Source organism: Branchiostoma belcheri, unplaced genomic scaffold, assembly GCF_001625305.1.
Source record: "Branchiostoma belcheri isolate BF01 breed outbred unplaced genomic scaffold, Haploidv18h27 scaffold80, whole genome shotgun sequence".
NCBI classification, from domain to species: Eukaryota; Metazoa; Chordata; class Leptocardii; order Amphioxiformes; family Branchiostomatidae; genus Branchiostoma; species Branchiostoma belcheri.
This window is the reverse complement of record NW_017804465.1, coordinates 194,614-265,290: the sequence shown is the minus strand read 5'-3', so window position 1 is coordinate 265,290 and position 70,677 is coordinate 194,614. Positions and strand designations below refer to the sequence as shown.

The 70,677-nt window shown below is 42.4% G+C and overlaps 2 protein-coding genes across 3 annotated transcripts; one reads left to right on the top strand and one right to left on the bottom strand.

Moving 5' to 3' along the window:
* Positions 1-210: 210 nt before the first annotated feature.
* LOC109486495 (acyl-coenzyme A thioesterase THEM4-like) lies at positions 211-3,220 on the bottom strand. The gene is made up of 4 exons (XM_019790333.1): positions 2,893-3,220; positions 1,962-2,245; positions 1,596-1,709; positions 211-1,104 (listed from the first exon to the last, which is right to left on the bottom strand). The coding sequence occupies exons 1-4, from the start codon at positions 3,145-3,147 to the stop codon at positions 888-890; spliced, it is 870 nt and encodes a 289-aa protein (XP_019645892.1). The 5' UTR covers positions 3,148-3,220; the 3' UTR covers positions 211-887.
* An 8,227-nt stretch (positions 3,221-11,447) lies between these two features.
* Positions 11,448-55,616, top strand: LOC109486485 (protocadherin-17-like). 2 transcript variants are annotated; one of them, XM_019790314.1, is made up of 4 exons: positions 11,448-14,985; positions 37,495-37,693; positions 53,398-53,497; positions 54,178-54,457. In XM_019790314.1, the coding sequence occupies exons 1-4, from the start codon at positions 12,130-12,132 to the stop codon at positions 54,347-54,349; spliced, it is 3,327 nt and encodes a 1,108-aa protein (XP_019645873.1). In that variant the 5' UTR covers positions 11,448-12,129; the 3' UTR covers positions 54,350-54,457. The 2 variants fall into 2 exon arrangements, with proteins under 2 accessions (XP_019645873.1, XP_019645872.1); XM_019790313.1 differs by lacking the exon at positions 53,398-53,497 and having other exon boundaries at positions 54,178-55,616.
* The last annotated feature ends 15,061 nt before the right edge of the window (positions 55,617-70,677 follow it).

Below are 70,677 nucleotides of genomic sequence, written 5' to 3'. Positions count from 1 at the left end.
CCCCCCCTTTTTTTAAGAAATCTAAAGAAATTAACTACCATAGCTTCTGCCAGGCTTTTGGAGACGGCTGGAAAGAGCTGCGGCAAAATGTAACCCCCTTTTTTTTAATTCAAGAAAAGCACGACAATCCTGCATCCCCTTGTGTGCCTTCATTGTGTTGTCCTTACTGAACCGGGTATCCGGTAAAGTAGGATTGGGGCCCCATACTGGGCTACCTAGTAGGGCTACCCCTTCTAGACCCCAAAGGGAAAACCATAAGTAGTACAACAATGTGTCGACAAACAGATGAGAAATCGGATTTATATTTTCTTTCTCAACAAACAGCACTGGTATATGGTCGTGTTTGTCGTAATAAAGTGCATTAAATAAAAATAAACATATACAGGTATACCTTGATAGAATACATGCACTTTCATACTGGGAAATATATCAATGTACAATGATACCAACAGTGATACATGTGCACATGCTGAAAACTTACGCAGCATGTGTACACAGTTCAGTGGGTCTGTACAGTTATTGTAAATAAATATTGTATCAGATTTAAAATCATCATCAGAATTTAAAATCATGCACATATCTCACTTCTGTGCATCTTTAAAAAATACGTCATTGAACTTTTTGAAATACATAACATATAGCTAAGGTAACTGACATCAAATTTGTATTGGCTATGATGTTAGCCACCCCTAAAGTACATGTATCTGGGAACATCTATGTGTAACCAATCAGCACAGCAGCAGTCTCTGAGTATCATGTCCTATATGACTACAGTTTTTAATACGCCTTTTGAGGTAGCTGGTTCTTTGCTTTCTCTATCCGTTCTTGTGAGAGTTTGACAAAAAGTGCCATGGCCTCCACATGACATGGCAACACCCTATCATGTCCTATATGTCTACAACTTTGTCAGAGTGAGTATGTTGAGATAGGCGGTTCTTCGCTTTCTCAATCTGTTCTCGCGTGGGTTTCACAAAAAGCCCGGTGGCCTCACACAGGTTGACTTGGCCATCGGCAGAAGTGACGTACGCAGATATGTACCTCTTCCGATCGTCCTGTCTGTCTAACTTGGCGTGGAACAGGGCAGTTGATCCCAGGGGGATGGGGCTGGATGAAAAATTTTAAAATGTTACAAGATACATGATAAACATGTACTCTCTAACAACCTAACTAGCCTGGGTGTCACACTGTTTCCAAGGCCTTTATACTGACACACACATACTGCCCTCTGTTCTCTCTTAAGTCTTATTGACAAAAACAGCATACTCGAACCCCTTACCCTGTTCCGCAATGTTCGTGGAAAACAGTAAACAGGTCAGCTTCTCCAATCCAGGACCAACATGCCCACAAGGAAATTATACCACTGATGCCTTGAGTTACAACCTGAGGTACATTACGGCCTAGCATGCTATGGGTCTGGCATTCAGAATAGACCCTAACAGATCTCATCTCTGACAGCAAAGAATAGTATACACACCATGTATTTTTCATAGCAACATGCAAGCAAGTGCCAGCAAGCAAGCAAGTGCCAGCAAGCAAGCAAGTACCAATCTGTGTACTATCATAAACTAGATCAATACAAAAGAGACTGCACATACTTTTTGTAGTTAATGTTGAGGTTTGCTGTCAATGACACGCTTTCCGTGACATGTATTGCACAAATACCCATCACTGCATCAAGCAATGTAGCAACAGCGCCCCCATGTGCATAGCTGCAGAAAAGCAGGTTGGAATATTTAGGATATGTACCAAAGAATCGGATCAAGTCCACATTGTGTATGTGTGTGAGTATATGAGTGCATATGCATGTCTTCTTTCATCATAACTACATTTCACTTTTCTGCTCTTTTGTGCTACTTGTATTTTCTCAAAAGAAATAGAAGAAAACAGTAAAAGGTATCATCACACCACAAAATATACACATTAAATGTAGTTTATGTAAATCCTTCTATAGGAATACATACCCTGGTGGTCCTTCCAAATATGGTCCAAACTGACACACACATACTGCCTTCTGTTCTCTCTTATTGACAAACACGGCATACTCGAACCCCTTCCCATGTTCCGCAATGTTCCTTGAAAACAGACGCCTTTCTCCCGCCCTGAGGTAGCTAGGGTGACGCTTCCAGTCGCCATTTTCCGTCCCAGCATTCAACTGGTGGAAAATGTCCTTGGCAACATCCGACCATGCCTCGTTAGGCCAGGCAAGGTCAACATCGGAGTCATCTCGCTTGGTCTGAAGCCAGATCTGAAACATAGAAGTATGAAACAGCAGATATAAATGGAAAACGCCTCTTCTTAACACAGCATACCCAAGCTGATTGATACACTTGATTACGTATATGTCAGAATAGAGACTCCTTTCTCGTGGAATTGGTAATTCACTGGTAGAGATCCTGATAAAAATCTTTCTCAACAGAAACTCCAATCAGGCTGTGTTAATTATGTGTCAGGGTGCTTTCCCATTGAGTCCTGCCCAATTCTAAAAGATCAGAGTCTCTACCCGGACATATACAGTGTATATTCATATCATCATGATCATCAGCATCATGCCTCCAGATTCATTTCCATCACTGCAAGGCGTGGCAAGCCGCATACCATATCATTCCCAGCCAAGAGAAAACATTTTGTACAATGTACTTCACAGAGGAAGGTTATCATTGTACGGGTAACTTATATACCTTGAGAATCCTTTACTGTTATATAGTGACCATCTTTGCAGTGTGTAAATAGGTAACAGTTCCATACATAAAAGGTAACTGTTTTCATCTTTGTGCCCCACATTACATACTAGTAGCAAAAATCAACCACCACCGGTATACCGCCCCCCACCCCCATATCGGTGCCCTGCTAGTACACACAAAATTATACACATAGTCGACATAATTAATTTACCTTCCCTGAGCGTTGCCCGTCCTTCTTTTGCTCGGCTGAATCTGTAGCCAATCTTCTACAAGAAAAGCGATAACCCAAGTTAAGGACTCTCGAAGGCTCCTTGAGAAATGTTAGCGAGTAGAACTGTCCCGGTGCGTCGACCTTGAGACTACACCTGTGCAGCAGACGACATGACGGAAGAAAATTTTCAGGCTTCGCCCCAAAAACAGAGTTTCTCGCACTCCTTGTTAACAAAAGACAGTTTCGTAAAGCCATAGTACACGACTGAATTCTGCAACTCCGAGAAAATCTCCTTTAATAAAACGCCGCAATCTTCGAAAAAATCGTTCCGAAACGCTACGCGAGCTGACCCCGAGTTGACCCTAACGTTTGGTGACCCGAGGTCATTCGAACGGTACCATTCAATTTTAGGGGGTGGTAATTTTACAAATAATAAACGGTGAATACAGGTTAAGATATACCATTCTATTAGCTATATTATTTGTAATATTTCAAAACAAGTACAAAATGTTCATAATGTTAAGATATAAATGTGGAGAAGAAACTGCAGTTCTACTCTATCTTCATTGGTGGCGCTTTTTAACCACCGCTAGTAACGTTATTCAAAGATCGAGGTTTGAAAGCTGCCCCCAAAGTCAACCTATACCTAAAGTCAACTTGTGGCACTACTCCAAGTTCAAAGAAAAGTGATCATTATTGTGGTTGTCACTCGAAACGTTCGCGTGGAAGTTATATTCGCATTTTATCTAGCCTGGGAGCCAAACTGCTAGTAGTACGTGTTGCCAGGGCCAGTATATGCAGGCTAGCTCCTCGGCTTCTGGGCCAAAATGCCCCCAAGGAAATTTTACCACAGAGCTCATCAGTTAGACCCAGAGCTTCTCTGGAGACAGGTGAGCTTAGGATGAGTCTGGCATCCAGGCTACATTTTTACAATTTGTTGAATTGTGAGCTTTATGTCTGAAACTTATGCATAGAGAAGTGCATTTGGGTGAAAGTGGGTCAATAAACTGTTGTTTCAAGGCGGACCAAATTGAGCCAAAAATCGCGATCATTTTTGAGACGATTTACAAATTCATGCAGGCCAAAGGAAAACATCCAGATCTTCTGGCGGCCTATGTCCTACACAGAGCGTAATCAGCCGTTTCAATTCCACATAATTCGCAGCCGGATGCCTAAATTAAACATAGAGCATAATCGGTGCATGAACTTTTGATTTATTGTATAATGTAGATGGTAGACCACCCCACCCATCCCATTATCATCAGTCTGGTTACGTAATTTCTCTGGGCCAAGACACTACACGTTGGTCAGCCCGTAAGCAGTTGGCCTGGTTTCCATCCACCCTGACCCGGACGCCACCTCTCACAACACGGGCGGGTCCGATCACTCGCCAGAAACACACACAGAACCGCCAAACGGTGACGGATGTGTCCGCCGGCCGCCCTGACCCGCGCGACCCCTGCCGTGACCTTGACGGGTCCGGCAGTTTGTTCAGGTTGAGCGGGACGTGAACCGTGTGGCTAGGAACGAACATTCCGAATTACTGGGGCATGTTTGAACCTCATTGCAGACGGGATGTGTCCCATTCTCACAGACCCTAGCCTGGGTGCCAGACTGTTTCGAGGGTCTTCACAGGCCAGTCCCTCGGTTCCAGAACCCAGATGTCCCCAAGAATTATATCACAGAGAAGAAAGTTGGCAAAGTTTTTGTCATGAGCAGGCAATTCTGTTTATAGCGTTATCTCCGTCCAGACAGAAGGGTGGACTTGTTAGAAACCTTCCCGCAGACAATTAATGCCAACATCAAAGGCCAACGCGAGAAACATTCCCAGATGGTGTACACAGTACAGGAAGCGGCGAGAAGACTCCTCACTCAACCGTACAGACACAAAGCTGCCTACTCTTCGATCAGAAGTTTAGGCTTCGGCCACTTTGGGCTTCGGCTTATTTTTCACGTCTTTTATGTGTTATTATCGGGCTTTATTTTTTGTGCTGATATATTACGCCATTTTTTAGGTGGCAAGTGGACACTGCGTTACCAACTTGATACTATCAAGTCAATTTGATACTGCAGCCACCAAAAGCTCTGCTTGGAGATTACGTCCGGACGTCCCTTCGACCTGAAGCAGTAGAAACAGATCAAAGCGATAGTCCTCTGCTAAATTATTCACCGTGTCGAGTCACTTCTTCTAATTTCTACTTCTTCATGCCCGAAAGTAGACTATTTCCTTATGTCAAGGACAGGAGGATGAATTTTGTATTTGTTCGGCAAACAGCTTGCCAACACGTGGTCGAATGAGGACCGTCTTTTGTGTGGAGCTATTTAAGAAACAAAGGAAGAATGTCCGGTGCCCCCGGGGACGTCTTGTGTAAATCAGGTGTGAGGCGGGACGCCTTCTGTCCTACCCGGCACGTGGCTGGCCTCACCCGCACAACCAACAATTACATGCTAATAGTTCCGCTGGACGGGCGCGGTTAGCCTCTGTCAGATGCGACTGGAAAGAGTAGCCTCTACCAGGCTTCAGGAGGCGAATGGAAAGAGGATAATAAATCGGCCACATAGAGAGATAACATGCCGTGGGAGTTGGTCCACGCTAAGAGAACAGTTTACCGCTTCAGGGGCTAGCCTGGGTGCCATTCTATACTATCTCCCAAATACTAATAGCATGGGAGCGTTACAACAGGCGTGGATGACACCCAGGCTATATATCAGGGTATACAGTCAAATCTCCAAGTAGATGCCTGGCGGCCGCAGAAGCATTGCTGTTAGAACTGGCCATCTAGTAATCTCCAAGCAGATCCCTCTCGGTGACAAAAAGACAGTATCAAATTGGCCAGGCAGTATTCATTGGCCAGAGAAGCTCCGCGGCCACCGACGTTGGTGGGGATCAGGACAAAAAAAAACGGCCATATATAAGAAGGTAACGATCATTCCCCCACAACCTCTGCTTGGAGAGTAGCCATCTAGAACTTTTGACGCCAGGCATTTCTTTCTTCTATGAAGTCGACCGAAGTCGGCACGCAAATCTTCAGAGATTAACTGCATTTTCCCGTTGCTCGCGGGCCGAAAATGGAGATTTAGAAGTGCAGTCAGTTTTGCCTAAACCCTTCTGAGAAACTTTGCGCTCAGTGAGTCGACAATATCTGTCCGCTGAACGGGAAAATTGTGGCTCGCGCTGTTTTCAGTTTGTTAGGTTGGACAGAGAGACTGTGGTGCGCTTGACGGACGAGAGCCTGTCCGCTTGAGCGATGCCGCAGTACTGCCCAACTCTTTTGTTAGTGCAGTGGAGCAGCCAAAACAGAAGAAAACTTCGCTGCTCTATAATAGACTTTGTTCATGACTAACTGTTCCCAGCTTTTTTGGCGTGCAGCTACGAAACTCAATTTAGTGAGTTTGCCAAATGTCTTGTAGCATATAACTGCTTTCGAATCCATCCTTAAAAGGCTGTAGAACCATGTCTATGTTTGTCTACATCACCACTGACACATTCGATACCAGAAGCAGAAAATTAGGCTATTTCTTCAACAGATCGTACAACACCAGTAACAGTATCATACGATGTCTGATTATCAATTATTCTTTTTTTCTATAAATGTTTATATGTATAGTTTAAATGTATTTGTATGTTTGTACGGCTGTTTTCTATAAGTGAAGTACCTGAAATGAATAGATCCAATCCCCCCACCCCCCCTCCGTTGTGTCTCCTTTTTCAGGTTTCATAAACTTTACAGCTTCCTAGTTTCCGCGGTACGTGTGGTTCCATGACATGTTCGACCGCTGGCAAAGTCTTACGAAGGAGGTTAAAGAACCTTCTCTTGAAATCTAAGGAGGTTGAAGTATTTCCTTGGTACGTGTGACCAGATAACACTGTCATTTAAGACGTATACTTCCTCACTTTTTACACACAACGGAAAAAGGACAATCAATGTGTGCTAGACCCTTGAAAGGTTTGAAAGACAAAACTCAAAGCGTTCGAGCCTTGAAGTGAGATTTGTTAACACGTCCGAACTTGACCCCACCGCGCGCACAGACGCATCCCCTTCCTCGCCATCCATCACATTCAACTCGCAGACGTTTCATATTTTCCCCCCTACGTGGACTAACTGCAGATGTTCTATTGTGGCATTGTAGTCACTAAATGGGGTCCGCCGTATTGAAATTTAGTAGTCCATATTGGCCTGTTATTGCGCACGTTTCTCATGTAAAATTGCGGACTTGGCTTCCATATTGCCAGCTGTATTGTCCAGACGTCTCTCAGTGTGTCAAACGCGTGTTATCCTTTAGCTCATCAGATGAAGCCGAACTTTTCTGGTTCCACTTTAGCCCCAGCGGCGCGTGTAACACTAACAGCCGTTCGGGAGATGTTCTGAGAACGAAATGGGACGTTTTGAGGTCAGGTGTCGACAAATGTACACTCGTGTATCGATTTGTTGATCACACAACAAAGAGCTGAGAAGAAAAGAGACACTTGGGCGGGTTTCCCGTGGGGCAGACCGGCAGTCCCGCCGCGCGCGCGACTAACAAAAACACAAACGATAAAAAAATCCCACAGGAGACCATCAATTTGACCTCCTGTCACATTTCCAACCGAGCTCTGTCTCTCTTGTGGTCAACCAGGCTGGACACGTTCACGACTAGCCTACGACTGTCCCGGGCATAAGGAAAATACTTTCAATCATCTGTAACTGTCGTAACTTGGTCGCACGACTAAGTTGACCGGGCCCGTGTGACCGAAAAAAACTGCACAAGTTGAAAGACTGCCCAAAACAAGAGAAAAGAGACAAACAGTATTAAGAAGTCAAAGCCAGGCATCTGATCGGAGATTAGCGGCAAACCGACCGGGGATTTTGCCGAAACAATTTACCCTCAGCTCCTCACCCAGAAATGGGGTCACGGGGAGATTGTCAGGTCCCAAAATTGCTTCTCATCGAATCGTTTTCACCAAATCAGCGGCTTGCCTTGCCGCATAGGGGGGATCGTCTGATAATCGATGCGTCACTTTTCTCGTCAAGACAAGCGCAATTTCCGAAGCTGCCACTCCAGTGGCGATCCACTCTGCAATTCTCCAATATTCCATCATCTACCAACTAGTCGGAAGTTCGCCCTGTCAGCCGATTATGTGTGGAAGTGCTCGGATATCAGCAATAAAGCTTGAAAAATTATTGCTTCCGCCTAAATTACATTACAAATACATCTAATGATTTAAATGATTCATGGAAGATGTTTTCTTGCCTTTCTTTCACTGGCGCTAAACGAAGGTTTATAGGCGAGTAGATTATAATGCTTGAAGTCGCAGGGGACTCGTAGGTTCTGCTGTTGTACACGGAGTTGTTTCGTGAGGGAAATTTCGCGTGACTCGGTCGCCCCGGAGAGTGCGATAAAACCACAACGCCCGCACGCGCCTAGCGCAACCGTGAGAAATCCTGTTTTCTCACCCACATTGTTATTGCAATTAAAACATTCCTACGACGAAGGAAAATACCTTAAAACTATAAATTTAAGCCGCAGATCAGTTGCCACACATTGAGAATCGAAACAGCAAAGAAGACAAAAACGTACTACCCTAGAGCTTAAAATCTGCCAATTTTGTAATTTACTTTAGGTAAAATAGAAAACCTATGCATTTTACTGTATATTGCCCTTTATATAGCAATGGAATGTTTTTGTTATGCAATACTAGTAAGTAAATTTGAATTCTTGAATATTTAGCAAAGAGACATTTGTATCCCTTACATCTTTTGATAACCATTTTTTATTAATCCTGCAGTCTCCTACATTTTTACAATTCACCAAGAAGCGAGAGGAAGCCAAAAGTATCAGAATATACACAATAGCTGTCTATCATTGTCAAATCCAGCCTTGTTAACTATAGATGCGCAACCTTTGGGAGCAAACCTTCAGCTATCAAAAATTACTCTAGGTTAGTTTTTGGTCCTCTGGAGCAAAAGTGTACCATAAAGGCATTCCTTCTTTTGATAAAACCACATTGCCCGCACGCGCCTAGCGCAACCGTGAGAAATCCTGTTTTCTCACCCACATTGTTATTCTTTTCCCGGGGTTTCCTTTTGTTTCACGCCTTGTGGGTCGCACTCTGTCGCGAACAGCGTCCATATGGTCGCGAGGCGTGAAAAACTACAACCCAATTTGTGTGTTGTCCACTGATTAATTAGTAGGGTAAATCGGGAATTAATGGTCGAGGGCCAAATCCAAGGGATTAGACCATGATTATTCAGTGGGTTTTCTTGCCTCACGCGGATTAGTTGAAAACAAAAGCGTCGCAGTCTTCGCAGCTACACGCGAAGGGATTTAGGTGGAACTACCATCTGGCATGGATAAGGCGAAGACTGCTCAAGCCTTCCTCCAAATCTCGTCAAGACGCCGAACTATGGTTATCTCCAAGCAGATCTTTTGGTGGCTACAAGACAGTATCAAATTGGCGAGACAATACAAAACTGGTAGAGCAGCGAAAAAAGAGATACCACTACAAAATGTAAGAACGCCTAGAAATAAAAGGCCTACAGAGACGTCAAAAATAAGTCGAAGCCTATAAACCTCTGCTTGGAGAGTAGCACAATAGACCGCCGACCGCTGGATGTTTGAGTTTGTTTGTGTTGATTGTTGGAGCGGGCAAACAAATCGTGTGTACCGATAACTGTGTCAGAACAACACAGACTCAAACACTAGCCTTTCTTCCTCCTGAAGTGGCCAAACCACTTGATGATCTTTAGCTGTTTGCGTTGTTTATTAGGAGCCACAACAAGATACACAAGAGTAGAGCACACTGTCTATAGCGGAAGGATGAAGCTATTGAGAGGAGGTTCGGATATTTGTTTATCAGACACACAACATCCTGTGGACTCAAACTTATGTCTGTTGAAGATTAGAAGATCTAGAGATACGTAACTTTTACGTGAGGCAGAGCAGAGCGATGTTGTACCTCAAGCAGCTTTAGTTTGCAGTCTTTATGTAGCGTTTTGTAGGTCTTCCAGTTGATTTTTTTTCAGTGACGCTAAAAAAAGAAAACGAAGCCATATATCTTTGGGGGCGTACGCCCATACCAATATACAGTTAATCTTGGTTTTGTCGTCTTTAGGCGTTTTGTACTTTCTATCAAGTCAGTCAGCTTTTGGGGTGATCCGACTAATACTGGACTAATCAGTGTACCCAGAGAAAAACTAACAAACTAATAAAAGCCCAACGAGACGCCAGCAAATCGTGACCCTAACTTCAGCTTGCTTGGAGAGAGAGTTTGATGCACGTTGCTCAAAGTTCACAGATACGCGCTAAACGTTCGTCAGACGCGTCGGCCACGCGTGACGACTTCCGCTCCTCTGTGTTGTTTCTTCTCACATCATCCCGCCTCTGTCTGTACAACAGTCCATAAAACAACTTCACATCCCGGTGAAAATGTGCCGGTAATGATGTCGGAGTACAGTAAATTGGAGGCGGGCGTTATCCTTTCAAGCAGATGTAAGGAGCCGGCTCGGTCTGAGTGTTTTGCCTGTGTTCTTTGTGGCATTTCGTGGACTAGGAGAGGCGCAATTGTGGCAAGAATTTCAAAGGGCCTCAAAAACACGGGCAACACTTTGACAGTGACTTTATTTGGATCCACAATCAGCTACTCTTCCTTTGTAGAGATTGCCACTGACAAATCTGTTCTCCAGTGACCCGCCAAGCCCTTTGCTAGAATATCCACCTATTGGGCCAATTTCGACATTTTACAGCCCACCAAGAAGCCTGGTTGCGACTATATAACACTAGCTAGTTTTCTGTCAGATCGATAACTGGAATAAGAAGCCAACAGCCACCAATGCTGGCATTTCTGATTCCACCGGTATACTGAAGACCTCAGGCTCTACAAGTGCCTTTCCCGCCCTGACTCTTCTTGCCTTCCGGTATTCCCTGAACTATACCAGTCGATGCCCTTGTATTTCTTCCATAATAATCACGACCAGGTCTTTGGGGACGTACCAAAGGTGTGCCCACAGGGGAAAACAGGGTTAGCGTCGTTTATGAATGGTTAAACAAGACCGTTGACATGCAAACGACCCTGCTCACCCCCGTCCCGCGTAATGTAGGGGTCCGACCAACATAATGCAGTAGTTGTGTGATAAACTGTCTACTGTAGAAAGCCTTTTATTTGTGTTTGCAAAAAAAAAATCTATGAGGTCGTGTCTCTTGATAAAAACCGACAATGATAAATCATTAAGGAGGTAAACCCGTGGTGGTAGCCCTTAAGAGTTGTGTGATGGCAACGCATTTAGATCGTGCTCTTGGACTCCATTCCACGTTTGCGGCCACCAAAGGGATAATACCGGTGTAATTTATAAAAGAGGCAGGCATTAGTTTTACAATTTTCCCAGCGATGCATACATTTATTTATGGGGGTTGAGCGCTAGCTATGGGGGGAAAGCCCCAAGTGGGCGGGGCTTTGGGTAGCGGGGATGTGTGAAAAGATTGATCTGATTGAGTGAACGCGCGGCCCGCACGCTTGCTCTCTCGGTAGTCGGAACGCGTAGACAAAACCCCGCCTCCGGTTGGGAGAGGAGCTCAGTCGGCAGTTGGACACCAGCGTGTGCGGACCGGGCCTGACCCTGTCGCGTTCCATTCTACACACGGGCCGCTTCAAGTCACCAGGCCGAGGGGTAACCTGAAGAGTGCCGACGTGCTTTTGGACTTTAACGTGTTGGACTTAATAGCTGTGTGTACCGGCGTTCCTCTGTTTTTGAATTCGAACGTTGCAGTGCAGCTCTTCGCCTCAAGGGTACGCGTTTCAAAGGTTTACAGGACTGTGGCGGACTGAAGGATTGTCTTCTATCCATTCTCACCGTGGCGCTCTCCAAGACAAGTTTGTGAAGGTAACGACGTCTATCCCAGTGGTACTCAGTATCTTATCGTCGGATTCTCGCGGGCTGCTTTTGAATTACAGTACTTGTAATCTTTTCGCCGCCGAGTGCGCCACTACAAAGTGTTTCGTCGGAAGGAGGGATTTGACTTTCCAATCGCTTTGGGGTGCCTGGACGGGTAGGATTTTATTTCGCCGGCCGGGGAGTCAGGAAATGTGCGACGGATTCTCGAAAGGCGGACCGTTAGCGGAGTAGACTCGTCCCACCATCTCATCACTAGCCACACTGTAGGACTTACGGACTTTGCGCGGTAAGAGCGACTTTGGTGCTTCTGTTGAAGAAATAATTTTACGGCGTTCGTCTTTAACTGTGTGAATAAAAAAAAGACAGAATGGATGTTCTTAGGACTGTGTTTTGGGGCCTCCTTTTGGGGCTGATAGGAGTGTCCTCCGCGCAGGGGATCGAGTTCACGTACCCGGTACTGGAGGAAGAACTAGCGGGGACGCATGTGGGTAACCTGGCGCGGGATCTGATGGTAGAACGCGCCTCCGTGCCGCGGACTTTCCAATTCCTGACGGAGTCGCCCTACGTGGCGATCAACAACAGAACCGGGGAGCTGACCACGAAGCGGGCGATCGACCGCGAGCAGCTGTGCCCGCGGGCCAGGGTGTGCGAGCTGAAGCTGGAGGTGGCGGTGCTCCCGTCACAGGTGTTCCAGCTCGTGCAGGTGAGAATCTCCGTGCAGGACAAGAACGACAACACGCCGCGGTTTCGCACCACCGGCGTGCTGGAAATGGACCTGTCGGAAGCGACCGCTGTGGACACGCGCGTGCCGCTGGACGGCGCCGTGGACTTAGACTCGGACAAGTTCTCCATCCAGTCGTACAACTTGCAATCCTCTACGGACCACATGCCGTTCACTCTCAACACATTCACCGGGGTGGACGGAACACTGAACGTGGAACTCGTGGTCAACCAGCCGCTAGACCGGGAGAGACACCCCGAGTACCAGCTCATACTAACGGCAATCGACGGCGGGAACCCCAAACTGTACGACAGCCAAGTTCTCAACGTCAAAATTCTGGACACCAACGACAACAGCCCGGTCTTCGGCAAGGCCACGTACTCTGTGGACATCATGGAGAACACACCTGTAGGTTCTCTTGTGATCGATCTCAACGCCACGGATCCTGATGAAGGAACAAACGGTGAGATCGTCTATTCTTTCGGTAGCACCGTTCCGGACTCGATTAAAAGGCTCTTCGCGTTGGACTCTGAAACGGGGAAGTTGACCGTGGCGGCGCCGCTAGACCACGAGGCGTCCGGAGGTCCGGTGTACCAGCTCACCGTCCAGGCGCAAGACAAGGGCGTCAACTCTGCGCCGACTTTTGCCACGGTCATCGTCAACGTCGGGGATCAGAATGACAACTCTCCTAAAGTCCGTCTAAACTTTGTCACCACTAAGAACGGGCCGGTGGTTTTGTCAGAGGACGTACCGGTCGAGACGTTCCTCGCGTATCTGACTGTAGTGGACAAAGACGGCGGATTGAACGGTAAAGTCAATGTGACCCTGCTCGGTGCGTACGGGCTCTTCGGTCTGCAGCTTGTGGCGGACAACCAGTACCTGATCGTGACCACGGCGCCGCTGGACAGGGAGACCAGGCCGACGTTTAACGTCACCGTAGCGGCGCGTGACGCCGGCACGCCGCCGCGCACCACCTACAGGTCCTTCAAGGTCGTGCTAACCGACGTGAACGACAACCCGCCTGACTTCGGCGCCCCAGAGCTCCTGTTCGATCTGACGGAAAACAACGCGCAGGGCGTGTCTGTGGGGAGGGTGACCGCCACGGATCCCGACGAGGGCGACAACGGCAAGGTGCGGTACTCCATCCGCGACGACCGCTCCCCAAAGCTCGTGTACGTCGACCCCATTTTAGGTACAATCGTGGTCAACGACGCCATGGACCGTGAAGAGACTTCACTGATCGAGGTGACGGTTGTAGCTCAGGACAGCGCGAATCCGCCTTTGGAAGGCACCGCCAAACTCAAGATCAAAATCCTGGACAAAAACGACAACGCGCCGTCCTTCTACAACAACAGGTACGCGTTCCACATCGCCGAGTCGGTGGAGGTGAAGACGCAGGTTGGACAAGTGATCGCAGCCGACAGAGACACAGGTAGGAACGCTAAACTTGCCTTTGCCATTTCCTCCGGGGACATGTTCGGGAAATTTTCCATCGATCCGCAAAACGGGGAGCTCTACACCACCGGAAAACTAGACTATGAGGAAAAGAAGAAGTATGAGCTAGTAGTGAGCGTTCGCGACAATGGCGACCCGCAGAAAGACGCGAAATGTATCGTAAACATCTTTGTACAAGACGTAAACGACAACGCTCCTAAGATCACGTTTCCCAACGCAAACAAAAACGTAGTGTACGTCCCCATGACTTCTAAGCCTGGATTTCTTGCTACAAGTATCCAAGCTACCGACGCAGACGAGGGAGCGAATGGAGAACTGTCCTATTCCATCACCAATGGAAACCGCAGGGGAATATTTGCCATCTCTGACAAGGGGGACATCAGGACTGTGAAAGTGTTGAAGAAGGCCTGGGAGGGGTTGCACAGTCTGACCATCACCGTGACCGATCACGGGGCCATGCCACAGTCCGCTTCTACTGTCATCAACATCATTCTCGACAGTACCGTCGCTTACAACGGCACGCAGGTGATCGGAGGCGGTCGCTATGGGGACTACATCCCCAGCAACCAATCGGCACAGGAGTGGAACAAGGCGCACATCCCGGCCAGTCAAGACGAGGATCGATTCAGCATCCCGATCATCATTGTCATCGCGCTGAGCGCCGTCCTGGTCCTCCTCGTCTCCATCGTCGTCATCGTCATCATCAAGTGCCGGCGGCTGAACAAGGAGGACAGGACGTACAACTGTCGGCAGGCCGAGAGCACGCGGGGCGGCGGCAGCAACACCGGCAGCCTCCCCCGTGGACAGAAGAGGAACAACCAGCGCGACCTGGTGGTCACGATCAACGAAACCCCCGTGGAGATCGACTACAAGGTCAACAACAGGAAGGAGGATCCTGACGGACAGGAGAGCTCGAGCCCCGAGTCCCTCGCCGACACGTCTCCGCCAGACTCGGAGTCCAAGCTGCTGAAGAAGGAGGGAGGGGAGAACGAGGAGTCCGGAGCAGAACACAAGGAGGGGTCGGAGAGGGGAGACGAGGAGTCCGAGGTCAGTTCACCTTCCTTGTTTGTTTGTTTATTAGAGTTCCCCACAAGTGAAAGGGAGGGAAAAATGACTGATGGATACTACCGAGGTCTTATACTTTTTTGAGAAATTGAAAGTTGAGAAATGTCCTGTTTCTTTTTCCTCATACGTGTCTTCAGGAAAATGTACCATGTTGGTCTAGGGTCAGATTGGCTGAGTCTGATCCTACATGACTAAGCCAATGTTTTTAACAAAAGGATGGGCACTAGTTTCTTGATTCCTCTATCATAAGATGACAGAGGGAAAATCCATACAGCTGAAAAACTCTTAGTTAAACTCCTTAATCCTCAAAACTGTTCTCGGCTTATCAAATAATCATCTGAAGTCTGTTTTCTGTCTTAGAAAACTATTTATGACTGCGTATTAAAACTTGGGTGAAAATGACAAGACAGTAGCAAATACTTTGAGTGACACAAATATACGGCTTCTCACTCCTAGTCCGCCTCCCCATGAAAAGTTTTGGAACATTCCCTAAGGAAGTATGAGAGACAAGGATAACAGTAATTAGGTTGTTGTAGTAGTAGTACTTTACTTGTTCAGCTTTTAGAGACAGAGACAGTCCTGTACAGGTTGGAATGTATCTGTAACTATCATGTCTGCCATCTTGAACCTCAGGACTCAAAAGTCTGCTCCCTATCTGATGTTCCCCTCTGTTAGTAGAGGGGTGAGCAGAAGGAATGTGGAAATATACAAAGGACGTTTTGCTTGTGTCAGATGTTCCTTTAGACAGGAAGGAGGGGAGAGGGAGGGCTTGTTTTTCTTGGCCGGGCCCTGTTTGATCAGATTAGGGTCATTAGTCCTTCTGTGTTTGTATCAAGTTTCAGTGGACTGACCCCCTGGTCACTACACATGACCACCCGATGTCTCAGATCAAACTAAATAGCATTGGGAGGAATTAGATCGGAATTTTGAAGGGATGAAAGGTCTTCATCGGACACCATATTGGAATTTGAAGATTTTTAAAAGATTGTGGCACTGCAAGCCCAGGTTATCTGCTGTGTGTGTGGTCAGTGCAAGGAAAGACACAGCAGTGCCAGCAGGAATTGGAAAGTTTGTTGTTTTAGAGGTAATTACATTAACGGCTCATTCGTCTTAATTAATGTGAAGATGTGTTGTTATAGGGGAAGTGGGGCTACAAGTATCGTATGTCAAAGGACATCCCGCTACAAAAAGTTTTTCCTCTTTAGGCCACACCAATCTAATTTGTTGGTTCTCATATTATTGAAAATGCTTAGCTGGAAGAACTTTGATAATGATATCAATGCCTGACGACTAGGTTTATGCCTTGATCATGTTGATGCCTCAGTTTTATGGAGTGAATGCTCTCTGCTCTTCATATAGTAAATGTCAAAAAAATGGTGTGGCCCATTGGAGAAATGCTGACAACATTTTTCTCTGTCATCAGAGATTAATGTACTCAGAGAGAAGACAGATTTGTATATGAGGGAGATAGTTGCCAGGAGACTGTCTTGATAATAGGTGTCCTTCCTGCTTTTGATCTTGTCCAACACTTTTCTAAGACTAGCCAGGGCAGTGGGTTAGACAGGACATGCAATAGAATTAAACAGTGACCACTTTTTGGCAGTCCCTTACATGCCTTTCCCATTCACACATTAAGAATCCTGTCTACATTATGACCACCTGTCCACATAGAACAGATTTTACATGACACAACCATAGTAAATCTATTGACTGTAATAGTTATCACACCTTATTCTGTTTTATGTCAAGATGGGACACTTAATTGAATTGTCAGTCCTCTCTCTCCCGTTTCCCTTGAGAGCTGACAGCTACAGATAAGGATAGACAGGATTAACTTCTTCAGAACCTGAGGTTTTCCAGCCCCAGCCCTTCCCAACATCTGTTCAACCTCCAGCCTAATTCCTCACTAATCCCTGACAACATTGCCCCCAAGCAATTCCATTAGAATCTCCTGTAAATTGCTTTGCTCCAACCTACCCCTCTTGTGTCAAGTGGGCTTTTCCCATAGCAAACAAAGCCTACACAACAGCAACGAAAAAAGGCGATACCATTTCATAAGAGGGGGTGGTTGTTGCATCAAATTATGCCAGCCATTGATTTTATTTAAGTGCTTTTACAAACATCAATATAGCAGACAAAAGGGGCAATCTGGGCGGGTTCAGAAAATCATTTTCTCTCGGGCGTTTTCTTCGGGGGGGAATCTGGACATGGCTCGAGGCGGTTTTCTGGTCTGCCAATCTCATTTGTCCGCTCATTGTAGTAGATTATTTCTCCATTACAAATAATAAAGCCGAGGTGGTCCCGGCTGATGGAAGAGTTTGCAAAGTTCGGTGATGCACGTCGAAAGACTCAGTTCGTCCTTCCCCTTGAAGAAAAATCAGCATTCTTGAGATGTTCTTGGAATCATCGCCACATTCAGCTTCAAGATAGAGAGCTCTGTCCCCACCAGACTCTGACGGGTGTTGCTGGAAAAATACAAATGTCGAGGAATTGTCCAAATGGACAGAATAATATGCTAGAGGGGATAGCCGACTATAGGTCTGGAGCACAATTTGCAACCCACTATGCCTGGCTGGCTGACTCCTCTGGCACATTATTCAGTCTTTTTGGCAATTTCTAACTACTTTTCCGGCAGCCCATTGATGTCTGGTAGAGACTTACAATGAGCAGCCTCCTACCTGACTGGTGGATTCTTCTTCCAGTAAATGATTTAGTACAGACTAAAACCTTTGCGAGTTTAACTTGTGGTAAGGTTGGAGCTTCAGCATCAAACTGAATGGTCGCCTGGATGAAATCTGACTGGGCTTAGCGTACGAGACAGAACTCATTTGCAGCCTCCTTTCTCACGGAAAACTCAACTACATTATAAATAGTAGTCTCTTCCAGGACACACAAATGGCCAATTTATAAGTCTCTACGATAGACAGCGTTGGGTTGCTGGAAAAAATTCTAGAGGAGTTAGCCAGCCATATAATTATAATTTGCAACCCATAGCACTGTAATCATATGGCTGTTAAACTCCTTTGTCTTTTATTATTATTCGGTCTTTTTGGCCAGTATCTCCTGTATTTTTCCAGTCATGAATTGATAAAATCAGCTACTTATCGAAACAAAGCAGACCCTTACCCTTTGCCCTGAAGGTTATCAAAGCGTTGCATGTTTCTTTGATATGTATGAAAAAGAGGAACCCCTTTTTTGATTGCGCCCTTTGAAAGCCCCCATATATTCTCATGGGCCCTGGCAAAAAATGCTGAATAAAAAATATAAGGCCATACTAAATTGATTGATTAGTTCCTGGATTAAAAAGTTATGCTAAATGGAAAAATGTAATGATACAAAAGCCTGTGAGGACTGGATTGATTAGCCTCTACCAGGCTCCGCGGATCGCTGGAAAAATAGTAGAAATTTGCCGAAATAAAGGGATAGTACACCAGAGAAGATCCAGCCGGCCATAGAAGCTCCAATTTGCGACCCACGGATCCGTGGATTGATGCTTCGTTTTGTTTATGGAGCAAATACAGTCATATTCAAATTTTCCTACCTGCTCTCTGCTTTTATGATGTCTGCTAGCTCTTTTTCACCCTAACGTATCCTAGAACCAAAGAAATAAATTGATGTGGCCAGAAATGGACAGCAGAGCAATGAGGGTACCACCGCGCATTCAATACAACATTTTAACCTTCTCCCTGCTGTCTAACCCGTAACCGATACAAATTTGGTGCCATAAGGTCACCTCGGTAGGGAGAAGGTTAAGCTTCCCTCCTAGGAAAATCTTTTCAGTGTTGCCTGTTAATGGGTAATTCCCCTGCGACACACTCAGCTGAACCTTATTACCCTGAATAGTGGACGATACTCCTTCTGCATACTAGTGCCTTGAATTCCCACCTGGTGGTTGCATGACCAAATCTCGAGACCTTGCACTCACCTTGTGAAGGTCTCGCAGCTTCTTATCTTGTCGGTAAAATCTGTGAATCTTGATACGTTCAGAATTTTCAGTACCCCTTACCTTGAAATCAGGACACCACACATATGTATTTTGTATTACAGTAAAACCTGTACCATCCCTATATAATGACCACCTGGCCATTGATATACAGTCAAACCTGTACAAGTGACTGCGTTTCAATGATTCAGATAAATGTTCTCATTGCTGTCCACAGTGACCACCTGTCCACATAGACCAGATTTCATCAGTCCCCCGAGTGTTATTCTTGGGCAGTTTTAACTGTGCTGTAAATCTCAATGTGTCTGAGGCAGTTAGCGATTTTCACTGTGGTTTTGCTCCTTCCAAATCATGACAATGTGTATATAAACACTATGTATTTTGTATCACTGTTGTACTACAACTTTGTTTCAACCCCATTCTGAAAACACCTTGACGAAGACCTCTTTTCCCTCCTAGCACGAAATTAAGTCACTGCAAAAATAAATGCATTATGATCCTAGGAGGCAGTCATAACCCCCATTTCTAACAAAGAATGAATTTACTGTAGCCCTAGACAGTCTCTGTCCTGTGAAAGACACATGGCTTTGACACTTGTCTTGAGGGCACATTTTATTGAATGGAATGCTTCGAAGTCAAAGTCGTTCCCGATCCTCTTTTACTTCCTCCCAATCACCGACTTTTAAAGCTTTAGGCCAAACGGCAGTCACCGGACCATTACGCTCCTGAAATTCCCTGGATACGCCATTTGCAGCGATGCGGAGCGAAATAAAAAATCGGGATATTGCTTGAGTCATCCGAAAATTAAATTGCCCGGAGCGCGACTGTCACAGTGAGTTACTTACAGGCACAAATATTGCAGGCACAAACCTGCCCCATGTTTCACTTGTGTTATCAATTTTTAGTGGATGTGAGATGCCTACGCTCATAGGTTCATTCTGATGGATCTCAGTCTGCCAATTGCTTGGCCCTGGGGAGAGGGGCGTTGTTTAGGCTCCCATCTTGTCTAAACCAGGCAGCCAAAGTTCTTCTATATTTATCTATTTATTGAGAGTCACCACATTGTTGTAAGGATTGACATAACAGGTGACTTTCACCATTTCAAGATGTCAACCCGAAGGCTAGACAGTAATTAATTGAAGTTTAAACTACTCAAATTATGAAAGACCCCCTACTCTTTTTTTAGAGTATATAATTTGTACAGTCATCGTCTGCTACGCTACAGACATTTTGAATGGTGCAGTTTAGAAACACCCACGCATACTTACAACGCTCTAAGCATGTCTCCTGTTCTCGTGTTGCCTGCTTTCAACTTCTTGTTGTTTAGAAACTCATCATGTTCTAAGGAAGACCTTGTGGGGCATGCTGTGGTCTAATGGTTCTTGACCACGAGGTCGTAGGTTTGATTCCCAGCCTAGCCTTGCTCTGCAACCAGATTTACATTCCGCTGGTAGGGGTTTCAGTCCTTCAGAGGGGATATTAACCTTCAGCATACTAAGTTAGCCATTTGGCACCAAAACTATCAGTTTCAACTCACTTACTACAGCCTTTAGTAGAAATATTTGGCTTGGATTGGGCAGCCAAGAATGCATCTCATCTAGACCAATAGAATAATTCAGGTGAAATGCAACAGAAATAGAAAAATGATTTGGAGGAGCAAGCTCCCTGTGGATCATAAGCATACTGTTAGTAGGTTGACAGAATGGCACCTATCATCAACAGTTTAACAGGATGCCTACTGGGCCTTGGCTGAGGGAACTTGCCTGTAAGTAGATAGACAGAATGGCAACTATCATTGATAGTTTCACAGGACACCTACTGGGCCTTGGCTGAGGGAACTTGTACATTCACTGGGCAAGGTCATCCTGATGATGGGGTGCAATTGATCAATTTGGTCGGATAAAAAGTCAGCAATTGAGACAGGCAAATATCTAGCCGGAGACGCATGTGGAATGTAAGGTTAGACAGCCAAAAACTGTAATCGAAAGGCAGTTTTGAAGTCGCAGGCAAGCTCTTAGGTATCGGATACTTGGCCTGTCCTGTGCAAATTGAATAGTCTAACACCAACCTATTTCCTTCGTTCTCAGACATTTCAGACAAAAAATTTTAGGTCGAAATGAAAAGGGGACCAGAAGGAAAACTTGAATCTGAGGCCATCCCTTGGTTCTCTGATATTTCAACCAAAAATACTAGTAGCAAGTTGACATAAAACAAAGGGCAGGGAGGAAATACTTAAACACTGAGTGCACCAAGGCATCAAAATGGTCCTCAAGCTTTGTTTACACATAGTTGCTAAAAATCTGAGAACCATGGAATTAAATTGGTGTGGCCTTATGTATGAGAGAAAGTAGGTTCAATAGCGCTCTGTTGTTTGGCTGCACCCCTAATTTTCAGCCAATCAGCCAGTTTTGGGCTATCTTGCCTCTTTCAATTTGCATCCTAACGGTAATTGCGTCAGATCGGATCACATACGGATGCCAGCATTTCAAAAATTATGGGACTATGAAACCACTTTTCACCTGCGAGACGTCCTTTAACTTTTCGAGTGCAGAAATTATCATCGTCTTGGTAATTTTGTCGGTTAAAACGGTGGGATTTTAGGACGTTTACGTCTTCATACGGCTTGTAAAATCGCCTCATTAGGGCGCCGGTGACACCCCGCCAGCTTTCCCATCATTGTGGCGCTAGCGTCTCCCGCTGTGGCGCTGTAGAAAACACTTTCCCCTCGTGGCGCCACAGCTAGGGCCGAGCCATTATGTCTGAGCCGCGGGAAGCCGTGTTGGTTTTCTGGCCCGACAAAGGAAAAACAGGCTCCCTGAAAAAATTTCTGTGGAGTTAACTCATTTGGGGTGCGGGGGCAGGAGGGTTATTGTGTTTCGTACCTTGTGGCTGCCAAATTACAGGGGAGAGGGACACCCGGCGGTGGCTCAAACAACACATGACAAATTTCAGGCCGCTGTGGAGGGACAAGAGGGTTGCTTACTCCGTGCATTACTCACTCTATTGTCAGGCTAGTTCAGAGTTTGGACGCAAATTGGAAATCTTCTGGATGGTTGGCTTCGGTTACTGTTATCTTTTGGGAAGGGGAAGCACAATATTCTCCAAGCAGAGGGTTAGGCTTTGGCTTATTTTTTTACATGTTTTAGACATTTTTATTGGGATCTCTTTTTTGTACTGTTATCTTTTTTGCCAGGAAACTTTGGGTGGCAATTACTGGAGACTGCCCTGTCAATGATACTGTCTTGCAGCTGACCTTCTGAAAACATCTTCCACTGGTTGTGACAAGTGAAACAGATGCCGTGCACAGCATATGATAATACACCTGAAAAATTTGCCATTAAGAAGTTCAGCAGCTAAGAACTTCTTGCAAGAAGTAAATTGAAGAGGGCCTGCAAGGGGGGCTAGTGATTACGAATTACGCAAAATTTTCGCCGCCTATTACGAATTACGTTAAAGTCTCAGAGCTGATTATGACTTTACGATTTGCGGCTAATGTCCAATTACGAATTACGTTGATTTTTGCGGAGGCTGCCTACGAATTACGAAGTCTAAAACGGCCTGATTACGCCTTACGAAAAAGGGCTTGCAGGCCCTCATTGAACAGTAGAGCATGGCTCAACATCTTGTCCTGAGGACCCATTCCAGTAGTGTGCAAGTCAAGTTGGTATTAACACCTTAAAGGTCTCGAACTCTTGACCTGGCCTGGAAGCGGCGTTGCTATCCGCTGGACTATGCATGCTACACCACGGCAGAAAACAGAATCATTCATCCGCCCTTCTGTCCAGAGAAACGAATAAAGGCAGGGAGAAGCTATTGTGAAATGAGGGTCCTTTGTTGGCGATTGTGACGGTCAGAACTGAACGGCCTGTCTTTCTGCCTTTCTGCCTTATTGGACGTGTCAGCTTCACTAAAGAAAATGTGGTGGGACAAAAAGGGTTAGAGAAAAATAACCAACAAGACCAGTTGTGGCATCAAGACTTCATGATCTTTCCAACTTGCAATGCATGTTGTTCTCAGTATTGATTTCATTTTACAGATGCGAAATTGCACAGTATTCGGAAAGAGTTGGTTTTACTCTGCTTTGTGTGCTTTTGAAATTAAGGAACCTAAAGCTACAACACAGAGAGGACAAAAGTACCACAAGCATTTAGTAAACGGTACTGATTGTGGTATCAGGGATTTTATAATTTTCAGCTTTTGTTTTAAAACAGATCTCAGTTGGTTACCAGAAACTTGATAATGATTTTTACTAGATTTTCTACCAATCTGTCCAAGAGAGTACGACTTGCTTTTTACCCACTTTTGCTTTTGAAATAAGAGGACAAAGAAAACAAGCAACTCAAGTCTTGGGCAAACTCAGTAATTTGAGGAGGCCACTAATCTAATGACACAGATAATCCAGTATACACGAAAGTTCGACACAGTTGGAACATTAAAGCAAGAAAATGGCACAAAGCGTGAACCAAGACATCCTTCCTTTTGAAAGTCCATCTGTAATGTTATGCATGTCTGAACATAGCATGGCTTACTGTCCAAGGTGAGGATATGCTTTTTTTTTTACCTTTTCATGCATTTTAGCTGTTTTCTTGGGCTTTCTACTGTTTTTGTGCCCCTTTTGGGGGTATACTGGCCAAAAGAAAATTGGATAAAATAGAAAACCCATAATGCTTAAAAAACATAAAAAACTTGCCTAACTTCTGCTTGGAAAGTAGCGTGGGCTACCACTTAACATGGATCCAAGGGGTCACAGCAGACTGAACATGGTGAAAACATGTCTAACGTTTCCCTGCCCCTGTATTTGCGCTGTTTAAGTGTTTACGTTTCCAGTACAAATCACACTGTAAACACGGGCTTGTGTTACCCAGCTCATCGCGGTTCATCAAGCCAACAATGCAGGCATAACCCCAGCCCAGTCAGCCACTAAGCCCAGGCCCGATTACCAACGCCACATCCTGAAGAGTGGGAGGTTCTCTTCTTAGTTTAAAGTTGGATTTAATTGAGAAGTTTGTAAACACTGCATAAAGCCAGCGGATACCTCGATTCGAGTAATCCGCGGTGAATAGCCTGTCTTCATTACTGGAGATCAAGTCTGGGCTTACTTTCGAATTAACGTCTTTGACTCAATTACGGATCGCTCACGTTGGGTGGTAACGTTGAGTTGGCCAGAATTCCCTGTGTGGTTTTATTGTGTTTCTAATAATCTCATTTTGAGCTCTGTACATCGCACAAAGGGAGGGAATATAGCCAGGCATAGTCCCAGGTCTCTGATACTCTTGCTTTCATGGGTTCGCAGCAGTCTTGGGAGAAGGCGTTGGGAAATTGGTAATTGAGAACGGTTTACCGAATGGTGCATGTTGCAAATTGAGGTAGTGTGTAAAGGGAGGGTGGGAATTGAGTCGAGTCTCTATTTCACTGTTAGATGGGAGGTAAAGGCAAGCATTGGACCTTACCCAGTAGGATTAGCAGCTATCTAGTACGTGTTCCACAGTTTTGTATACATGAGAGACAAACTTGTGTTTCAGTGCTAGCTGGCAGGTGGTCGGAGGTAGGTGTCCACAGTAAATAGTGATTCCTGTCTTATAGAGACACTATACACCAAATGAGGGGATGGGATACCACTTTTCTCTTTGCTGACAACATGTCAAGTGCTTTGTTGGGGCCAACACACCTAATCAATATCATGATCAGTCATTTGCTAATTAGAAAACCTATACTAAAGTACTATAATAAAGTGGTTAAGTAGTTATAATACAGTCACAGTGTTTTTATAAGTAAAAGAAGGGGTTCAAAGTAGACTCACTGTCTGAGGTATATATATAAGTGGTCAAATTCTCTTGTGGACATATTGGCCCTGGAGCCAAGGAGCTAGCCTATATCACTGGCCCTGAAAACAGTCTGGCGCCCAGGCTAACCCATTTTCTGGCAACCTTCCAAAACATCTTTTAACTGGATTAATGATTTCCTCTCTCCCCTCTCTGTTCTCCCTTTAATGATACCCATTCACAAGAAGGATGAGAAGCTCCCCAGTCCATCACCATCTCCTGTAAGCCACTATCTTAGGGTTTGGCGATCACTTTGACACTTGATCATGCCGTTCCTTCCCCGTAAATTCCCTCCAAATCGCCAACATCAAAGGCAGCCCCTCTGCTGACATTTTGGCAGGGGGGAGCGGGCTTGAGAGGGATATCCTCCGCTCTTCTTCCATTACTGCAGGGCTTTCCCCCCATGTTACTCGATCTGCCTGACACCAGGGTTGAATACCTCCTCTCGCACATCAGCACTCAACAGCCTCGGTACAAAATGGCTCACACCCAGCCAATGGGCTTTGTCACGGGAAGACACTGGAGATAGATTTCTTGCTGAAGTCTCCTGCTGCCAATCAGGGTTTAGTCATATTTTCCCAGATAACTGTTATTACCAGTAGATGGTTTAGAGCAGCAAAAGCAAGAGAAAACCTGGTACTAGACAATATGAATTGTTTGACAGCCAATACAACTATTACATTTCCAAATGTTGGACAGTGTTGTAGATATGATAGATGTACATTTTCACATCAGCAGTTTCTCAATAGCAATTAACTGTAAGGATATCATATTTGTCGATGTTTCCATCTTGCAAGACAACTAGTAAATTGAGGTTCTTTGTCCTCTTCTGAATTTGGACCACAGCTCTTTTATTTTCCTTTGATTGAAAAAAAAAACAGTGTTCGCTCCAATGTTGGTCTGGCAGCTGCCAAAGCATTCTCTCTGATCTAAAAGCAAAGAAAAAAAGAACAACAACAAATAAAATCATATTGTGATCTTCCTGTTTGGTTCACATCAATCACACTACATCAGAAGCAAGCTTCAATCTCTGTGCACTCCTGAGTATCTGTACATCAGAAAAGCTGAGAGCTGATCGGTCTGCCTATTTGATTCTGTTTAGTCTCCTCTGAACTGAGTCTTGACTTCTCAGGCACAACTGAACTGGCACAAAAGTAGCAATGCTCAGAGGTGCAATTACGGAAAAAAGAAACACAGTACCTTTTTAGTTTCTTCCTTTGTGGGGGATCTTTATAACATTTTCGATAGGATAAGACAAAGATACCTGACTATAGGGACACTTGTATATGCAGGGAAAAGAACAGAGTCTGACTTTTATGTGTGGTGCAGTTGTTGAAGACCTTTATTTTCTAGTTTCTTCCTTTGTGGGGGATCTTTATAACCTTTTTGATAGGATAACACAAAGAGACCTGACTATAGGGACACTGATAGATGTAGGGAAAAGAACAGAGTCTGACTTTCATGTGTAGTGCAGTTGTTGAACGAAGACCTTGATTCTGGACCAGTAGATTCAGAGTTGCCTCTGTTCCTCTGCTACCTAAAATGGCTGAACAGTTACCATAAAGTTTCTACATAATCGGCCAAAAAACAGCAATGTTGAAATCCAGCTGCTCAGAGCCTTAAAGGAGGCTCATGTCACACACACTTGTCAATGGGAAAATGATGGAAAATGATGGGTGTGTGAGAAAGGAAGGTCCATTTGAGGTGTGAATGGGAGTGAGGCACACATGTCACACATATGTGGCGGTGGGCTTGTGGTCCTGGGACCTGAGCAGCCTGAGAAAACATGACCTGACCAGCAGGATTCTGGGCAGCACCTTGCACTGCCATGGGAAGTGGGCACAGATTTCCATTCAGTTTTAATGTCAGAAAGGTTGATTTCCTACTCTCCAAGCAGAGGTTTAGGCTTATATTTTTACTTCTTTATAGGCCTTTTTTATTGGGCTTACTTTTCTGGGCCGGTATCTTTTTTTCCACAATCCAAACCAATTTTAGTCTGACTCTGGCAAATTTGATACTGTCTTGTAGCCACCAAAATTTCTTCTCGGAGATTGCTACTACTTTCCAACTCGTATTAACAATGGTCTGCACCCTTACTATGGGCACACTAGATCTCCAATTAATCACCCTATTTTTGCCGAAGCCTGATGGCGGCAGAAATAGTTCCTTAAAAATGATAGCTAATCATAAAATGTGGCAACAATTACAAAACAGTGTGTACAGTAACCAGCCATGAAAATGTACCATTAGACTACTAGTACATGTACTAGTATTCCCCTTGAGTCTGCCATGAGGGTTTGAGTGACAAGTACTTGTGAACCCAGATGTACCTCCCAGTTCTCACCTCAAACTGTTCTTCCCTCCCAACCAGCTCTAATTAGTCTGTTCTCTGTTACATGTGAAAGCAAGACAGCTATTCAAACCCCAAATTGTTTTTTCATCCCCAAATTGTTTTTCTAACCAGCCCCCCAATTGGTTTGCCCCATAAGTTGTCAAAACAAAACAACTTTTTAATCAAAAGGGATTATGCCATGAGACACAATTTGTAAATTCATTCACTGCTGTCTGGATTGGAAATGAATATTAAACATCAACCCCTTTCAAATTGAAAAGTAATTCATTAACAAAAACATTTCTTGCTAGGCTTTTCAATATGGAACCATGTACCCTGTAATACTACATTTTTCTTTGCCTATTTTTAGACTTTTACTTTGTGCCAGTAGTAGGATACCATATGATATCAATCATGGAAAAGTAGTCTCTAGCAGACTCTTTGGTGGAAAATAGAAACTCCAGGGCCAGCTTAGCCTCTACCTGGTTTCAGAAGTGACTGGAAATATGAAAAATTGGCTAAATAGTTCCCCCAGAAGTGGCAAACTGTACCAACTCCCATGGCATGTTATCTGTCTATTTCGTGGCTAATTTCAACTTTTTCCAGCCTTTTCTGAAGCCTGATATATAGAGGTTAGGGCTAGCTAACTCACGCATATTATTCTTGTACTTGGACATTTCCATTCTATATAATTTTTCCAGCAAACCATGGACTCTCAGAGACCATTTTTCCTTCGGTAGCAAATGGTAACCCCTAATTTTATACGAGAGGCTAGACACTTTGTGTTCTGACCCATAGAGTAATTGCCATCTTTTGGGGTCCAGGGCCCATTCAATCTGCAATTGTAATGTAGATGGGAGCGGATGGGAGAAGCCATAGCAAGACAAAGTAGACAGATGGTGGGGGGAATTCATGAATAGATCTGGAGGTGGGAACCTTGGTGGTCCCTCATGCCCCCTGCCTCTGCCTATACACACCCACAATGGGTTAACTAGTCCGTGTTTGTTTGTAGTAGAGATAATGAGCCAGTTATAGGAAAAAAGCGTTTCCTTTTCTATGTGTTACCGGAGAGGGTTTGGAGAAAATGAAGGCAACTACATGCAGAGGTTTAGGCATCATATACTTGTCTTTGACATGTTTTAGGCATTTCTTTTTACAGTACTGGTATCTTTTTTCATTCTTTGAATGGCAAATGGTTACTACCCTGCCAATTTGATACTAACTTGCAGCCACCACAAAATCTGCTTGAAGAATCTAAAATAGGATGTAGGGAATTCATTTCTTCATTTGAGCTTTTTTTACTAACAATAACAGTTCATAGCATGCGTGAGTGGGATTAGAGGAAAATAAAGGGCAAATAAAATAGTGTAGAAAAGCCCTTCTATTGTTTGAACCTTAGTTCCCAGCTTTGTCTACTTTATTTTCACTAATGGTAGAAAGTCAGTATGAGGCTTTTTATGGTGTGCTTGAGTGGGATTAGAGAAAATGAAGGGCAAATAAAATTGTGTGTACAGAAGCCTAGCTTTTGTTCAAGCTATTGTTCCAGGCTTCATTCAGGGGACATCAGAATAAACAACCTCACTTTCACAAATGACTACAGAACAAAGAGCAAAGAGTAAACCACTTCTTAGTTTACATTTAGATTTTATAAACTCCAGTATAAACACCCATGGAAAAGACAGAAGGCTTTGTAGAAAAAAATAATCCAGTTACACAATACACACACCCAGAGGCACTTTGAAAAAGAACAAAGAAAATGTTGTCACAACCCTTGAACATTGTTTATGAAGGGCACAATGAGTTCACATCCACTTACTGACAGAAATGACTTTCACTTTTTTGGGTGCATTCGCTTTGTGGGTTCTAAAATCACATTCAATTTCTGACTTCACTTTCTAGGTTCTAAAATGACTTTTACTTTCTAGGTTCACTTTCTGTCACAAAATTTAAGCTTTAATTTTCACTAAAAAAGCCTTTACTTTTACTTCCACTTCTGTTGCAGAAATGTTTGGCTTGTTAGATTTATTGTCATTAGTCAGGTACACCTGGTCGCAATCATCATTAGGAAATATTTGATGATCTGGAAATGTTTTCCAGAGATGTTGACAAGATGAAAGAGGTCTGAAACTGTAACCAATTTGTTCAGACAACAGTTTCCATGTGTTTACCCCGGGGACCATCCCATGCCCCCAACCCCAGGAAGCCCAAAGTCTGTAACATTTCCCCTGCAATTACACGTAACAGTATCCCTGCCGCAAACATCTGAGACTTTTGTATACTTTCGGTTCCACCATTGTTCACTACACCCCAGTGTTCAATGGCCAGGTCCAAATTCTCATGTTAGAGTCCCTGGGCCAATCTTTATCTTGAAACAGACATTTTGGTATCTGCAAAGACAGTATAAAATTGGCAAGGCAGTATCCATTTGCTAGGCAGCGACCATTTGTTTCCCTTTGGCTGGCTTAAAAAAAGATACCAGTGCAAAAAAGAAAGCCTGATAAAAACACCTCATAACAAGTACATCAAAAACAAACCTAAGAGTCCTAAACCTCTGCTTGGAGAGTCCACCAATTTACCTGGTAACAAGGAAAAGAATACAGTGAAGAACAATATGACTAAACTTTTTGGGTTTGACTTTCTCAGTACCACTTATTCTGTTAGCAAAATAGAAAAAAATCAATAACAGAAATCTTTATCATCAGATTTATCAAAAGGAAAAACTTTCAAGTCGTACTAAAAATAAAGATCCAGTTTCTGTATTTGAAAGGCCATTGGTATTGATTGAGCACTGAGTGCATGTCAATATGTATGAGTTTGAAATTACCAAAGCCCTCATCAATTTTCAGGAAAATTGAAACTGATAAAACATACATAACCTTTATCATGCTAGCAGAAGTATTCGAAGCTCCTGATATCAATATTGTATGATGATGATGATCAAGGAAAATTGGTAGAGACTTCTAGTTTCTTACTAATACTTAAGACGTATCCAGGTTACATATAAGAAGCACCACCCTGAAGTACAGTGTGTTTGAGATCTGTAGTGCAGGGACAACCCAATATCCCGACAATCCAGTTCCAATACAGTTAGGGTTTATGATTGTCAGTACATAGGCTGTGTTGTCAGACTTAGGGGTATAGCCTAGCTGGCTCTAGCGTAGCACCTCCATGCCTCTCCCCACTACAGTTCCTTATACTGGGACACATTGGATTGGAGGTCTCTTTAGATGCATGTTGGCAGGTATATGTGACCCGGTAGAATTAAGTAAGTACACCTTACAAGAAAGGATTACTTCCCTTCTCCTAGCCTGGGTGCCAGACTGCTTCCATGGCCTACAGGGCCTGGAGGCTAGGAGCTACCCTGTGTAGCCCTGGAGCTGAGAGGCTGGCCTGTGTTAAGTCTCTGGAAATCCAGGCTACCCTTCTCCTGACCATGTGAAGGCCGTTATGTACTAATGAAGACGGACTAGTTGATCAGAGACCATCTCTTATTTAGGTCACTTCCCAGTTGTAACCAACATTGTGCTGAGACAACATGCGCAGGTGAACGGATATTAACAGCCACAGGTGGTCCTCAGGCCACATTAATCTAAAATGTCGTTTCTGGGACTTTTTCTTAAAAAATTGAGCCATAGGGCTAAATTGGGATAGCCTGAACAAGAGATTGAAAATCAGCCACACTGCCTGAAAGTCACCCCCGGTATACTTGCCTTTGAATAAATAGATAAGATGGCCGGCAAACATCCTAAACTTGTCTTTTAAAATTACAAACAGTACTGTAAACCCAAGCCTAAAAAAGTGAACCAAAATCTGAAAAACTATCACTTCATAATCATATGCTAGAAATGAATCTTTTCTGGATTTTTTCCAAACAAACAGGTCTGAGAAACAACTAATCGCATTGCTGTGGCCCCATGGCAGCCGATCAGCCCTTAAAGTGGAGTACACCGCAAGGCCAGCGCTCAAATCAAAATCAAACAACCAAAAACCAATTTCCTACCAGCAGGCGCGCAAGTTTGTGTGCCGACTTGAAAATTTCATTAAGTCCCCTCTCCAGCGAGGCGTCAGCTTGTGGTGTATCATACGGGAGCCTTTATGCTGTTACAGGGAGTAGAGAACCAATCATCCCTCCCCATGGCCAGCAAACTAACTGGGCTCAATATACTTTTTTTTAGCCTCCTTAGCGGACTATATGAGCTTGTTTTTTTTCTGATGGCATATCACTTCTATTCATACTTTATACATTCGTATAGAAGTTTCTTGTGCCATGCCTCAGCATGCCAGAAACATTTTGAGTCCCCCAAAAGCCTGATTTGAAGAGTCTGCCAAGGAGGCAGGTAACATTTGAGATAACCTGTGCCAGGTAAATTATACCTAAATCACTCATTTTCATGGCCCTCTAGTTCGCCACTAAAAACAATGAAGGTGCCATTTTGAGGCCATTTTGAATCTGCTGTATTCAAAAGTAAAAATTGAAAACAGAGCACTATAGGTCGTATGTTATCTTAGGTTGGTTTAATATTGGCCCATTGCAGGTTAGGTGCACATAGACGTCTGAAACACCTGCACAGCTCCAATTTCACCTACACGAGCAGGTGGCACATGTATTTCGAGCCCTGAAACTCACTTCCCCACCTGATGATGAGAAATTGGCTGCCATTAAGCGAGGAATGGTTGACTGGCAGTTTTAATAAGGGGTTTTCCAAGCTGATCCAAATTTTCGCCGACTCAGCAAATCAGACATCGCCCACCGTATCTCTCAAATTCATCGAAGAAACATTCCACATTTCCAACTTCACTATAATTTCATTTTTCACACTCCAGCAGTCCAACGGGGCAGGGAACGCGGAAACTTATCTTTCAATTTATCTCGGCAAATTCTTCACCGCCTGGGAGGTAATCATTTTTAGCGTCGGCCTCGCTGGCAGAACCAATAAGACTCGCCTCGTTTCATGTTTTTCAATCTGGATTATTTAAACAAACTTGAAGTCCCTCACTTATCTCTCATTTCAATCAAATATGATATTAAATCCCTTGCTTTAGCTACATTTAGGAAAACAGTAAGACACAGTCATACGATAATTTTGTAAAATCATGCATGCCTGAAGGCTAATAATGTATGTACAGTGTCATAAAAGGAAAGTAAAGCAATAGAGAACATACAGCTACTGTCTGAACAATTTATACTTATATTTCCTGATATGAGGTTTGATAACATGTATTGTTGCAGTAAATTTAGTGGCAGCATAGCTTTATATGTTTAAGTGTTCTGCAAATGATAAATCTAGTGGTATACAATAGATTTAGTAATAACGTTGACAAATTTACCTTATATGCTAAACTATTTTATTCCTCCCCTTGTTCACTATCAACATTACAGTCAATGATATTTTACCATTAGTCTTTATGTAATAACATATTAACTACATGTACTGTATCTAGCCCATATGGGCAAGAACATGCAAATAAGGACCATCAGTAATTCTAATCGTTCCGCTGATGGTAAAACTAGTTCACGTTGAACTGCCATATGGTGCAAAAGTGTCATAATCGATGGCTTACATAACGTATTTTATGGTAAAAGAGTTAAGTGGTCTCGGGTGGAACAACGATATGCAAATGAACTTTGACAGTTTGATCTCCCGTGACTGATAGGGGAGGATTAGCTCCTACTGAGTTGTCGGTAGCTGTTTGATGATTCTAACCACTAAGTTGACCAAATAAGATGCCCAAAGTGAGTAAGTGTTACAATCAATGATTTACAAATATGCATACCATCCCTAAAAGACTTAAATGAGGGTCTGCATGGGGGTATCCTTGCAACGCTTTACGGTAAATTTTGGAGGGTCGGCAATTGCAACTCACTTGCAACACTTGATCCAGTGTGACAAATACGAAAAGAGGCTTTGATCCCTTGGAGCTGAAGGTAAATGTTCAATAATTCTAATCATTTAGCTGGTGGTAGCAATATGAGTGTTACAGTTTAGTTATCTTAATATGCTTAAATGGTCTTGAGTTGAACAATAACATACAAAACCATTGGCAAGATCCAGCGTGACAGATATGAGAGGGTTTGATCCCTCGAAGTTGGGTCTGTCTGATCCCGTGTTTCCACCCGCCCTCCCCAAATGATCGGGCGCGTCCCAGAGGGGTAGGGGAAACAGGATCCAATTTGCAGCATGATTCGTCTTTACCATCGCGAGGTGGTCCCGGGGTAGCTTCGGCGTATGCTTTGATTTATCTGTCAATCAATCGATCAATTACCCACGGTACATCGTTAGACGCTGTAATATTGTTGGAAGGAATTGATGCTGTATCCTTGTGTGGGATAAGCATGTTTTCTTCTTGTACACTATCTATCTTTGCAATGCTAGATGGATGGTTTTGGCACACTGCTTGATTTGGGTCAATTGATTGACAAGTTACCTAGTTTCCCATTGTATGAATAGGTTTTGTAATATTGCTTTGAATTATATGATAACGTTACTTTCCCATGCATTACACCTCCCTCACATAACAAATCACAGCAGTGATACAAAATATTGATGATAATGGAAAATCGTGACTTATCGATAATTTCTGCAAATGCTAAAATTTGATTTCCTTTTAAGTGTATAGGAAATATGAAGAAGTGTCAGCCAAGGCCCCAGAGGCTGCCAAGCGCACTGATTGATGAATAATTAGGGATGTGATTTGAGTATAGATACTAACGGGGTTTGGGAAAACCATCATGGATTCGCTCTGGGACAATTTAGTTGATACAATCAAATTTCCATCTATTGATGTCGGTCTACCATTTTTCAATGATTTTTCCGGTCGAATAAGTCTAGACTCAGCAACAAGATAGAACCCTTGGCATGATGTTGTTTCAACCCCACAATCTGCCACGATTACAAAATACCACAAACATATTCCAGGTACAATCTGTTACAGTTACTTTCTGATTGTTTGTTTTGCAAAAAAAACACTTGGAAAGTTTAGAATGACCCGAGTATAAGGATTGATTTGATTGGAAAACAGACTGCCACATCATCCATCAAACTGATTACCAGAGGCAAACAGCAATACCAATATGTTTACAAAATGATAGATGATTAAAAGAATAAGCACTTATTGCAAAAAGATAGCAACGATCAGATTGTGGCTCACAAAGCATCCAAATGGCAATTGCTAATACACAAAAAAATGTAGCACTGATGCATAACACCAAAAATTGTTAATAAAAATATTGCACACTGCCTGTTGCAAACCAAGGTTTTTGCTATTTCTTGCCAAGAAAGTCAATGGAAAATAAATCATGTTTTGCCGAGGAAACCAACAGGAGTGAACTACAATTTTACAGCTCTGGTGGCCCGGTGGGACATCGTGAAAGGTTAAAGTTGTAGTAATTAATCCTGGAGTGCCTTCTTTGGGCAAAGGAACTCGCTCATAAAAGTAGAGGCACACCGGGTCTTAAATAACAGGTATTGATTTTTGACATAAAGGTCTACCTCCTTCGACAGTAGCATGATTGATGAGGTTGTAAAGTGGGTGGGGAGAAGGTGGGAAGGCAAAGAGAAGGTGGGAGGGCGTCCGCTCAGTGTCAAGGTCTGCAGTCAGGGTGTAGCTTTTGTCGCTTGTCAGCAGATTGAATGACCCTGATTCTTGACCAGAAGGTCAAGGGTTCAAATCTCGGGTTCTAATTATTTTATGTGTTAATTGCTCTGGCCATACCAATTCATTTCCTTTGGTGTCGGTCATTTCATAGTGAAGATATATAAATAGCAAGCAAATAGCATAAAAGCAGAAGGCAAGGGACAAAACCTACATATTACCGGTACTGTGTTGACGCAGTAGAATTGAGCACATCAAGCTATGAACCTGGTCCTGATTGTGAATTACCTCTACTGCATCCACTGAAACTTGAAATGGTAGTTTGTGGCTGTTTCTTTTTCTTTTATAGGCTTCAGGATTAAAGATGCTTACTAGAATATTTTTCATTTCGTACATCAAGCACAGTCTGGACATTTCTCTTCTCTCTCCTAATGGCAGTGCACTGTCAGATCTGCTTTCATGTTGGTGACACCAGCACCCTTTTCTTCATTTGTCGTGTGCGTCACTGGCACCAGTTTGGCTACTCCTACTGACTCCTGTATTAAACCTCAGACTCTTATATAACTTTAACTTTACCACTCAGTAAAAGGACACTTATCAGTCTTGAAGTTGAAGTGCTTGATGAAGTGGTTTGGATTGAAAAAGGAAAAAAAAAAGATTGGGCTGATTGAAGATGTATTGCTTTCTCTTCATCTCATCTTAAAGTTTTTGAGAGCTTGCACTTTCCCCCCTTCTTTCCTGAAAGTCAGGGATAACAGCTTGGATAAGATTTCAGAGGATTTGTCTGCAGTGCCTTTTTTATAATGTGAGAGAAAAGTACACTATACAAGAAAAGACATATTTGCAATTGCATTTGGTCTTTGCAATATTCAGTGCTTTGAATAGAAAAACAGATAAAGATGTTAGGCCTTAATCTTTTAAGAGCCTTAGCTTGCTTTCATTTAGTCACAATCCTTTCCTTAGGCCACACCAATTTAATTTGTTGGTTCTCGGATTTTTTCAGACAAAATATGAAGCGACAGGGCGAAAAAAAATAAAAATAAAAACAGGTCTAGGCATCCTATTATAGGCTTAAATGCTACAAAATGAGCCATGAAGTCAACACAAAAGGCTGGGTTAAATTTAAACTTTGAATTTTTGAACTTTTAATCAAACCACTGCAATGATAGATGAGAAAACTGTAACAACTAGGAAGAAAAGGACTTTCCTCAACTGTTGGGGGGCAAAACATGAGCATTTTTCAGTTGATTCAGGACCAGAATCAATTTTTTTTTTGCAAATCAGAAAAAAACGAAGAGGCAAATCCGAGAACCAACAAATTAAATTGGTGTGGCCTTATGAAAGGAAAGTAAAAACAAGGGGGCTAATCAAATTATTGTAATCTGGAGGATATAGTATCTGCTTTCTTTCAATATGATGGGGAAAACCCAACTATAGGAAAAAGGTCTGTTGTTTGCTTAGCTGATTGATATCACCTAGTCCCCGGGGTCTGTCTGGGGGTTTAGCACAGCCCACAAATTACATCAGGATGGCTAACGACCAAGCTGAGCCAGCCCTGGTGAAAAATTAAGGATTGAGAGATAACATGTCATGGGCCAGAACACTTCCCAACCTGTCAATCTCTTCATCCATCTGGCAAATAACCTTAAGGAAATAAAAAGACTTCTTTTCATGATATTGTAATATCTTGGAAAGTTCAAGGCGATTTCATTTTCGTGACCCCTTCCCACAAAATCATGCTACTGCAAATGTTTGTTTGATGAAGCAAGTTTAAACTGTAATTTCCAATACAAGGAGTTGGATGTACTCACTGACAGATCTTCAACTGTATGGCTTCAGTCTTTGTCAAGGAAGTTGTACATGTACAGTGAAAAATTTGGTGTTGGAAATTGTGTTGGAAACTTGCATCATAACGATTTATACCAACACAGAAGAACTTTCAAGACAAGATATATCTTTTGTATTTCTAATTTGCTAGAGAATTTTTCCAACTAAGTAAGATTTTTACCATCTTCCTGACCGACTTGAAACCACCTGTTAGTCATTGAGAGGCTGTACTTGTTTTGAAAAGACAGATGGTCACTATGAGGCATCTCTCTTAAGACTGTATAAACTCCTGGTCTTTGTTTTGATGACAAACAACTGAGAAAAACGAACTGTTTTAACAGCAGCCCAGCTACCATCTTCCGCAGTAGCATGGCTGCAAAAACCTGAGAAACCAACACATGATTCTTTCCATGTGATCTTTAAAAGGGCAACTAAAAGGACCAAGGTGTGCAATTCTACCTTTATTGTGAAATACAGCAACCTTCCTTAATCTGCAGAAACATTTGAAAGTGAGAGGAGGAAGCAATCATCCCAAATGTCAAACCTCTTACGTTTCTCGGCGCTTGTCCATTTGTCGGTTACACGATCTCCCCACTCACAGACACATTTGCTCGCTTTTCAAAGCTGAAAATGCCAAGGGTGTTTAGTGACGGGTTGGTGCCTTTATGGGGTGGAAGGGGCAAGAGGTATTCATTTTTTCTATGCCACACAGGGTGCTTTGAAGGCTTATAAGTGGTAACCATCTTAAAGTCAACAGAAAGTTTGGATAACAGGATGGTGGCATAATTTATGGTAACATCTCGATTGCTCTGAGCAGCCATACTGCAAAAGTTGAACATCTGACATTGCTTGTTATTCTGCAGACTTAGTGTTCAACTCTTTTTCTGACATTTGTGATCTTTGTGCAGTTAAGTTGATGTTTATGGTAGTGTATAATCAATGGATAATTGAATTCTTTAATGTTTTTACTTCAGGTCTCCCGACTCTTGACGAGACTAAAAGGTCAAAACACATCAGACGACAGCCTGAACACGGTACTCAGTAACCATGACAGCGGGCGTGGCGATAGCGACAGGGAGGTTCGTGCAAACAGCGCCTGCGGTTCACCAGTTGACCTTCGACCCCAAAGCTGCGACGGGAGCTCCATGAAGGGAGAAACCGCAAGCGAGACCGGTCAGTACGGCTTTCCTTATTTGGACACAATTAACTAAAGGTAGATTTGGTAGATCAATGAATTTCAAACAACATTTTTTTTCATGTTTTGTGTGTTTTAAGTCATACTCTTGCATTGTGCATCATGTTCCAAGTATGAAATGAAGGGTCACACATATCTAATTTTTCATTGCTCAGTAGTTGCTCAGCGATCTCTATTTAGTGGAAGGGTCCCGGGCCTTGACATTCAAACTATGTTAATTCACAGTAGCCACAAAGCCTTAAACCATTTACCTCATAACTTTGTGTCAGCATCTCTATCTGTCCCCAAAGCATTCCCTATCAGTAGTCAGGTGTGAATCACTTCCCAAACAATCACTTTCCCCCATAGATCAAGATCATAGACAGAAGAACAAGCCTCTATTACCCTTCTCCCTCCCCCCCCTCCAGGCAACATTGCCACAGTAGTCAACATTTGGCCTTGAATACAGATCCAAAGCTCAAGATACCTCCCCCATAAAATGGGGTCAGCCATGAAGCGAGCCAAAGCCATCTGGAAATTCTCTCTTTATTGCCTCATCTCCAGTTCGAATCACACGGCATAAAGTATTTATGGAGCCCGGAGTCATTTGAAGTTACCAAGACCTGCAAATCAGGTGGTGCCGTGTGTGTGACGTGTACGTTAGACTGCGTCTTGTGACAGTGTAAGAAAACTTGTCACGCCCAGCGACTGAACGATGAATATATGGGGTGTGAAATTATCCCTGCAGAGCATATCCAGTCACGTGACCTTCAATCTTTGTTAGGGTTTCCGAACGTATTCCAAGACTCTTCCGTCGTCTCTGCAAATTTGAAAGAGACTCGTAATGCCAGACTTTGTATCAATCAAAAGGGTTTCCATACTTCAAGGTAATGTTGCCAGTACCATTGCAGCAGTAAATACTGTCTGCCATATTGGTATCCATATTAATTTTGCATATATTCTTGGAGCTTTGATTGGATATCCAATGGTGGTTACTCTGGGGTCAGTACATCTCTACAATGCTTGAGCTTTGAAATTTACCAAAGTGCAGATAGAAACCCCAATATGGGATTTGCTATACGTACCATGTTAATGGAGGTTACTAATAATGTAACCATTTGAACGTCACTAGTACAGTCTGCAAGAAAACTCATCTCAACCATTGTCACTTGAATTGCCCCTGTTTTCCCTTTCACTGTGTTGGAACTGGAAAGCATCCAGGTGTGATTTCAGTCTCATGATGGACAGCACGGGATTCAGACGATCGTGATGAATTCAAACCTAGGGTGAACAAAGAGAGCCAGATATCAGGAAAGTGGCCACACATAATTATTAGGCTTTCATTTTATTGATCTTTGTCAGTAGTATCTCAAGCGACATCAATCATGAAACTCCTGATTGAGTACCTGTCATATCTTTTTTTTATCGCCCAAAAGTTGCACCACCCTGGTTTAACCTGTCAGGAAAGAGGGGCAGCAAGCAAAGGTTGAACAATTTTCCCTGCCAAGAACAAACCGTAGCTAATCTGAATGGGCTAATTCAGCCGGCAGGATGCTGCTGCTAGAATGAGTAAATAGCCCTATTTGACGTGTGATCGGTAGCCGTGAAGTGGTTGGAGAATCGACAGTGTTTCATTAGCTTCCCGAGAATGATTGCAGTCCTTTACAACATTAGACGTGGCCTGACCTTCCCTCAATCGGTGTCTGATGCATTTTGCATCTCTCCTAGTCATTGGTTGGAAAGAAAGAGATGCAGTACGCTACCTTACAATTTAATCTGCGAGCAAAATGGGCACCCGAGGTTGAGAGGCACACACAGGAGAAGTCAAGGGATCGCCGCCACCGTTCGCGAAAAAGCGGGGACCCCGCACGAAACACGCCCCCACTTCCAAGTAATCCTGCCATGAATACATCTTTTGGCAATGGCTGCGAAACGTGGAATGTTTTCCCATTTCCTGCTCCATAGATTGGCCATGACAATGAAGACTGATGGAGAAGAGTGCTTGTGAATGTGCTTGTACTCGAAAGAGGAATTGCTATCCTTCACGGTACCAATATCATCGGCCTGTGAATGCAAAAGAAAAGTTATATCTAGGGGCTGCCGTAATAGCCTCATCACCTCATTGGTATGACGGTATGAATGAATGAAAGTCCTTTATTGTACAATGTAGGTATATACTCTTACAAGCTAAGTACAGGTCACTAAGGTGATAAAGCAGCTCAAGGTACTGTATCTTACTTATCTACAAGAGCACTAATGTATACTAGTATGAACAGGTTCAACTTCTTGCTTCTTATAAGACTGCTGTTAGTATAAGAACAGATGGAGCTTATACACTTTTTGAGCTTCATCTGGTTCCAAGCAGTGCCCCATAGTTAAATCAGTTGGTTATGATATGCTACTCTCGTAGTTTGGTGGAGCTGAAATGGCTCGCCATTGCCTCTTCTGTCTTCATTGATAACTCAACATTCGTCGTCTAATTCCTTCTGCTCCGGAGAATGTAAAGTTGGCGGCTTCCAAATTGTCTAACCTTGAGGTGGGTAATCTTTCTCACGCGGAACATTCGGCCTGGAGACATTTCTCTCTCTATCTTCATTGCGATCTAAACTAACCCCAAATTGGCGGGTTCCCTCTTCATTTCCCTGGCAGGGCACATCACAGGGCTAATGGCTGTGAATGGAAATGGCCGATTCTTTGTCTTCTTTAAGCTCTTTTAATAATGGCATCAGAGTTTGAAGAATATACAGCGTAGAAATGAGGCTAATTTAGAGAAGGGCCCGAATGATAGTGATAAATGTCCAAGCAGCTGAATGTATGCATTTAGTGATGAGATTTCGTCACTTGCCCATCACTCCAAAACCTCTACAATTAGAATAATACATGTACTTAACCTTCTCCCTACTGCCTTACCCCATAAACAATATTTATCATATTTTATACAAATTTGGTACTAAACGGTTATAGAAGGTTATTAATCCAAGGTTCCCAAAAAAGTTGAAAACTTGACCAGTTTGTCTTGCCAATACGCAATATGTACAAATGTAAAATGCTATCAAGGCATTGCCCCCGAAACTGGTCCATGGAGGACTTTACGTGACAGTTGCAATTTGTCATCCAAGATATGAACACACTATTGTATATGAATAGCTTATGGAGCGTGTTCATGTAGTGATGCGCTGTCTTGAATTGCAAGTCAGCATTTGATGACAATGCTTTTGCAAGAGGCACGAAAGAGATGCTGACCAGAATCACCAACTCTTCACATCGGCTACTGTCTGTCAACTGGGCTCAAAAATACACTTGTATCATTGCATATTAACGTTATTCAAAATTACCTGCATTAGACAGAGCTTATCTAGATCTGCACCACTCAATGGCATCTTCTTTACAACTTCACCTAATATTCGTTTCTTCTGGCTAATGGTTGGAAAGCTCAAACCATTGCTGCCAGTAAAAGATGTCAGGAACAAGAAGTCAGGACTGATTAAGTTTAGAAACCTTGTCAATTCTTTGTTTGGCTTTTTACAGGTGGTAGAAGTTAATGAAATGTATTACATGAGTCAGTGTAATTGCAAAAAAATACCTGGCAGGCACAACTTGGCTCCAATACTACTTGCACTAAACCTGAAGATTCAGGTCCTCTTTCTTGCCCAGTGGTTAGCAGTTAGCTGGGTGCCATCTAGGTTAGCCACAGTGTCTGCTCCAATAGTTGCTTTCACCAGCTATGTCTGCTAGGGCAGACACAAGCTAAACAGGATGGCACCCAGGCTAATTGTGTGCCCCAAGATTGACCAACCCCATGGCCCTAATCCCGGAATTTGCTAATCTCATTATCTTAGCTCTGGTTTATGTCCTCATTATACAGAATTGGGTTAAAACTGGTCAGCGGGCACTAGGTTCATCTTCGTAAGATTAAGACAAGAAGCTTGGCATGACTCAACAGTTAGCAATTATCCCACTTCTGTAACTAAAGGCAGAGGGTTCGAATCTCGGTCGATGTCCTTAGATCCCCCAATTTCACTTTAGGTACAGTCTAACTAACATGTTTAAGGGGACCACTGAAGGAAATGTTCAATGTACACAGGTGACCACAATAGACAGGATTTGTAATGCTTGTGGGTCAATGGGGAATAATAATCTAGGCACTGTGGCCAGTGGTCCTTATGCAGAAGTGGTCACTTGTACGCTGGTCTGACTTGCTTGTTTAAAAAGCAGATCCATACCTCCTGTAGATCATTTAAGACCCAGGGCACCAAAATTATCAATAAGCACAAGGGTACGTACATGATTTGTACAATATGTACATGTAGGTACTGGTCTGCAGTGGCCCAAACCTATTAGTCCCAAACTCACTGGCTAGCCCTTGATAATAGCCTTTAGATATATACCTGGTTCAACCCATAGATTGAATAAAAGATTTTTTGGATACAATATAAGGTACATTAGGGGCATGCAATACATCAGTCCTATGCCAAAAATTACATGAATTCATACAAACGATTTCAGCCATAACCACCCATCATCCCAATGTAATCTCCCAGAATTCATTCCGTTTTCTGGAAAACGACGCTCTCTTTTGCCTTGCACCATCCTTTTCATTTCACATCTACAAATCGTCCCAAGCTGGACATAAAAGGCTCTCTGATGGCAGCAAAATTTATCAATCACCTGTGTGCCCTACTTAAAGAAACCTTAAGGCATAGAATGACTGTTCCGGGAAAGATTCTGCCAGCGTGTGTTCGAGTACCGTTGACCCCGCATTTCAAACTCACGAAATGAAATATACTTAATCGCTCCAAAGAGAAATAAGGCAGCCTGAGTTGATGGCCAGACATTGATCCAAAGATGACAATAAGAATGAAAGCAAGGTCTATTACCGGAAACTAAAAGACGGACCATATGGCGGTCCACGCTATTGGATCTCAGATAAAAGTTCGGCCGCTATTAAATCAATTCCCTGCTTCTTAACACAAATGCAGATCCATCATAATCTCAACACTATACAATGTACAATTACATTTTCTTTCATGATCTAAGAGACGCACAATAGGCTGATTAGGCCACACCAATCAAATTTCTCGGTTCTCAGAGTTGAAAACAATCATATGCCAGATTTGAATATCATCACTAGTCTGAGAGGCAGTCTGTTCATTGATGCTCTACCGCATCTTTCAGGGAGAACAGATATTACAGTCAGAAAAAGTTTTCCTCCCAGTCCTAATTTTCAGGATGTCCTCTTGCTACAATTTTGATATTTGTATAAAATGATGTGCCCTTAAAGGTATGGTACTCATACCACAGTGTGCATGAAGGAGATAGTTGGCAAGACTGCTCAGGATATTAGTATTCTGTGGGAAGCACAGAGGTATGGGAGGGAATGGGCCTCGGTATCTAAATTGAAAATGATGCTAGGAAAATGCGCAGAAGTCTTTGACCCGTGGCAGAGTCGAAAATCCCACCATTTAATACGGCAGTGGCCTTGTGATGCCAGCTGGGTGCTTTGTCGTTCTTCGAGTGCCACAACAAACACTGCAGCACACAGCTGAGCTCCAGTCGATGGATCCGAATATATGAAATTTTGATTTGAAGCTAAAAGCTGCAACCGGGCAGCACCTGTGTCTTGACAGTGAAAAATCTCAAGCACTAAGACATTAATGGCGTATTGACCTGATAGCCACACTCGTGGTTTTCTAGGCAAATCGCTATTTGATTTTGCGCCTGCATGGTGCGCAGATATTTCCCAGTGTTGATTTCGCATTCAACACCGAGGGCCCGAAAGATAAGACAGAGCCGCAATCGTACCAGAAATGGCCTGAATATCAGTTGCGCTAATGGTCCCACAGCAATGATGATTGTTGATTTCCGTTCTATGATAGCTCCTCGAGTGAAATCTAAAACAGTTTGGATTAAGTAATACCTGATAATTGCAGCTGAATGCATCACAGGTCTGCCCATTTACACAAAATGGTCTCTGTATATAATAATTGGTACTAGAAGCATTGTTGACTTCCACATTATACAGTATGCATTCTGATTCAGACTCAATTTCGTGGTATAATCAAAGCCTAACAATAGGAGGTGGGGAGGCATCTCAAAAGAAGGCAATTCAAAAGAAGGCAATGGGAGGGAAGAGGCATTCTCAATGGTATACATACTGGACTGGATAAAGCCATTTTCAACCTTTTCATGTTCAAAGGTGACCGGTGTCTATAAAATCAAAATGAGCAAGTTTCGACATATGAATTACTGTAAATTGGGTACAAATTAACACTTTGTTTGTATACGTGGGTGCATACATGTAGCAATGTGAGGGTTAAACTACTCTTTTCCTTTCCTCTAGTTCGTCCATATTTGTGGTGATCTCTTATCTTGAGTTGGCAGCCTTCCCGAGATATTTTTAATCTTGTGAAAAGTTGAGGCAAGGCCCGATAGCCCTTGTGGTGCTACAGACAGGTGAATCGACCTGGCATTTTGATATAAATTGAGTATTGACCCAGTGGGTGGGTATGAGAATCGGATGACCAATTGGGGACCTTTGGTGCCACAACCCCATTGATAGCAAGCCGAGAGTGAACCCTACACAGGTCAGCAGTCCTGGGGAGACCTACGGAATAGTTTCCACTGGCTGCTGAGGGAGCACTTCAACAAATCGGGTCATGCAAACTTGATTTAACGGATGACATCATTTGGAAAGCTCAGTTATGCACGGTGAGATAATGCAAAAAAAAAAAGACATGACCATCTATGAATATGATAATGGCCAAGCCCGTGAAGTTTTGTAATAGTAATATGTTTCTTTGTTGTGTATGTTTTCAATGTATGCCACACAATAAATGTATGTTGTGCAGGGCCCCACTGTAAAGCAATGCTATATTAGTATATATGACATTGAGGTGGGCCACCCTGGGTAAATAAAGCAAATAAACCAGTAAACAAATTGTGGCTTATTTTTCAATGGGGCATTTTGCTACGAGTGCTCATTTCAATGACTACAGCAAGTTCTCTTTAGATTCAGTATAAAGCCAGAGTAACCTCATTGTAGAAACCCAGCAGATGATTTGGAGATTGACTTGGCAAAATGACAACTTGGTGGGTCTGCCCTATCACACACGGTCATTCATCTGTGCAGTATGAATGAATTATGCAGGATTCGTTCTGTGACTTTGAGATGAAAACCTTTATCAGGCATATTCAGCTTTTTTCTTGGCGAAATATTTTGCCTGGGTGGCCAGCACGGCTGCTGCCATGGAGGGGGATTAAAAAAGAAACAAACAGCCGCTTCATTTGTTTCAACATAAAACCTACTTTTTCAGTTGGATGCACACAATTTTCTGAAGGCTTAGGCAGGAACTTCAGCCGGAATAAGTCGGATCAACTTCAAAAGAAGCTGACTCTTGATCAAACTGATCGGCCATATTGAATATTCAGCCTAAAACAATCAATGATCAGAGCCTAGGGGGAAAGTCTGCCCCATTTAGTACATAAAAGAGAAAACTTACAAATAAAATTTGAAGTCAAAAGATATTCTTATGGCTTTTGAAATGGGTTGGATTAAGGGCAGTCAAAAGGATCTTTTATTTTGATTACCGTACATTGTATATCCATTGAGTGAATCAATATGATCCACTCTAATTTAGGAATTGCACTTTTCATGTGGTACATTCTCAGTGCTTGTAGCTCTCTGAAGCTTTTTTTTAAATAATTGAAGCCTGTTGATTGATTTCTCTCCATTTACCAACTATATGATATTCTCAGAATATTTCTACCCTCTCCTAAACTTGTCTGATGGGGTGTCACTTAGAGATTTCCAATCACGATAGCTTTATCCGACTGCAATGCTTTGAAGAGTTATTGCCAGGCATAGGCAGAATGTTTTCTGTGCTGCATGGTTACTCTCTGAATCAAGAATGCATCATTCCTGGATCTGTTAATAGGTTGTGAGATTGAAGAGGGACGTTGACAAGTCCTCATTTGCTGTAGCAAATTAGCTCATTCAAAACCAGAGAATAGACAACAGAACACCATTCACAGGTGTGGGAGTCGGTATTCGTATGACGTCTCGTGTTTGAGTACCATAGATCTACACCTACATCTATTTTAGTGCTGCCAAGAAATGACAATAACAACTCATCAACATTGGAGGAAAAACATTTCCGGGCTTTCATTTATTTATAGATTGGGTGTAGCGATCTTCTGATCAAGAAGTGAACAACGTGGCATCCGGATACCTTGCAAGTCATAATTCTGATTTTATTCAAGTTTTTGAGAAGAGGGCTTGTTATATTATTATAAGTATGACCTGCTTTTCCCCTAACCCTTAAGAAATGAATGTGAATAAAGAAATTCTAAATGAAATAAATCTTGCAAGTCATCTGCACATCCTTCAGTCAAACAGAAAATGGGCCCCCCTCTGAATCATCAGGTGATCAGACTGTTAGCATATTAAGAGGTTAACCTAGTCTCCATCAGGGATGTATTGAGGAGAACATGCTCGGCATAATTGATCTTTCAAGGAGTAATTTGCGAGGCCGATCGCCCAAGAGGTCTCTTCCCTGACCACACCCAGAGAATTTTCCACTCTTATTTCTTACCCGTCCCCATCAAAAAACACTTGCCATGCACCCCCATCCTTAATGACTATATGATACGGCACATTTGTATGGAGAGGGCGAAGATGCATTTTGCTTCCTCATAATTCGTTTCTTAGGGTGCTGCACGGAAACTTAATGGTTATCTTGAGGATTCAGCAGGTATGGGAGGAGGTGCATCCATGGCGCGCCAACTGATAACACTGAGGTAACGGCTTGTGCCTTAGCGCAACACTACATGCATTCTTCATCAGGATCGAAGCGAAGAAAAATGTTAGGAACTGGGACGCCGATCGATCCTTTGTTTCCCGGGCCGGCTCGAGGGGACTACTCGGTGCCTTCATCAAAGTGCTGCAGTTCTCCAAGCTGAAGGCAATGAATAGATAAAAGGCAGCATCAGTAAGCAGTAGGCATCAGAGGGATTTCTTATTGATGTATCATAAATCAGCGAGCATCGATTCTCACGACAATATGTAAATACATCCCCTCATCTGCAGTAGTAGGGGACGAGGAATCTGCAATTTAGATTCCACGGAGGAGGAGATGGGACGATTCTTGCATTAGAGGGCTCAACCCGTAAGTTTCAATTTCCGCGAAAAAAGATTACATCGCACGTCGAGCCGGGCATCTTAATGATGCTACATGTAAATGCTGCAATAAAATCATTCTGCCTTTCAGATCGCATTAATCCTTAGAGTAGCGCTAGCTCGCCGAACTGCGGCCATTAGAGCATCAGAAGTGTTTTTTCTAAGCCAAACTGCCCGTCGGTTGAAAACACTTTTCTTTCGAAGCTGCCATTTCATCGGTGATTGTCGCTGCATTTCTTCCCAGCTTATCACAGCTTATATGGCAAAATCAATACCACCAACTGAAAGAACCTGAGCATCTTTCTGCCTGGTGAATTGCAGACTTCCATTCTCTTTATTGTTATAAGTCAAACGTTTTACTACCAGGTCTTAAAAGATATCAGAGTTGACAAAAATTTTCACACTTCCTGCAAGATGATTACAAACGATCTTTAGCTCGACAACATCTTCTCCATTAATGTCTTCGCAAACTGAACCCTTCTAGGAGTACATCTAAGATTTGAGACCCTCCCCAATGCTGCCCAGTGAAGCGCACATGAAGACAAATTGGCCGATGCAAGAAGTGTGCTATTATCGATGGCAAAATGGAATTCCACCATTTCCAAATGAAGACTGATCCGTCGCTATAGGTAGCCAGAGGCTTGTGTCTTGGGCCGGGCAAGCTTCGGACTCATTTGTGGACGGAGAAAGATCAATGAGTCAGCTTATCCAGCCCGCCTTATTAGCAAAGCACACCACATAAGGCCCGAACACACAATAAACCGGGAATTATGCTACCATTTCTTATCGGCTGATTTTTCTCCCAAGCAAAGCGGATTGCAAAGCCAACTCGTGCCCCGGGATTACTCGCCTTGCCGTCAAAGCTTAGACGGGCGTGAGGAATAAGAGACAAGCGGGGAATGTTGATTGTAGCGGGATGGTGGCGAGAGGCATTCAGTTGGGGGATCACATTCTAGTAAGGAATAGCAAGTGTTGAAGAAAAACTGGAATGAAAAAAACTTGTACAAGTGGCCACCTCTATTTAAGGACCACTCGGCTGATGTGACCACTTTCTGGTGGGCCCTTTGATAATTTTCCCTGTCGACACGAGCAATTAAGAATCCTGTTCATGGCTGTCCACATAGACCAGATTTTATTGGTCTCCTAGGTGGTCTACTAATGTGCAGTTTTGACTGTACTTTTTTCTGTCGTAGTTACAGAGGAATTGGAGTCTCAGACAGCTTTTTGTAGTAGCCTTAGGCTAGTTAGGTAGCTTTCATCATCATTATGCCAGTCTCTTAATACCTTCTTTCCTGTATTTCTGAGAGTGGGTTAGTCTTCAAGGCTATCTTACATACAGCAGAGTGAAAAAGAAAGAAACCGAATCACCTTCACCTTGTCCCATCCTCATCTCGAGGGGGGGGACTATGGAAAACAAATTACCTAAAGAGGAAAAAGCCCACTCTTGCAAGTGGCAGACTGTGTGTGTACAAATCCCATCTTTCACAGAGCCATTTGGCTCTGATGATGTGTAGGTGTAGGTGTAGATGGGATCTTATGCTGCAGCAGTATGATAGTGAATAGAAAAGAAACCAAATCACCTGAAATAAAAAAGCTCACTCTTGAAGTTTTCTACAAGGCAACTTAGATCTGATGATGTGTAGTGTGTAGATGGGGCTCTGATGGCAGAGTGCAAAAAGGGTCATTTCCAAGAATATCGTTGCAGTGACAAATTTTGTCTTTTGGGGCACTCCACTGTAAGCAATGCCGGTTTACCAGCCTTTTCAAGGCCAGGCTGAGGGGCATTCACACTTGGGAGCGCAGGTACATCTATTACAGGAGCATTACAGCATCATGAAGTCATTCACCGAGTCTCTGCACTTGACCGGGTGTCAAGGGCTCGGGGTGTGGCAATACAAAAACATGAAGTGGATGGATTTGAAGGGTCGATTTTTGCTTATGCAGGGCCAGCATGGCGGAACTGTACGTTGACTCTCCTTGCCGCTGTGTAATTCATTAACTTTTGCTGTGGTTTTAGTTTGCAGTAGAATAAAAGGAGGTACATGTATTTGTGGTGTGATTGCTGCAGTACAGGAATGGTTGCTGTTTTCTTACCATTTGTGGACTGATTGTAGCACACTCAATAGATCCTCCCCATTCCCATGCAGCAGGATTTTAAATTTCATGTCAAAACATTGGCAAAGAGAGATATAAGGTTGTGCACCTTAAAGTAAAGTATGTCGTATATTTTATGTGTTTTGCAGTGAATTGTAGAAGAGTCCTCACTTCACTTTCATATTCAATTATGAAATATAACGAGGTATTCTTCGATTCATAGTCTTGGAGGATCTCCAAGATAGCCAGGCAGACAGGTGTATAATAAGATGAAGCCCCACTGACAAAAGACGGGTATAAATCACACTTTAAGCATCTTCTCGGTTGCTCGAGGGAATCATCAGGGATTCGCCGCGCAGTCCTTGTTCCTGTACAGAATGCAGATGTGACATTTACTTTTAAATGTATCTGGAGTCTGCCTGATGAGAGGAATAAAGGCGGGTTCTTGCTAGTTTAAAGATATCGTAAAGGGAATCACTACCTCGTGAAATGGTGCCCTTCCTACAACTGATTTACAGTGCCCATGTTCAAGACTGCAAATTTGGTGGGGAGCAGGTCATAAGTCAAAAATGAGATGGCAAGAGACATTTTTGTCAGGAAATCTTGGGAATTGTGACTTTATCATTGTATAGATACCGGGACATGCATTCGTGGCTTAGGCCAACCAGCTTCCATATTTTGAAGGAAATTGATAACGACTAATTAGTTTCTGCTCATTCCTTTCTTCAACAACATTGAATTACTGTTCTTTAGAGGTATAGATGTACCAAGACAGGGAAACAGTGCAGATGTTAGAAGAAGAAAACAGAAACTGATTCCGACCTAATCTAGGAAATCACTAAAGAAAGATTAGGCTCCTGTTCCTTTGCAAGCTGTGATACAGTACGTCACATCAGACTGCAGCAAGGCAATGAGATGCTTTAGTAGAGATAAAACAAAATGAAAGAAACTCAGCCAGCTCGTCAAACCTTTTTACAAGTGTACCAGAAATAAACACATCAGATTAGACTTCTTAATTCAAAGGCTCACCAATCTAATGGTCTTTGTTGTTGGACGTTTTGAAGTAGAAATTCAGCAAATCATAAGAACGAGATAAAAGGTTGGAAGGAAAATTTATTCTGGCCAAATTCTCTTTAAAACTTTGTGTACCAAGGTACAGACTACCTTTTAGACTCTGTCTTCATGTTGATCATACAGCTGACAACATTTTCTGAGAACAACCAAGAAAAGTCACTGTTGGAAGATGCTATCTGAAAGGTCTTCAGAGAATTTGTCCAGTTTCTTGATTTATTTTATGTAACATAAGAAATTGAATTGGCATGGCCGAAATTGTAGGCATGATATGAGCCTCCTCATTGATAAAGCTCTCTCAGGATACGGGCAGTTACTGAATCGGTGGGAAGCATTACATTTTATGTATTAGTCCACACGAACCTGATTTCATGGACGACATTCTCCCGAGACCCCATTACACTATCTACTTAAAACTGGCGCGAGAATGGGAAAGAAGATAAGCCTGAAAGAACTATACATGGAAAATTAAGACATCACCATAAAGATATTGCAACAAGAATTAGACAATAAAGAGTATGGTAATTTAGAACAGTAGGCAGGGGTACATTAAAAAATACATTTTGAAGAGGTTTGACTTTTGTGAATTATCGATTTTCATCTTAACTTGTCAATTTAACGTTATATTGCTTTGTAACAAATCAGGACTGTTGAGCAAACAGTGCATTATAGCTATAATTGAAATGTGATTACTGTTACTGTCATCTCCTCAGGCAATGCTTAAAAAAACTATTACACTTAGTTTTAAAATAATGCCTGTCTCGATGAGTTATCCCATATGCATTGATTTAGAGGCAGCTTCTGTCATACGAGAGCCCGAGTTAAAACTTTATAGTGTATCAAAAAGGAACGGAAATGTCAGTTTAAACCTAACTGGCCACCTGCGCGGGATTCCTTGTGCCTGAAACTGACTCATGCACAAAATGAGATAGAATGGCCCATAAAAATGTAGACAGAGCAGAAGCACATAAAGTTGGCCTATTCGGCTGGGGGTAATATAAGGCCACGGGAATTTTATTTGTCGGTTCTCTGTCGGACATTTTTATGTACAATTTTAGTAAGAGGACCTCGTGAAAACAGGGCTGGGGGGAAAACTTGCATCTGGCTTTATCTACTCCCTGAAAATGTGTGCACAAATTAAGGAACAGACTTTCCCTCAGATTTCATTATGATTTTCCAATTTAGCAATGATTCCTTTTTTTTAAATCCGAGGACCAACAAATCAAATTGGTGCTGCCTAATATAATTATGCTGCAAAACCAATTTCATCTGCGGCATATTTGCCAAAGACGACGATAATGACGAAAATTTCGCCATTTCAGAGCCCTTGAGACAGCTGTGTATGATCTGTATAATAGTCACATCAAATACTTATTGGTTTCCGTAACACCGTTACGGAGAGAAATAGAGTTCGACAGAGCCACCTTCAATTTCTTCTTAACTCGCTGACTTGAAATGTATTTTGCAATAATTCTTGTTCTACAATCGCTTTTACTGTGGAGTTATTTCTTTGAAATGACAAGCATAATCCCTAATTTTGAATCACAGGCCATCTGGCCTTGAAAATCTTTATTCAGAACAGGAAGTGTAGCGTTATTGGCTCAGTCTAGAGCAACTCATCTATCTTAGTTACATGTCTCTCTCTTTCTGATTGAGTTCATGAATAGGACACAAGATGGAGTCACGCTTGAAAAATGATGTTTCAGAGCTGCCAATCGACAACCGAAATTGGTCCAATCTTAAAGCATTGTACTAAAATATCAGTAACAAAGAGATATATTTTTCTTATATGACATAGCTGAGACCACTTTATACATGTTGGAGAAATATTGCCAACACACAGTGTGTGCCTCTGCCCCTCAATTCCACTGTTATTACTGCCTCGTTACTTGTTTTGCTTGGCTGAACTGTAATAGAACGGCAGGTATGATGTCTTGCTCATTCTCGTCTCCCTATCAGGGAGGGTCTGGTAATGGGGTCCGAACACATCACCAGGCGGAGTGCTACCCTTTAATTTTATCCCCATCAATGGAAGACATCTGTCTCTTAAATTCCAGGGTCTTTAGAAGCTCATCAGGTTGTGGGGTTGAGTAAGCAGTAATGGGCACCTTAACTCGAGCGGCGTCGCGCCAAACCTTATCACACGGACAGGTGTGCATCCGGTAAAACAGCTTGGCCCTTTCTTATCTTTTGTCTCCCCACCAAATGTTCTACTTCAATGTTTTCTACAACAAACAGCTTAATTATCGCGTTAACAAAACAAGTCCGAGGTGTGTGGAGAATTTTTGAGGACCGGTTTCGCTCGCTCCCAGCCGGGAAAATTGGTACGTCTGGTCCCCCTCTCCAACCTCGGGGCCTCATGAAAATACATGAGGACGCTGAGCCATTGTGCGTCGCATCCCTCACTGCCCAGGGTCGTACCAATTTTGAGATGTCCAGGGGTGATAATAGCGATGGGATGAGTAGGGACAGATGCAGCTGCGGTTAACAAAGCCCTCAATGTAGCGTGCACTGAGTAACCTCCGCTTCTGGATCAAATGGTTGGGGGTTCAAATCTCGGCCCACCTGTCAGTGGTCTGATCCCGAGCTGCACCCTACTGGGTAGGGGTTACTGTCCTTTGGAGAGGATGTCGAGCTGTTCGGATGTATCTTTAAGGAAACCAACAACTTCTAGCACCTTACAAGAACCCACAACACCTTAGAATATTAAAAGGAGTATTGTGATGTGATGGCCATTAAACCTACTAGTCCCAAACTTGCAAATCCCTTTCCCTTTGTTGCTCCTCTATTCAAGAACCCACCAAACTTATCCATAAGAGTAGGTAATATGCCACTGGGTGACCTGTCAAAAACCTACCAGTTCCTCATGACCATAGGCCAGCCTGTAATGATAGCCTGTGTGACAGCTTAACCATACAGTAGTAGGAGTATATATGTTCGGTTTGCAATGGCCAAAACCTCTTAGTTCCAAACTAACAGCACTAGCCCTTAATCATAGGCTTGGACAGCTTTGGAAGCATGTCATCAGAACCACTTACATGCAAGCGCTAAGATGACTACAACGATAATGATGAAAATTTTGCCATTTTGGAGCTCTTGAGACAGCTGCGTACATTTTGTATGATCTGTATATAATATGCATCAAATCCTCATAGGTTTTCGTAACACTGTTACAAAGAGTTTGACAAAGTCGCCTTCAATCTCTTCTGAACTCGCTGACTTGAAATGTACTTTGCAATACTTATCGTCCCAGAACCACCTTTTTCTGTGGCGGTACATGCGTTTGTTTAAAATGACAGGCATATTCCCTTATGTCTACATCAGTCTATAATGAAGGCCTCCGACATGTTCCCACATATACAGGCAGAAGGTGGCCAGGGCGATGCGTTGTGGTGCAACCTCTGAAGGGGCGACAACACTTCGGAAATCTCAGTTCAAACTTCGACACCTCCTCTCCCCCAAGGCATGAGACATCCTGATGATTTTACCCCTCCTCCCCCAAAATAACCACATCCTTTTTGTTTTTGTTTCAGAAACTTTACCCATCCTCCACTTATCTTAAATGGTGATCCACAATACATGTAAAAGAAATAACTTCAACCATAACTCTCTCAGATTAAACACCCTAAACCACAATTTTAAAGACTCAAACAATAATGGTGATAGCACAGTTTCCTTTTTTAATAGTCTGACTTGGTAGAAAGACAACAGTTCTGGGACTAACTACACCTCTTAACTTTTATGATTTTTTTTCAGTTCATACACCTTTGTGACACCAGTAGGTAGTCTTCAATTTCATGCATAACACAACAAATGCTGCTGCAAGAGAAGTACAATTTTATTTTGTGGTGACTATATACTGTGTCAAGGCTACACCAGTTTACTACATGGTTTTCTGGAATAGAAGAAAGATTGTTAGAAAAAGAAGGAAACAATTGAAGACAAACACTGGATTGGAATGTTTGGAAGTTTTAGGCCCATGTTTTGTGACTTAGGAAGTACATGCATACATTCTGTTTTGGGTCACCAAGGCCTTGTTTAGTCTCCCTCTAAGAACTATGCAGTTCTACTGGTGTGGTCCAAAACGTTGCTACGATCTGACCATAATTTTCTGACATGTTGTTTCTTTCTTTTGTGTCACAGAACCAGACCTGCCGCCGCCGCCGCCCCCTACTACCGTCCTGTCCCGATGCACCTCGGAGTGTCGCATCCTTGGACATTCCGATCGATGCTGGATGCCAGTTCCACCCAACAACCACATCCCCAACACCAGCACCACTGGAAACAGCCGTTCTTCCCCTACTCACCCGAGTAACGCCAAACCCCACGCCAAAACCTTGTCCCCCAACCACAAACTCCACAGCCCCGACAACCTGAAAATCCTGGGTCGTGTCAAGGACCTGCACAACGAGATGATGAACCACATCGCGAACCAACCGCGAGAAAACAACAGCAGGAAGAACCACCACGTGACTTTCTCGGACCAGAGGCCATCACCTTCGGGCCATGCGTACACTTCCCCGAGTCACAAAAACCTGGACGCGCAGGGGAATCCCGAGGAAAACATAAAATACGTTCCTTACTACGACGACCCAAGATTTACAGGCCACGAGGGGCCGAGGATGAGCAAGAAGCCGCTGTGCTTGAGCACGTTTGATCCACACGGTACCATCAGGAGTACCATGAACAGTCGACTGAGCACTACAAGTTCCGAGGACAGCCACGAACCGAGCTTGTACCATGGTCGGGACGTGGTGGATATTTTGGACGCTGTACGGCAAAGTCCTACGAGCACGCTATAGCCCTTGCACATGTACACATAACAGAGACTGGTCTTACTGGGCCTATGTGAAATGTATAAAAGAAAGTTTTAATGGGCCGCCACTTGGAAAAGCTCTCACCTCAATGCCACGGGGATGAAAATCATCAAAATCGCTGGTCAGCATTACATATACCTACATCTGCCGGACTTTCAAAAGAATCGCTGTTACTTGTGAACATTGAAGAGGCACTAAGTGCTCAAAGCAGTGGAAATGTAATATATGATGTGCAGAGTTTATTGTAATGTTTGCTTTGTATTGTTGGACCAAAGCATTGCCTCTCTTCAATCTGCTGTTCACCACACGAATACTTACATCCCACAAGGGTTCCGCTGCAAGTCAAGGCTCATTGTTAATAAAATTATGAATAATATTTAAAGAATACTGTGAAAGAAAGATGTTAAAAGATCAGATTTGATATGTCGGATAAACTGAAAATTGTACAGGCACACTATTTTTGTGACGCACTACGCCTACTAGGTTGCAAATTAGTACTTGAATCCACTCTATTTTTTTGTGATGAAAGCTTAAATGTCGTCATTGAATTTGAATGATATGAAATTGTGGATAAATTTGACGCCTTGTTTATAGCATGATATTCGTCTTACAAACACTGTCTGTTGAAGAATTAAATTAAGGCCACACCAATTTTATTTCCTTGGTTCTTGGACAATTCATGGTGAAAAAAGTGGATATCATACAGTAACACAGGGGAGAAAATCTTGAATATGACAGTATTCACTCTATAAAACAGTGCACCAAGGTATCAACAAGATACATAAATCTTAAGTTTTTTTAAACTAATCTATGTCATTCCAGGTGAGCATACTTTTCTTAAGATCTGAGAACCGACAAATTAATTGGTGTGGCCTTATTTGTGTCGTGCAGAATTTTTATGTGAGCTATGAAATAGAGGATGCAGGAAGAAAGCCAGCTCGACTGTAGAGCAAGGGACAATGGAGGTTTGTTGTGACAGGGTTAAGCGACTTTTGTTATGCTAAAAGACGAGCACCGTTACATCAATTCCTCTCATTCCATACGCACTCAAGCCTGCCTCATGCCGTCTTGTCTTTGTTATGTTAATAAAAGTTGTACATACTTCACTTCCAACTCCTTTCTCTCCGTCTCACTGAATTATCAATATTTTCCTTTTCCCAGGGCCCTCAAGGTGGTTAGATTTTCTGGTCGGCGAGTTTAGCTTATAATCTCTAAGCAGATGTAAGGATACGGCTGATTGTTTTACACCTGTTTTTGCAACATTGGTACTCTCTTCAAGTGTTTCTTATTGAAATGTTTGCTCAGTGCAAGGAAAAGAGGCGATGAATGGAGAACTAACTGACCCTTCCCCATTTAGACTAGAATGGTTTTGTTCCATTACTATATTTTTGTGTTATCATAAAATTATTAGTATCTAATTTTCTAAATGCTCCCTTCCTCTTAAAAGAAAAGAGTACCAATGTTGCAAAAACAGAAATAAAATGCTAAAAATAATCAAGATCCTCCTTACATCTGCTTGGAGGGTGAGTTTAGCAGGGCGCCATACCTTTCTTCCAGGGGGATGTTATTCTTAACAAATCTGATTACCTTAATCTGGCAGAAGCAAAATCCTGTCAAAGGGGAAAACGTAATCTTCTTTTCTCAAGCCTGTAGATGGTATTGAGTTAAAACTGTTTGCAGAGCTGTTGGATTGGAACAGTGTGGGGCCTCTGGGGTGGGCAAACCATATACTAGTACTTTGCAGTATTTTCAATTTTTGCCTAATAGTATGTATTTCCTTAGAAATGTACTGTAATCTGTAAAAGCAGACTGTACTCCTTCCATAAAATTGAGTTGCTATTGAAGGCAACAACCTGATCCTCAGGCTTTGCTATCATGTTTTTCCAGATAAGCATGATTTTTAAAAATCTAAAATTGAATTGGTGTGGACATTCATGGAATATAGGATTAAAAACATAACTGGGAGTAAAATATGTTTTTTTTTCAATGCATCAAAAACCAGTTTCCTGGCTTATACATATATGGCAAATAGGTACACTACACCAAACAGTTGGAACAGATTGTTGATATATTTTGGCAAGACCAGCAATTAGAAAAAGAAATTAGAGCCACTTTGAGCACTTCTGTCAGTTCAATTTTGTGGTTTCAAACTCAGTGACCTCTGACAAAGGTCAAACTGCTCCATCTTGGAAAGAACCCAAGGAATGGAATGATAAGTGGCAGGTAAAACCTGTTAACATGGTCTGTTTTAGTCAAGGAATTCCTCTCGTCTTTTTTGGCTATTGCTTTTGTCCTTCAAACTAGAGAAGGGTCTTTCCAATTTTATGCCTACTTGGTATCACGAAACCCTTGTTACCAACAGTACATGATACTGTTACATACTAAAGAACTGAATTTCCATTGATGACTAGTAAAAAAAATTCAGCAAAGCAAAGCAAAGTGGAGCATGTACATGTATAGGAAAGTTTGAGGTTTGGAAAGGATCTTGAGTTACTGATGACACCACCTGCAATGTTCCATAAACTTGTGAAAGCCACAGGCGCACACTAGGCTTCTGGGTTGACCGGTAGCCACGGTGGGTCAGCGCTGTCTCAAGTCGTAAAGACAACAAAGGAAGGCTCCTGTCATGGGAAGTGGGCCTGAATGTCATGACCTTTGCCACAAGAAGCCTCCTCCAGCCATCATTATCTCTCAGCAACTGTTGAAAACATTTCCGCTACAGTACTTGTTTGACGGAAATCAACAGCTAATTTTCTAGTCGATAAAACAGAGTTTTAAATTGACAATTACCCTTTGATTATTGAGGGCCTGTGCTGCATGACCTTTAATGTAGAGCGCAATCAGCCATTTCAATTCAAGAGAACCCTGCCAATTTCTTCCATTATCAACAACATTACCTCACAAACTGCTAAAAGAAACATCTAAAAGTAAGTTTGACTTGTATTTTCATCAGTCAAAATAAAAAGTAATAATTTCTACTGTGACAAAACGGGCACAAACTTTCCCTAAGTTCAAAGGAAAAACAATCCAATTTTAACAGGATAAGGAAAGCATTCAAAGTTGCTGCAGTTTAACAGGCTAATCTAACAGTTAATAAACTTAAGGACACTTGAGACAGTTGATTATTTGCTTGGTTGGTTCTCAAAGGACAAACAGAAGTCACTGAATCATGGGTAGTTTGGCTCAGAGTTTAGCCTCTATCAGGCTTTAGAAGCAGCTGGAAGGAGTAGAAATTGGCCAAATAGACGTAACTTGCCAGGGGAGTTGGTCAGCTAAAGGAGTACAGTTGGCCACTCCTAACTTGCCAAAATGAGGAAAAGGGATTTAGTGACTGCATTGTAAACAGAACAGTAGCTTGGGTGCCATTCTATACAGTCTGCTGGGGCTTCCATACTTTCTTCCTACAAAATTGTATGAGGGAGCGATTATCAGAGCCCCAGAACACTAAACATGACTGCATCCAGGCTATGGAAGCAGCTAGAATGGCAGCACAGTCAAAAATCTTTTGAGACCTCAAACTTGATGTGAGAATGTAAAAACACGACCTACTAAGCAAAGAAGATGCATAAAGTTTGATATGGAGAGATGAAAACGACAAAACAAAATAGAGCTTTATTTGATATCAGCTGGCTCCAACAGGTGGTTGGTACCAACCACTGCCAATGTTAGACTTAAGATGACTACTAAAACTGTGTGAACCATACTTCAGACTTCTCCTCAAACCCTGTTGTCTGTTTCACTTCAGCATTATTCCTTGTAAATCTGAGAAACACAAGTCAAATTTTTGTGGCCTCTGCTGGCTTCAACAGGTGGTTAGTACCAACTACTGCCAACTGAAGACTATGGTTAGTATGGTATGCTCATTCCCTGAAACTGTGTGAAACAAAGTACAGAATTTCTGCTCTGACTGTATCCATGTTCTTGATGTTCCTGTTCAGCATTATTCCTTTTAAAGCTGCATCAATAATATGTAACATTAAGACCATACAAAAAGTCAATTTTCTGGCCATTTCATTTACAAAGAACACAAATGTAACCCCCCCCCCATTGTATAGTGTCAATCAGGGAGTGGAGGTACCAAAATATCATGTCCTACAAGTGTATTTAAAAGATGAAAACAGAGCTGTCAGCCATATTTACAGTACAGGCTGGTATTTTCTGATGGTACAACATTATGAGTTTGCCTCGTTGGGGCTGTTTTAGCACCAACCATAAATGTCAGTAATGTGAGATAATTGCACAAATATGCCGGAAAGTGGAAGTAAATGACGATCACATAAAAAGATTTTCAATTAAACTCTATCAATTTTGTGTGCAAACATGTTACATAACGCAGCTTTGAATCTGAGAACCACAAATCAACTTGGTGTGGCCTTTATAGCTGTCTCCAACAAGTGGTTGGTAACGACTGCCAATTGAGTGCTGCAGATGATAAACGCTCCGTCCCTTTTACCAAGGCTGGCAGTATCAGGCAGCGCAAGCTCTCCGTAATAAGGTGATATTGAATATGATGTATGATCTATTGAGGCCAATCTTTCTGTTTGACCAATGCATCAACCATGCAGAGCCAGCTGACAAATAACGGGTGGTGCGAGCGTAAAGGAGCGTAATTTAAGCGGAGTGCACGTGTAACTCAATGGTCCTTTGGGAACCTGCTTTAGACTTGATAGATACTTTTAAATGAAATCAATATCTATTAGATTGAGAAATATTGAGACAGGAGTCGTTCATTGGTAAACTAGGATTAGGCCAAACCAAACTATTTCGTTGATTCTCAGAAATTTCAGAGCAGTAGTTAAGATACAGCAAGCTGGCATAATTTTCTAAAAGCAGAGGGTAGGGAGGATTATATTGAATTTCACTACATTCACGAGTTTCCCATCCCCAGAATGCATAGCACCTGGGGGTCATTTGCATATCGCAGGAAGGTATTCTCTACTTGTTGTCAGATTCAACCCATAGTAAATGTATTAATGTTGAGCATAAAATGCCCCAAAACCTCAAACCACACAGAAAAACAAACTGTTTAACATCAACAAGACATGCAAATGACCCGCCAGGCGCTATGCATTCTGGGGATGGGAAACTCGTGAATAAAACTGAGAGCGCCAAGGCATCAACCCGGTCCTCAAAGTTTTGTTTTCATTTCATTTTTTGGCCCACGTTTTCTCCGGGGGGTGGCGTCCATAAAATTTACTTCCTGTGGCGTAAATATATTTTTAAGAGCCATCAAATCAAATTGATGTGGACGAAGCATTATCTTTTTCAATTTGAGAACCAATAAATTAAGTTGGTGTGTCCTTACCAGGGCAGTGACTTCTGTAACCTTATTTCACCTCTTATAGAAAGATGCACACTCCAGCATGATCTCTCTGACAGTGTGTAACTCACGAAATGAAAGTCCCTTGAGCTGAATTAGTTGCCCATTAGGCCACACCAATTCATTTTGTTGATTTTCTGCCATTTTTTAGAAGAAATGCAACAAGAGGTCAGGAGAGAAACAAAACCAGAAAGAAAAGTTGAATTTCATTTTATTTTCTCTCTAAAGAATTGATGATGTACCAATTAAGGTACAGTGTTTTCATGCTAATCATGTCATTATATATAATTCAAATTTGATGCCAAAGGCTTCTTTATCCTAAGGTCACATTTCCAAGCCAGGTACTGGCCAGGCTTTTTGTGGGAACAAAAAATTAACAATTGACATATCAAGAATTAGTGACACACAAGACATAGTGACAAGAAATAGTTTTTAAGCTATACTTTTCGTTGGGAATTGTGACCTTGGCATTAGCTGGGAGAAGGTTATACCGTGTCACCAGCATATTCTGCCACTAGTAAGGAAAGCAGTATGCTATGAAGGATTGCTGTAAAGTACACCACAAAGGGCCAGGCAGCACTTAGACTGCGATCACAGATGGGGTCTTGTCACATATAGAAACCTTGAGAGGTTTCAAATTGCTGAGTCTTCTCGTACCCTTGAGATGTCTTGAAAGCACGGATGTTTCAACCTCCCAAGACGAAACTGCTTCTCTCAGTATTTTACGAGGGAGAGAAGGAAATATATGTGCAGTTACGGCTGGTTTACCCTGTGGATGTTAGCAGGTGATAATTACCTATTGTCAAGAGAGTTGAATTTAAGTTTCTTTTGTGTGGAAAGATACATGATTAGTACCCTGGGAACTAGAAACAAGGATTACATCTCCTCTTAGAATTGATAACTTGGATTGAAGGTATTCCAAAATGAACACTGGAGGAAAATTAAAGTCATTATAGGATTATAACACTGTATATCACAGTTTTGTAGAGTGCATAGGATTACTTCTATTTCCCTCGTCTGTTCCGAGAAATGCACTTAACCTTATCCCTGCTGCCTAACCCCCAAAACCAATGGAAAATTGGCAGGCAAATGACTACTTCAGTCTGCTATAGGTTAATTTCAAGTTCAAGCTCATCCTGGAACGTAATTATTATAACCCTCATTGTACTTCCTCTTTTACACACACACACACACACACACATACATAGATCTATGTGTGCGTGTAAAAAAGTAAGTACAATTAATGAAACAAGGCACATTCTACAGAGTTGAAATATTTATGTTCAATTATCCAGCCCTCGGTTCCTGGAAAAGTACTTAATGTCAAGTTCAAGGACACCTTGAATTATAAGGCACCTTGTGTGCAATTAATGATACAATGTAACATACATGTACATTAGTGTAAAGTGAAAACATTTGTTTCCCAATACTCAGTTCCCAGAAAAGTACTTAATTCCAAGTTCATGTAGTACAAATGTAAGTGTGTAATAAATATCACGTGTGCCATACTTAATGTTGAGTGTATACATTGATTTCAACCTTGTTCCTTATGAGTTATGACTTAACACCAAGTTGAATATTTTCCTGAGTACTCCATAATTATGTACCAAATGGAAATCGTTAAAGACAGCATACACCACACTTTTCCCTTAAGTTTTGTTGATTTTATTGCTTGTTTTATGTCAATGTAATTAAGGGCACAAGTCACTGACCTGAGTGTTATGTACTGGTAAAACAATAAACGAACATAGTGTAGAAAAAGCAAAATACAGCAGCACAAGGCTCATGGCACTTAACACAGTATACAATGTGCATGTATAACATCCTCATGTGTAGCATTGTAAGGTACATGTATAAGCCTAACCTATGCTCAATGTCTTGTAGAGGCTCCTCACATTGATTTTACCTACAAAAGTGTTCAATGCCAAGAGCATGTAACACTGTATTTCTCTCTGTGAACATTCAACAACTGCGTGTGCACTAAGAGCAAATGGAAAGCCATCTGGTACCAAGGCCGGGTCATCTATCATCAAACCACCTAATGGAAGAGGAGTTGAAGGTAAAGGTAGTCCTATAGCCTTTTTAAGGCCATGGGGGCAGTGGGTTGTTAGTCTGCTGTGTCTAGGGCAGGGTATCTTTAACGGCGGGGCCCATCCCTCTCCTTCCGCTGGCTTTTACCTCCACAACTGAAGTCAGGTACACATTTTATACCTGGGTGAAGGGAGGAAAGTTGTGTTAAGTGCCATTTCCAAGCCCCCTGCTGGAAGAAAGGTGTGCGTGCCAGGAAACACCTGAGAAATCAGAAGCATTGAGAGAAAATCCAAATTCCCAGGAAACTCAGTCACAGCGTGATGTCGTCTAATCTCCTTTGCCTGCTGATCTCTTCCTGGATTTTGCTGGATCAATCAGGCTCAGGCGACAGAGTGTGGATTTCATAACTAAACAGGCTCAGGAGAGCAAAATGGCTTCTAAGTTTCCCAGTCGGTCTTTTCTTTCAAAGAAAGAAGCTAAAAAAATTGGATAGAGCTTCACTAAGGAAATACTTCAGCCACAATGGTACCATCAATCAATCTGAGTATTAAAGCATACTTCAGGGTGTCAATGAATTAGAGCTACCTTTTCTTTTCTTCAGGACAGACTGTATTGACACAGCCCAAAGCAATACCACTAGAGTGATTTCTAGAGTCTCCAATATTTTTTATTACAGCAAGTTTGTATATTTTACAAAATCCAAAGCTGCAATGTTATATCAAGTTGAAAACGTATCCTAAAACTCTGAATGATCCATTTTTCCAACTAGAACAGACTGCAAAAAATTGGCAGGCCTAAGGCACTGCAATATTATGTTCCTCCTATATATGGGTATAGGATTAGCAGTAATGCTTTTTTTACACCTTTGCCCTGTGTTATACAGTTCATTTCAAACAGTCGAGGAGGGGCTCTTCTAGGGGGATCCTGACAATACTTAATGGACCAGGTAAATTTTTGGGCAATCTGGTGCTCGACTACACCATACGAAGGGTTAAAATTCAGTAATACTCATAACGATTAATTTAGGATAACAAAAAACATTCTACTTGGAATTAAAGTGACCAATTTTAAAAGCTTTGAAAAGAATTTGCTGAGTCAGACAATGCTTAAAGATGAATTCAAGCGCCTAGGTACGAGTAACGGTTAATTAAAAAGGCTCGCTACGCCTCACGGAAAAAAGCATGTAGACCCCTCCAGTCAGTTAGTGTTGGAATGTTTCCCGTAACTTTGGATACTCTCCAAGAATATTCACCATTGACACAGCAGAGCCATTAGGTCTAAAGTACTAAACATGACTTCTGGTGAAAAATGAGTGTAAATGTCTCTAAACCTATATATATATACAGAACATCAATATATGAAGCCTACGGCTATATTTAGTCGAACGATTACTTGCCCTTGGTACTTTTCAAAACTTTAAGTACATCCATTTTTTCTTGGCAACAGGGACAGGAGTGCACTTAGATAGCCCAAAGCAATGTCATACTACTCATATCTCCCAGCTTTGGGGTTTGGCACGAAAAAGCAAGCAAAATATTCTTACAGCTTACTCTTACCCTGCACAGTCCATTTCAATTGAGTTCCAGTCCATTAAACTGTCTAGCCTAACTTTGGACACCCTCCAAGATGCGTTCAGTGCTGTGAAAGCAGAGCCGGACGCGTTCTTTCGGAGCTTGGCTGGGCTCCAGGAGATGACAGCGTGTAAATTGTACGGCCTTATCGTAGGACACAAGCTACCCGGCATGGACAATTATGTCACAAGCGTCCATCCGTCATCTTCCCCCATGCAGGGTATCTCCAAATGTTCCCCACGCAGGGTCAACCATGCGCTACGATCGTGGGCATTTCTTGTGACACGGTTTGGGGAAAGTCTTTTGCAAGCACCCATCCGTTTATTGTAGAGGTCTGATAACACTGTCATGTGGAACAATTGAGTACGGTCGAGTGTGGGTGGGCCATGTTTAATTTGTTGGTTCTTGGCGATAAAAAGAATTTGATACCGAACCTGAACATTTCTTGTATGTTTGAATCGCACATAAACCAGCAAACCACCTGAAGGCATAACACACAAGATTTGTACAAGTTGCACAGGACTAGACTAATCAATTTGAAAACAGAGTCTGAGAGGAAAGTCTGTAACTTGTTTGACAAATTTTACTAACAGTGTTAGGGAGTTTGAGATCCCCTGTTTGAGGAGAGTCACACCTTGAGCATGTTAAAGACTTATCGAAAAGAGTACATGTGGTTAAAACCCTACAGTCTGGTCTCAGGGCTGACACCTGTTATGTCAATCATTCCACAGATTTTGTAAAATTTAATAAATACTTTATAGAGCTAGATTTTCAACAAGCTCTGGGGCTGTTTTCATCTTAACCTTCTAATTTTTTCTTTAAAATGTGAGAGAATCAAAGAAATAGATTGATGTGTTGGTAAGAGCTGCAAAATGGGACTTTGGGGCCATGGTCAAATCTGGTGGCACTTTTAGAAAGAGACCATTCATTGTGACAAGTGGATAACGTCGTCATATGACAACTTCAAGTAGAGACATTGGGAGGCGAGGCGTGGAAATGACATGTGGAACAACAGCTGTGTCACAAGGAAAATCCTCTTCCTCTGCAATCAAAGGATGATTCTTTCTCCTGCAGTGAGCTAAGACGTTCGGAATAAAACCGTGAAATATTGCCGTCAGTGACTGCTACGATGTAGATATTATGTGTCTATTGGCTCATTCTGACTTGCATTTCCGATGGTTTTTCATCCTTTAAAACAGATTTAGTAAGAAAATGCTGCGGAGAGTCAAAAGGGTGAAAATGGTACCTGAAAATACAGGGCCCAATTAAACCATAAAATCATAACAAAGTCTGGGAGAAAAGAACAGAACATTGCAGCAGTGAAACAGACTTCTACAGCAGTGTACCATCACCAATCAGAGGGATTTCTATTTCCTAGTGTTTTTTCTAGTACTAATTACTGGTTTAATGTTTAAAATCCTGCACCCTTTTAGGATGCAGGATCCATAAAATCCAGTCCGTGGGGCCTTACACGTTTCACAGGAAGTAGAGTCAATGGAGGAGCTCGTCTGTGAAGTGAGGAGAGACGACAAACATCAGCAGAATGTTTGCCTCTTGTCGGCGGTGCGTAAAGTCGTGACGAGTCCGGACCGTGCCGCGCATTCTTGTCGGCTAAAGCCTTGAAGCACGGGTCGATCGAAAACAATTACATGTCATGCAAACTGGGTTAACGTTAGTCAGAGGAAGCGAAGCGGTCTGTTTACCCTAAGCTCTGTACTGTCTACCCACAATATACAGTCAAACCTGTGCTAGTGACAACCATTGCCCATGGTCAGCCACCCATCCAGTACATATCAACATTTTCCCTGCTGCTTAACCCCAAAGCCAACAGAGAATTTTTAGCTAAATGGCAGCTTCAGTGCAGTTAAAAAGGAGATGCTAGTCAAATATAATGACGTTAAGAAGATTACATGTTAGGTGCTTCAGTTTGTTGTACAATGTATTTCTTTGTTCTTGGACATTTTAAGGTGAAAAGATAGCAAGTTCGTATCATAAATAAAAGTAGAGGGCATGGAGAAAAAACTTGAATATGACAGTCACTTAAAATGACAAACCTGTGTATTTTTCCATAAAACTCACTCACAGTTTGTTTTCATTTTTTTCCAGTGATGTATTTTTTTAGAGAGTCCCAAAACCACCAAATGAGATTGGTCTGGCCTTAGGTCCTGTCAGGTGACGCTAATTACTCCTCTGTAGCGGAGGGTGGAAAACGGGGGAAAGTTTACCCTGACCCCAACGACCTGTTGTGTGCTAAACCGTGTTCGCCAAGTGTTTCAGCAAACCACAAACAAAGCAGGGGGAAACACGGGCCACAAAAGCGTACAAACTCTTCAGAGAGAGTCGGTCGTGTTTTGCCACTGAAGACAAATAAAGCCCTCACACCGACGTACAGGTGTTTGCAAAGCAGAAAAAATAGCCAGGAGTGGACTCCCACAAAGAGGGGAAGAAAGGTGGTAAGCTTGTCTTGTGGTTAGGCTTCTTGCAACACTAAGCGTGACGGTACCACAGAAAAATAACCTCCACCAGGCTTCATAAGCAGCTGGAAAGAGTGAGAAACTGGTCAAATAAATGGATAACATGCCTGGGGTTAGTTCAGGAGTGACAAACTGTACAGTTTTCTATCTACCCCAGTATTTGGCCAATTTCTATTCTTTTTAGCCGCTTCTGAAGCCTAACAGAAAAGTTGTTTTCTCCATCTGGTGACAAATGAAACCTCAAGGAATGGCATCACAAAATTGTACTGAGCTCCACAGACTGACAGTTACTGTAAAATGCCAGCTTACTCACACAGACATCCAAATAAATTCTCTGAATTTATCTAGATCAAATTTGGCTTTCTAGATTCCTCCCACACCAATTTTCCTGAGAAAATGTTTCCCAATAGTAAGTTGATATCCTGGTACATCAAATTACACTAATCAGCTTTGTTTTTTTCTTTTCAAATTTCACAAATTTTTTCCTGACCACCTGTTGGAGGGCAGGATGTGATCCGAGCCGTTTATTTCCTAAACACGGGAAAACAAAGACCTTTGTTTGACATTCCTGACGAGTCATGCTGTTTAAACAACTGTCACATCAGATTCCAGACTAACATGACACCTGTGTTACTCTGCCACCTGCTGTGTTAGGTGTAGTTTGATTCCTTTGTTGTTTGTTCGATGACATGTTCTACAAGAGGCCAAGGACAGTCTGACTCTGAGAGACCTTGGAAGTTAGAGACAAATTTGCTGCACCAGACAATTCTGACTTGAAGCTCCCTGAAACATTGAGGATTAGATGTTGTTTCCCCTCAGTCTCAGTCAATGTTGCCTCGGAATTTTGCTCATTACAAATGATGTATTTTCTGACAGAACAATTAAAACCTATATATAGGATCTAGACATTAACCTTAAACGAGATGTTCAGCTGACATGCTACAAGGCAATGAATTGGGATTGCCTAAATTTGTACATGTATTTCAAAATCTCTGAGAACCGAGGTAATGAATTGACGTGGCCTTACACACCAACCAGTGCAGCCTTCTCCTGTAACCCAACTGTCGGTAATCCTTCCCTGTCCAGACACCCGCTCGTTTGGGCCCGTGGGTGGGGAGGTCACGCGGATGAGAAATAGCCGCCACACGACCCCACTTTCCTTCCCCTTCTATCTGCAGTCGCTGCAATCAAGTTTTTGCAGCGTCGCTTCCCGGCGATTCGTCAAACGCCACGGTAACAAAAGTGTATCGTCTTACTGAATCATAACGCCGAAAGGACGGACGTAAATCAGGTTAAGGAAAAATTAGTTCCCGCGTTGCTCTGAGATACGCTGAGTCTATCTCGTACCATTGTGCAAATGCTGGAGGGTCAGTTTATCATGTCTTAACTTCTGCGTAAAGTATTCGTGCCTTAAGGGGGAGACATGAATCTTGTATTGTACATCTTGTGAGTACTTCAGCAGAATGCACTACAGCTGTGCAAAATCATGGTTTCTGTGGGATGTGGGATGGTGAACATTGCAACCAAAATATGTCAAATATCTTTCCCAACACAACATTTGCAAACTACAGACGGGATGTCATTTTAAATACACGAACACAACCTTAAACATTCTGTAAATCTAAAGTGCTATGCATGTTACATTTCAGATTTTGCACAGGCACATTGTCTTCTGCCAACATGCTCATCTTGTGGACCTGACAAAAAAACATTATGGCTTAAGGTTTTATAAAAAGACTGTCATACATATAAATGTACCTTTTACAACTGTAGTGCAATAAAGTTTATTACTTCAGACATTGATAAAATACAGCAGGGGACATTGTAACTTGTTGCTTTCTCACTGGCTAGCACTTGCAGTCTAAAAATATCAACTCATTCCAATGCCTCATTCAATCATGTGCAACATTCTTTTGAAGAGGTGGATTCGAAGCTGAGATGGAAGCAAAGATTACACTGAGCAGTAACTCATACCCATTCCAAATCATTCTGGTCATCTAAGCAAGTATCAAACCCCATTATTTACCCTGAGTTTGAGCGATGGAAATATCTTTGACTGCACGCAAACTGCAACTGCACAGTCACAAGTTCAGGAAACTATGAAAGGTAGTAACAATAAAGAAATTCTTGATACAGATTATCAGTCTCCAAAATCAGAAAAGAATCAGTATTCATAGATTTCTCCCAACAACATTTATCAAGAGTTGAGCTTTCTGGAAAAGAATACAACTTTGCACAAACATAGGTATAGTGTATAGTCCAGTCGTTAGTGACCTTGCAGTGGACCAAGAAGTCATGAGTTCAAATCCTGGCAGTTATCACTCATGATCACCCAATATACACCCTACTGGAAAGAGTCACACTCCTTAGAACAGGACATTGAGCTGTGGTCCAGTGTTAATGGCTAAAAAAGAGCTGGCTGGCTGTCTATCAACCTGCAAACAACTGTACATAGTGTTTGCCTTCTCGGTCAAGACCATTGGAAGACTAGCTCAATTCTTATTTTCATTCAATTTTTATTCTATTGAGGTTATAACAGCAATAGTCACCCACAAGTCACCCAGGCAATGCTACTAATGTTGGATGCCTTCAGACATACATTTGGACATTCAACTGTTTGTTAAGTTCATTTGAGGTTAACTGGTTCCAGATCACCTTCACTTCTCACTTTCATGAAGGTTTTTCTGTTGTGGTTCCTGGCCTGTCTCCAAACTGCTTCAGATGGATCAGAAGAAGGAGAACGGCAGTGTCTAGACCCCGTCGGGGGTGTGAGAGGGAGATAAGATAGCTACAGGAAGTGCTACAATCACTCAGGAGGACTCACCACATCTGTATCTGTACAAATGTGTCAATGAGCTGATATATCTGCCCTCGGGCAAAACACATCTGATTCAGATTCACAGACACCAGGCTGCTGTAGGCAATATAATGCCAGATAAGTTGTCTTTAAACTAAAAAAAAAAAAAACTACAACCAAATCTGGTCTCAACACCCACTCAGGAACTGAGGGAAAATGGTTGGTGAGGGTGAGGGGTTGCTGTAGAAAAATAAAGTAAAGTAAAGTTGTAATTCAACTCTAAGTATTAAACCTTCTCCCTGCTTCCTAGCCCCCATAGCCAATACAAATTTGGTGCCAAATGGCTACTTAAGCTGGGAGAAGGTTAAAGCTACATAAAGATTGTATCTAAAAAACAAGTCTCCTATTAAATCTCTTGATAACAATTTTTTCTTTCAATCTTTCAGTTTTTCCTCTACATGGCAGAGACTATTTTGAATTATACTTCAGGTTTACCCTTACTACAGTTCCAAATGATGTGTGTATCTTTGAAACTGCGATAACCATCCTGTGGCATAACAGTAACACACCAGCTTCTGTATCCGTCTAACTGGTTGAACCACCCTTCAGCATAACACACCAGCTTCTGTATCTGTATAGCTGGTGTAACCACCCTTCAGTGTAACACACCAGCTTCTGTAGCTGGTATAACCACCCTTCACCATAACACACCAGTTTGATGATAACAAAAAAAAAACAACTTCTTAAATTCATGTGGCCTTAAAAAACTAATGGCTGCCTAATGTCCTGACATTGTCATAAGGAAAAGAACTCATTTCACACCTGTATCAGTATCACCTGTCCGTGTGTGCAATCGCTACATCATTAAGCTGCTGTGTTATGCCAAATGTGGTTATATCAGCTATAAAGATACAGATACTGACATTACACTGTAAAGCTGTGGGGAGGAGTTCCCATGATAAGGCTCATAAAGCAAAGAGCACGTCTCAAAGGAGACCTCTTCTTGCCTTTGTTCTGATAAAAGCGCTATCCTCGGCTGGAAGACAAACGACTTCTGCAAAAATATTGACAAACCATTTTTCTTCAAACTAATTTTTATTCTACCCAACAGTATGCTGTGCTGATAGACCATTTTAAGATGTGTGAAATTTACTTTACAAATCAACACAGAATAAAAGCCATGAATGCCCACAGCATGAGACAGTATGTTACAATAACAATGGCTGCATAACTGTTACATCAGTAATGTAACTACCTGTAACCATTTAGCATAAAGGTTCATCTGAGATGTTAAATTACAAAATGAGAAACTGTTCTCCAACTATGGACGGTGTCACGATAGTTGATGAAGACTGTTAGATTTGGACAAAAAATTCCAGTGAGTCAAAATCTTTTGAGTTAATTTCTCATTATGTAACAGTTACTATATAACCATTTCTTTGAATAGGAACTTTCTAAAACGAATGACAAGCTTTATCTTCACACACTGTGGACATTGTTACCAAAATTTTTGTGTGAAGAATGATTGATTGATTGATTGATATAACATTTAGGAACCTAGAGAGGGGAGCTATGGACCAACCCTTGGCCTAGGCACTTAGGTAGGTATTCAGGTAGACTCAATTCACTTCCT

Coding starts and splice junctions, on each gene's coding strand:
- LOC109486495 (XM_019790333.1), bottom strand. CDS start 3,147: ATGGCTTTACGAAACTGTCTTTTGTTAACAAGGAGTGCGAGAAACTCT. Junction 2,246..2,892: donor ACGGGCAACGCTCAGGGAAG/GTAAATTAATTA, acceptor TCTATGTTTCAG/ATCTGGCTTCAGACCAAGCG. Junction 1,105..1,595: donor CTCAACATTAACTACAAAAA/GTATGTGCAGTC, acceptor TTTTTCATCCAG/CCCCATCCCCCTGGGATCAA.
- LOC109486485 (XM_019790313.1), top strand. CDS start 12,130: ATGGATGTTCTTAGGACTGTGTTTTGGGGCCTCCTTTTGGGGCTGATA. Junction 14,986..37,494: donor GGGGAGACGAGGAGTCCGAG/GTCAGTTCACCT, acceptor TTTTTACTTCAG/GTCTCCCGACTCTTGACGAG. Junction 37,694..54,177: donor AGAAACCGCAAGCGAGACCG/GTCAGTACGGCT, acceptor TTTGTGTCACAG/AACCAGACCTGCCGCCGCCG.